The sequence below is a fragment of the Pongo pygmaeus genome, chromosome 14, assembly GCF_028885625.2.
Source record: "Pongo pygmaeus isolate AG05252 chromosome 14, NHGRI_mPonPyg2-v2.0_pri, whole genome shotgun sequence".
NCBI classification, from domain to species: domain Eukaryota; kingdom Metazoa; phylum Chordata; class Mammalia; order Primates; family Hominidae; genus Pongo; species Pongo pygmaeus.
The window spans coordinates 59,783,862-59,855,950 of NC_072387.2; the positions used below are offsets into that span (position 1 = coordinate 59,783,862).

The 72,089-nt window shown below is 44.8% G+C and overlaps 1 protein-coding gene across 2 annotated transcripts; it reads left to right on the forward strand.

The window, feature by feature from the left end:
- The first annotated feature begins 1,674 nt into the window (after window positions 1–1,674).
- On the forward strand, window positions 1,675–58,783 carry FAM124A (family with sequence similarity 124 member A). Of its 2 annotated transcripts, XM_054446948.2 has the most exons (5): window positions 1,675–1,915; window positions 10,701–10,732; window positions 24,645–24,752; window positions 30,795–31,528; window positions 57,319–58,783. In XM_054446948.2, the coding sequence occupies exons 1-5, from the start codon at window positions 1,848–1,850 to the stop codon at window positions 58,123–58,125; spliced, it is 1,749 nt and encodes a 582-aa protein (XP_054302923.2). In that variant the 5' UTR covers window positions 1,675–1,847; the 3' UTR covers window positions 58,126–58,783. The 2 variants fall into 2 exon arrangements, with proteins under 2 accessions (XP_054302923.2, XP_054302922.1); XM_054446947.2 differs by lacking the exon at window positions 24,645–24,752.
- The last annotated feature ends 13,306 nt before the right edge of the window (window positions 58,784–72,089 follow it).

Below are 72,089 nucleotides of genomic sequence, written 5' to 3' on the forward strand. Positions count from 1 at the left end.
GAGGCTGGGAAGATCACTTGAATCATGGAGGTCGAGGCTGTAGTGAGCTGTGATTGTGCCACTGCACTCTAGCCTGGGCAACAGAGTAAGACCCTGTCTCAAACAAACAAGCAAAAAATGAAGTGAGGCTATTAAAACCTGGGAACTGAAGCAGAAAGCCATGCATCACTAGAATACAGTGATACCATACCGTTCAAGCTTCTCTTCCATATAATAAATGCATCACTGAGTTGCCATTAGACTGCTATGCCAATGATGAATGATAACACTGTGTCACCTGTGGGCGAGGGGAACCTGAATCAATGCATCATTTTGAGATGTGGCTCGAGGTTTTGGTCTGGCGTGCCCTTTCTCTGGATATTTGAGAAAGGCAGAAATCATTTAAATAGCATCTCATTTTCCAAAGCCCATCTTCTAAAAGTCATGCTGATTTCACCCTTTCTTCCCTGGCCTTTTCCTTAGTACCATCTTCCTGAGGATACAACTGGCCCACTCATCAGCCTTCTGGGTAAGTGGCACAGGCTCCAGCTACCTTAAGTGGACTACCTGGCTTCCCTACTCACTGATAGGGTGTCCTGGGACAAGGCACTCGAACCGGTGGGGTTTAGTTTCCTTGACGATAAAATAGAAAAGCAAGCCTATTTCACAGCACTTCCTCGAGGATCAAATGAGGTACAGTTTGAATTGTTCCCACACAGAGTAAATAAAGGCAGGTTCCCTCCTGGCTGCAAGATAAAAAATGGGCAGGGGAATCTCCCTTGAAGAACTGGCACGCTCCTTTCTTTCAGCTAATGCCCACCAATATGTCCGTTGCTGTTTGGGGTGCAAGAAATTTTAGGCTCTGTAAGGACAATTCCTCCCAATGGTTTGGATAGGGCTGTCAGAACTAAATTCAAGTTGTTCAGATTCTCCTTCCGCCTGCCCTGACAACTTGCCTCCCTCTTCACCCTCCTAAGAGGTGAGCCCCTCCAAAAGCGATCATTAACTCACCCTAAGGTTATTCCCTTGCTGCAACAACCCGTGAATTGCAGGTTCATTCAATGCTCTTTAAATTATTTTTAAAGGCTTTTTTTTTTTTTTAAGTAGCAAAAGAATGCATGACACCTATTGTAAACTGGAAAGTTGAGGGGGTGGGATGTCACTCAGACGTGTACTGAGAAAGGTGATAATGAATTTGGCGTCAGCAATTCTTCAGAAACTATAAGAAAACATCCAGGTGTTCGGATTGGTCCCAAAAGGGAAACAAATCCTTCTCAGCTTTCACGATGCGCTGAGGTTGGTTTTCTCAGTGCTCCTCCCAGATCAGGAGGTGGGGAACCTCCTGGCAAGCCCTGGGGCTCGGGATTCCCGGACTGTGGGCCTGGGGGAGAGAGGCGGCTCTCGTGTGCACACTCACCCCGCCCCCACAACACACACGCGGTCACGCACCACAGACGGGCACACGCGCTCAGCACAGCCACAGTCGCGTGCAACCAGGAGTGCACACCGCACCCACATCACACCGCATCCACAGACGCACGGGACCTCACACACCTCGGCCACTCACACTCACACGCCCCCCACGCGCTCGCACACGCGCTCGCGCGCACTCCCCGCGCATCGCCGCGCGCACACGCGGGTCCCACCGGACGGCGAGGGGCGGAGCGGGCGCGGGCGCGGGTGCCCAGCCGGGCGCGGCCGGGAGAGGGCGCGGCGCGGGGTTCGCGGCTGGCGCTTGAGTTGTTTGCCGGCTCCCGAGCCGCCAGACGCTCGGAGGGGGCCCGGCCGGCTCGTATTGGGCGGCCGGGAGGGAAGGCGCCCCGGGTCACGACGGCGCCCGCAAGCCGAGCGCGGCCGGGACGTGCACCATGGACCCAAAGGCGGGCGGCGGCGGCGAGGAGGACGACTGCGTGGACTCGGGCGCCGAGACCGGAGGGTGAGCCGCGCCGGGCCGGGCCGCGGGCGGGGGGCGCTCTCCGAGTTGCGCGGCGGCTCCTCCCCGGCCGGGGACCCTCCTGATCCCTGCGACGGGACCGGGGCGCGGGGCTTCTCCTCCTGCCGGATCCCCCGCTCCCTCCTGGGCGGGCCGCGCTGCCCTGGGCAGGGCTGGCCCCACCCGGGGGAAGGAAAGTGGAAGGACTCAAGGTTCATTGCAAGCCCACCCATCCTGTGAGGCGATGCAGAGCGCCAGGCGGATGCAAAGACCCCTTGTCTGCATCGCTAGAGACAGGAGATGCTATTGCACTTGTTTCCTCCTTCCTCGGGGACTTTCCTCCTGTAGCTCCGGAGCCCCCTGGAGTCCGGCCCTGGAGATCAGGAGAGGAGGAAAGCAGGGTGGGACACCCGCACCTAAAAGTCTTTCCGAAGTCGGCTAGGAGGATGGCGTTTCTCGTTATATGGCTTCATCCTGGGACTTTAATCTGTGCTGCCGAGTCCCCCTCCTCGACTCCTCCAGTCCCGCCGAACTTCCTCACCTCTAAGTGCACCTGTCCCAGCTGGACCCTTGGCCTGTTGTACCGGCGGGGTGGAGATGGTGTTGGGATTAGGATCTAGCTCTGCTTTTTTTTTTTTTTTTTAAACTATTCTTTTCGCTTCAGCGTACTCAAACAATGAGCTCAAACCTTTGGAGACTAATTAGTTAGTTAGTCTCCAAACAGTTTTCCTGAGCGGAACAAAAGACAAAATGCCTTTTAGGAGATGAATGTCATTATAAAGGCTTCCAGGCTGCCTCTGTCTCTAAAGGACTTTCCTGTGCAGAGTCAGCACCACATCCAGGCCGCGGGTACTGACCCAGGAGGAAAGGGTGTCTTTTCCTATCTGGAGTAATCCTGGGGGAGGGCGGGAGCTGCCCAGACTACAGAAAGCCTCATTCCTGGAAGGTCGGAGAGGTTTTAGACTAATCTCAGGATTTGGCAACCCTGTGAGGGCAGGTAGAGAATCCAGGCCCACGATCGACCCAGAGTTCTAACCCAACCCCAGCAAAGCTCCCCACACGGCCCCTCCTGCCCCACCACTCCTAGCCCAAATGCGGGACTTTACTCCCTAGGGCATTCACCCAGCAATGGGCTTTCTCTGTTATCCAAACTTATTCATAGCTCTCTACAGCACCCAATTATAATCTGGTGGAGTAACCTGATGCTAAATGCCAAACTTCCTTGCTTCTTCCCACTCTTTGTGTAAGTGGCATTTATCAACTTTAATTGAAGATTATTGGCTTTTTTTTTTTTTCTGCCACTAGTTAGCTAGACCATGAATAGAAGAAACAAAGCAAAATTAACCAGCTTATTTGTAGCTGCGTTAAATAAAGCATTCACTAGTCTATTCATTTTCAATTTGCAGAGCTCACCTAAAACTGATATTTTTTTCAAGCGCTCTGCCTTAGAAAAGGGAGAGGAAGTCCTGGACCCAGGGGGTGACATCGCCCCAGGATCTGGACATCAGCATGACAGCTGCCAGGCCTCCTGGGAGGGGCTCCCCACTCCTGCTGACACCAGAGCTTCTATTCTCAGCCTCTGTCACTAAAATGTGTAGTTGTAACAGAACAGAATTGTTTAAAGAATTCTTGGCCGGCCGCGGTAGCTCGCGCCTGTAATCCCAGCACTTTGGGAGGCTGAGGTGGGCGGATCTCCTGAGGTCGGGAGTTCAAGACCAGCCTGGCCAAAATGGAGAAACCTCATCCCTACTAAAAAAAAAAAATACAGAATTAGCCGGGCGTTGTGGCGCATGCCTGTAATCCCAGCTACTCGGGAGGCTAAGGCAGAAGAATCGCTTGAACCTGGGAGGTGGAGGTTGCCATGAGCCGAGATCACGCCATTGCACTCCAGCATGGGCAACAAGAGCGAAACTCCATCTCCAAAAAAAAAGAGGAATTCTTACTGTATCACTAGTATCCTTAAGCTAAAGGTAAAATAGCATGCATTTCAATGTATGCTAATTAGTTTTGTTTTTGCCATATATTCACAGAGCCCTTGAATTTCAGTTATCAAAAAGCTGTTCATTTCCCTACTTTTCCGGAGCTTGCCCCCACCCCTTACCCTATCCAGCTTTCACAGAGATTGTGTAGAAAGCACATAGAAAACAATAAGTGTTTGCTATCGTTAGTATATTTAAAATGCAAATCTGATCATGTCTCTCCCTTTCAAACTTTTATGGCTCTGTTATCTACAAATGCAAAGAATTTAACATGGTCTATATGCCCTGACTCCCGTTATGGAGTTTCCTTCTTCCCTCTCTGGCCTTGTTTCTCAGCAGGTCCTTCTTTGCGCCTTGTATCTAGCCACATCCGACAGGTTTTTCTGTTTCCTCACCTTTGTCAAGCTGCCCTCTTTGCCAGCTCTGCCCTTCCCACCTGACATGCCTGTCTGTCAGGTGAAACTCTACTCTTCTTTCAGGACTCAGCTCAAGTGACACATATGCTAACGCAGTGATCCTTACTTTGGGGTCCATGAATTCCTTCAAGTTGTATGCAAAATGATGTGCTTTGTGAATTTGTATGAGAAGAGAACTTATTTTTTTTTTTTATCAAATTCTCAAAGTAGCTGGTGATCTATTCCAAACCAAGTTTGGGCAAGGTATGAGACATTTCATTTTCCACACACTGTGTCTGAGGTGTTGCAAGACATCCAGGTAAAGATGATGAATCAGCAGTTGGGTATATTTGTCTGAAACTCAGAAGGGAGGTCTGCACAATGACATTGCATTTGGGTACTAAAAATGGCAATGGAAGCTCTGGGAGAGACTAAATCAACTGAAGGTAATAGCAAGCACTTTCTTAGCATTTAGTATGTGCCACCTACTGTTCTAAGCCTTTATGTATTTCATGGACTCCTGGAATCCTTCAACAACTCTGTGCAGCAGGTGCTCTTTAATACCAGCCTTGAGAAACTACATTTAAACGCCCAGTCAATGAGAATGAGCTGATAAAGGAGCCTGAGAAAGAGTAGACTTGGAGTCAAAGAAAGAAGAATATGAATCATTGAAGCCAAGGGAGGTTTGAGTTTTTGAGAAAGGAAGGAGAGATCAACTATGCTACTGAGAAACTAATGAAGATGAGGAACGCTAAATGTCTTTTTTAAATGGAGATGATGAAGTGAAGGAAGAGTGATATTTCACAGAGGGGTGGTGGAGGCAGGAGCCAGATTAGAGTGGCTCTAGAAGGCAGTAGAATGTGAAGAAAAGGAGACAGGTGGATTCCTTTGTCTGGAAAAAGGAGAGGCAAAAAGAGGCAGTAGCTAAAGGGGAGAGTGGAGTGAAGAAAGATTTCTTAAACATAGGCGCTAATTGAGCAATCAGTGTGATAGAAAGGATTCTATAGAAAGGGAAAGGAGAAGGAGGAGAAAAGATGATAATCTGTAATGTCGCTTGCTTTCTTTCTTCTTTTTTTTTTTTTTTTTTTAACAGACAGGTCTCTCTGTCACCCATGCTGGAGTGCATTGGTGGAATCATGGCTCACTGCAACCTGAAATTCCAAGGCTCAAGTAATCCTCCCGCCTCAGCCTCCTGAGGAGCTGGGATTACAGGCCTGCACCACCGACACCATGCCCAGCTAATTTTTTTATTTTTATTTTTATAAACACAAGGTCCTGCTATGTTGCTCAGAAACTGTCTTAAACTCCTGGCTTCAAGCAATCCTTCCACCTTGGCCTCCCAAAGCACTAGGATTATAGGTGTGAGCCACTGCTTCTGGCCCTATAGTGTCAGCATTCTGAAAAAGTGGAGGCAGATGGACTTCAGACCACAGGGGGATGGATGGCTTTAGGTAGGAGGCAGGACATCCCCTCCTGCAATTAGAAGAGCAGGCAAGATGGGGTTTCTCTTTGGTGTAAATACAGCCCTCCACCATCTGAGGAGAATGGAGATTTGAATAGTTGTTTGGGGCAATGTTGAGCGGGTGCCCAGTTGAAATTTGCAATTACGTATTTAAATAAATAACAAGGGGTACGAGTTCCCCTTGTTATTTATTTTCTCGCAGCAATGCTCAACTACCTAGGGTCAGGCAGAGAGAGAGAGAGTGGATAGTTAGGATCATCGAAATTTGGGGTAAGGGGGTGTGAACAAAACAGAAACAAGGGCTGTCAGGGTATTGCTTAAGCTGATTATCCATCCTTTCAGTGGCATGATGGAAGAAACAGTTCTGAGAAACTTTGTGGGTCCCACTGCTGGTGGCCATGTTGGCCACTTTGAAAGTTACAGTCACAAGAGCCAGCCTGCTTGCATTCACATTCTGGCTCCTCCACTTAGGGACTGTGAAACCTTGATCCAGTGACTTAACCTCTCTGCTCTCAGTTTCCTCCTCTGTACAATGGGGATGATGATAGTAGTACCTACCTTCTAGGGTTAGTGTGAGGATTAAATGAGCGTATATATTTAAAGCCCCTAGAACAGTGGCTGTTCAGTGTCTAGAACCCTTAGTATATGATTATTTCTCACCATACTATATTATTATTGTTATGAAGAACACTCCAAATTATAAACTTAGAGTTTTATATAATAAAAATTGTGAACTCAAGACCATATGTTTTTCAAACTCATCACAATAGATCCTCTGTTGCTTTTAAATACCTTAAGTAATGTGATCATTCAGAACATCTGAGAGACTACAGGGCATGCCTCGGTATTCTAATAATTATATTTTACAGATGAGGAAATGGAGACTCAGAGGGCACATGGCTCGTTAGAGGCATGAATTGAAGCCTGGATCTCCAGTGTGCTTCCCACCTAGTGAAGCTGCGTCTCCAGGAGCTGTTTGATCTGTAATTAATTCTTGTTTTCTGCTCAGACATTTTCTTTTGCTTGAAATGCTGCTGCTGCTGTCTCACCCACCTAATACAGACCAAGACTAAAAGCAAACTAGTATTCTTCTGTAGCAATTGATGTCATTTTGAAACTCCCATTTTCCAAAACCACTTGAAAGAAGCCTTGTGCTGTTATGTACTTTCTGTTAGCAAAAACTGGCAAGTTGGCTGCTGATGGTGGTAAACTCTCTTAAGAAACAGACTCCCTTAAATAGAAGGACAGCCAGTTCCTTGTAAACCCAAATAAAAGCCAATGCTTTATAATGACTGTTTCGTTATTGATGTCTTCAAGATTTGGCATGTAAGCCACTCTTTTGTACATGATGGGTTATTTTCATTCAATACTTTGGTCTGGCATTAATGAACTTCCACTTCCATCTCAGCTGTCACTGAGCTTCTGAACCTGTAGGGCCATACCATGCCCTGTTTCTTTGGAGGACCTCCAATTGATACTTCGCTGTGACTTAAGACATAACAAAAAATCAGGGGTCTAGACTTTAAATAGGTGGGTGGAAAAGAATAGGTGGGGTGAATTTTTAAATGGGATAGGTCTTTTAAAAAGACGAAAGGGGAAATGCTGTATAGAAGACCAGATCATTTGTTAGTACTTTGTTATCTTTGTATTCAAGGTGGAGCTAGTTAACACTAAATTTAATTCAGTGAAATGAGGATTAACAGATGAGGTTCATGATGCTCAATAGCTGAGGTTTTACAGAAACATCAAGATCAATTTTACAGGAATGCCAAGATCAATTCTTATGCCATGATTTTCCTGGAAAATAATTTAGGAAGGTATTCTGTATATATGTAGTGTATCATTTGGTAGCTAGGCTGCTGTCTGATAGGGTAAACTGTCTTAGGTATAGAACCTCTATATAATCCCTATATATAATATTGTAATTAATATAGTCAAGGGACTGCATCTAACTTTCTGTTCATTATTGCCACAAATACTAAATAGTATTTGGAAATGTGTCTGTATTTGTCAGGTGTGTGAATGTACATAATTCTTGTATTATTCTGCTCTATATCATGTGTATAAATTTTTCATTCTAAATTCACCTTTCATGCTTCATTCTGGCAGGGTTGAATGTCTTATGCATAGCCAGCTAACTAAATTCTTATGATGTGAGACCAATAAACAGAAATCTCAAGGCAGGTACCCTACTGCTCTTCCTTCTTGCCTAAAAAAAACTTGTCCAGAGTACAGACTTGTCCAGAGAACCCTAATCAAATACCTGGTTGTTCTCTGAAATGGTTTGAATCTATTTATTATGTACAAAATTGTTTCAAGCTTTGTAGTTTGTGTTTCCTAGCAGTATTTCTAGTAAATAAGCTTTTGAGGTTATTTGGAATATATTTTAAGAACTATAAAAGTATTTATACCTCAATTCAGTCTATATTTCCACCCATGATAATTTTTCTAAGGAAAAGAAAATAAATATAAAGCTATATTCATAAATACCTCATTGCCGTGTGTTTTGTAAAGGTGAACAACCAGGAACGATCATTTAGCCAACAAAAAGGTTGAATAAATTATAGTGTATTACTTAATTTAAAATGATAATTACAGGAAATGTGTAGCAGCATGTTATGATGGTATAAAGTGAAAAGAGCAATTCAAAATTGTGTCTCCGTCATTATGGCAACTGTATACAAATTGCATATACTGAGGATCAGAGGCTGGAGAGCAGTGGGAGGCTGTAGGTGACTTTCCGTGTGTTTCTGTTGTGACAGTGGACCAGGGTGAAAGTTGGTCTGCAGAGCTGGGCCATCCGTCACGGAGAGAGGGGTTTGTGTTTTACACTAGCGAGCTTGAATTTCATCCAGAGAGAGACAAGATCAGATTTATCCTTTGCAAAGATTGGCTGCTGTATGTGGAGGGAACTGGAGCAGGATCAGCGTGATTGTCAGAAGGCTGACCATTTGGCGGGCCCAACCCGGTGATGCCCTTAGTCTCTAGAAATGTGGAGGGACTCATAGAGGGGCATCAGTTATGCCAGCACCTGTCCTAAGACACTAAAATACTGTTGCACTTTAAGATTCTTGAACTATGTTTCAAGTGTTAATTTCATTCTACATACATATCCATCTGTATGCAGATCTTTAAAATGTATGCATATGTGAATCCCATCTGCTTCAAGAGAATTTGGAAAATCCTAGCTGAAAATACACATTTTAAAGAATAAAAGAAATAGCAATATCACACGTTCTTATTGTGTTGTATTTGAATAGTCATGACATTTCTTTAAAGTCTGTCCATCTTAAGATGATTTTATTGTAATTGAGTTGTTTTCCTGTTGCATCTACCACAGTGGATATTTGCTGAGCAGTCACTAAATTTATATATAATTACATTTCCAAGTATTGTTCTAAAGTTTATGTCCTGAATGGTTCCAGAAAGAATTTAATGCACCAGTACTGGGTTACAAATCCTGGGCTTCAGAACGTTTCTAATCCTTGACCCTCCCCTCTCTGTTGTCTCCCTTAGCCAGTATGTCACCATGTGCTAGCCAGTCAGTCCATTCTGCCTTCGGAGTCCTTCCTCTCCACCCACCCTGCACACTCAACTTCAGTCACTAATCATTGCTCACCTCCTGGTCTCTGTACAGATAGTATCATTTTAATTTCCTAGTCAATAAAATAAAAAATTGAATTTTATATATATATATGAATGCAGTTTGTAATATATAAAGGGATATGCAAATGTTGGTAGTTGTTATTCTTTCCAGTTTTAAAATTCATTGATTCCATGACTACTAAAGAATTTCATTTGCAAAAGTGAAAACCACATGTTGTTTTCTTCCATTTTGTTCCTCGACCAATAAATCAGTGCAGCATTTTGAGTGATGTAGGTTATTTTAATCAGTAAGAGGCATGCTGCTTATGATTTTTTAAAAAAGTTTTGCATGTACTTTTTTAAATGTGGCAAGAAGTTCAATGGAGTGAAAATTGGATGATTCAGGAAAAGCAGCAGGAGACTAAGGAGATAAAAGGAACGTATATCTATAAAATTAAACATAATTAAGCAGTTTATTTGCATAACTACGTCCGCTAACTTCCATGGCAGAATAAATCCCTACGTGCTAAAGTGATTAATTTCCTATTGAGAATGACTTTGGGACACTAGGGGAAGAAAATAAATAGCTTCCATATCAAATTTGTTGCCAGAGAGGAAAGTCTTAACAGCTACAGAAGTAGGGCAGAAATTTACTAGAGATTAAGCAGATCCTTGGCCAGAGCCCCACTCTTACGGAGGCTGAATGCCAGCAGCTGATTTCTCAGCATAGAAACTGAAAGGGCGATTTCACCCCAGCCTTAGCCTGCCTTTTCCCTTTCCCTATCACAGCTCACATCCTGTTACTCTAATATCCAGCAGGCTTTCTTCTCAGATGGAACTGAAATCAGTGGAAATATCATTGTGCCTTTGTTTCCTGGTGGTCAGCCCCACCTTGAATGTGGAAACCTTCACAGCTGAGATTCCCTCTCTCCTCGCACTGGGATCCTCTGCTTATGTCAGCAAAGAACGTTTCCCCATGGTGTGGTGCCAACATTTGAAGGGTGCTCATTCGCAGTAACCTTTGGAGTGAATCTGAGTGCTGAATCTGTTGAAAACTTTGGGGCTTCTCCCCAGAAAAATAACCATTCAGAATTTTTGTGAAACCTTTAGATGGCTTCTTCCAAACCTCATCAGAGGAATTTGCAGAACTCACATGAGAGCCCCCAGAATTCTAAAGTTCCTTTAAAGTTTTCTTTCAAATTCAGACGTAACTTTATTTTGCATAAAATGAGCCTTAGCACTACAGTTTTTAATTGGTGACATTTCTTTACCAGTTAAATGCTACTTACCACTGACTGTTTAAAATTCTGGCTTGAATAAATCATTTGGATAAAGAATTCTACTAACACTGAGGTCTTCTGTTTCAGGTCCGACTACAGCCACCTGTCCTCCACAAGCAGTAAGTATCTTTTAAACATCCTTCAGCATTGTCTAACGGTCCCCGGAGAGGTCAGTACCATAGAGGCCATGTGTGTACATGGTTTTATAGTAGGTAAGAATCACCAAAGCATCTTTGCCAAAGAAAGTGGTACAGGATGCTGTAACTCTGGAAGTGGAGGCTTTTGCTGGAGAATCTGATCATACAGAAATTCAGCCTGAAGGATGTAACCCAGGCTTTATCAGCTGCTTGTGGATGCTTCCAGGAGCATCATCTCTGAAGAATCTGAGGTAGCACTTTCATTGAACAAACATCTATCAGATACCTGCTACCCTCAGGCAAACAGAAAGCTCAGAGCACAGTTCCTGGATCCCTGCGGTTGCTCCAGCTCATCTCTTGCAAAATCTCTTCCCTTGCCTGTCTGCATCTGCAGGCAAATATCCTTCCCTCTCCAATGGAGGGAACATCTATCTCTGGCAAAATCCTGCAAAGTGTGTTAACAGTTGGAACAGTTATAGCTAAAGTGGAAAAGTGATAGCTAAATTCCCTAATTATAACCTGCATTGGTTATACATGCCAATACATATGTACCAATACATATGCACATTGATATACATATATATCAGTATGTATAACCGATGTAGGTCATAATTAGGGAATTTAGCTGTTACTTTTCCACTTAAATGTGACTAAAAGAATACAGACATTTTTATCAATCCATCATCCTGTATTTGTAATTCCTGGCTTATAGGTGGTTATTATATGCAGCAAAAAATGATCAGAAATATGTTTACAAAGACACTGGTTATTAAAAACGTGCTTATATTTAATATTAAAGTACAGGTAAATGTACTCATGAGAAATTAGGCCTCATAACTAGAAAGAATTGAGAGTGATTAAGATTACTACATAAATGACCAAAGCCATTCAGATTGATTGAATACTTATTTTAAATTAACAAAGTTATTGTCTTAATATAAAAGCCCTGATTGTTTAAATCAGTAAATACTAAATTGTTTTGCCCTATCTCACTAGCCTGTTAAACTCTGAATTCTAAATAGTTCCCAAATGGAGAGACACTTAATTGGATTATTCTATTTATTGATGTTCTGGCTTAGTTTTCCTTTGCAATAACAGACTGAGCAGATAGTTTTATATCTGGATTTGTAATTTAGTGTCAAATTATATTTCATTATTAGTATAACTGCAATGAGCAATTTCTGGTCAGTTCAGCCAACTGGAGACCCAATGTTGCCCCTTAGTTATTAAGAACCATTAGTAATAATGAGAATAATGCTTCAGAGATTTGCACTCATTCCCCAAAGCTCCTGCATTCCTAAAACCAGAGAAAGCTCAGTTGAACTCTCTCTCTGTGTGCCACTGTTTTCATTCCACTCAGTTTTGCCCAGAGGCTACATTTCTTTTCAGAATGATTTTTCTAAAATACTTTTGTGAAGCCTTAGCTCAATTTGTAGCTCACAAATCAGTCCTCTGGGTCACAACACAACACCTCTATAGTTATCAAAACTGGTAATTTGGTTTGGGATGTTTTCTTCTCCATTATTTTAATTGCAGCCTCTGAGTTGGAATTGCTATTAGTGCAGCTGGGATCAATACCCTGCTATTGCTCTTCCCTTCTACTTTAAATGTTTGGTGGTTCCTGCCTCACTCTTCAGTGTTGGGGCCTCTTGGTGAGTGAGTGTGTATATGTGTTTCAGTTAGGAAATGTATTTGACTACAAATAATGGTGGAAAATAATGGTTAAACAAGTAGGGATTAGTTTTCCTCTAACCCTTAAGAAGAAAAAAAAAAAAGTCCAAGGAGGCAGTGCAGGTCTGGTGTAGAAGCTCCTTTTGCCATCTGACTACACCGTGCTCAGCTTTTGGCTTCCTTCCTCAGGCTTGTCTCAGAGTTATAACATGGCTGCCTCCACCCCAGCCATCACATCCTTGTTCCAGGCAGGAAAAAAGAAAGGGGAAGGGCAGAAGGTACCTGCCAGCTGAGCCATCCCCACTTTTTAAGGAATTTTCTCAGAGACTCTACGCAGTAATTTTTATCTCTATTGGCCAGGCCTTGGTCACGTGTTTAACCCTAGTTACAAGGGAGTCTGAAAAATGTTGTTTTCTTTGGTTACATTGTCACATGCTATGGTTCCATTAATGAGGAAGAAGGGGAGAGTGGATACTGGGGTGGGGCAGGTGGGGGGAAGCCAGGAGGGTTGACTGTCCCTGCCTCAGCACCAGCACAGTGCCTGGCCTGCCTCTCCTCCCAGCCAGGAGCATAAATCCTCGCGCCACCGCTTTCAGGAGAAGGCCCCTTGAGCAGTCAGTGAAGAGTAACATAGTTGACTTTCTGAAAAGATTTGGAAACAATTTTGAAACCTAAAGTCTTAAATTCTTTAAAGTATCAATTTGACAATGCTACAATAAGAAAAAAAAATATTTTCTAAGTAGATTTTTAAAATAATGTTTCCCTACAAACTATATAATCATAGGGGTCTGAGTGGAGAGAAGAGTAGTGACTTTGTTATTTATCCTGAATGATTTAGTTGCAGGGCCTCTCCCAGTCACAGTGGAGACTTGGGGTGGCACTGTCTGTGTCCAGCAGGGTCCTGGGCTGCCCCTGCCCTTCAGCTGCATTGTCCCAGTCCCAGTTTGACATCCTGGGAGCAGCTCCTGCATCTCATTGTCATTCTGCCACTGCCGTCAGCCTCTCTCGACTCAGTGGCTTTTGAATGATTCCTGATTCCTGTTGGGAATTGAGAGTTAATTCTAATCATTCACTATTACAAGGTGGATTTTTCTGCATCTGCAAGTGGTTCTTACTCAACATTCACATGATGCTGCTTTACCCATTTGTTCCTGAGTTCACAGGCACAGAAATGCTTCTTTGGGGTGAGCTAGCAAGAGCATCGACCTTGTTGCCTATTTGTCCACAGCTGAGTTTTCATTACTAGGGATTGTAGTGAGACCTTCCTCCAGAGAGCACCATTCTATTTAGTTGTCTTTTTCCTCAAAATGCAGGGGGCTACTTCCTCATGCCAGCTGCCCCCATGGGAGAAAAAGAAAAGTTATCACTAAGCGAAAGGTATAAGAGTGGTGGCGTGGTTAGGTGTCCTGAGTTCTAGTCCCAGTTCCACCATGAATTAGCCACATGCTCTTGGGTCATTCACCCTCTCTGGGCCTTCGTTTCCTCCTCTGTAAATAAGACGATTGGGCTGGAGAGCCTTTAAGGGCCCTTCCAGAAGCTCTAGGAGGCTGAGATATGAATGTCCAAGAAACTCCTCTACAAAGAGATGGAAGGAAGGAGGAGGAAAGAAAGAAGCAGGGAAGTACTGAGGCACTTACACCTTTTCTCTTTGCTCTCTTTTTGACCCAGAATAAAAATCTGGAGGCCTGGGCATCCTCTCTCATGGCCTGTAATGTAAATCCTAAAGCAAGGGCCGGCCAGAATCAACCTGAGCTTCTCTGCACTGTGAGCTGCCTGTAAGTCGGTCACAGTAGACAGACTGTGGTGAAAGGCAGCAGCTGCTTTTTGTCCCCCTCCCCTCACAGAACTGCACAGGTCTAGGGTAGGGGCAGGCATGTGGACTGCTGGGCATCGTCCTCTTTTCCTCCACCTCACAGATCATGGAACTGCACTTCGCTGACTTGTCCTCTATCCGTGTCCAGATCTGGGGGGCGTGACTGGGGGGCTTCTTTAATGGACGGTTTGGTTTTGTCTGGGTGAATTTTTTCCAGTTGCAACTGGTTCATTTGCCTTTTTCAGATTAACAAGGAAGACAGGATTTTTATTTTTATTTTTTTCAGTGTTTTCTGAAAGGCTGAACACACCGTTGGCACTCAGGAGATCTCAATAAATAATAATGCTTGCTATGGAAGATTAATTTATACTTCCAGAATCCTGTTTTTCCAGAAATCTAGTGAGATCATCAAGCCACTATGTACAATTTACATTTTTATGCGGTTTAAATAAAGGGGGGAAATTATTTATAAACAGGAGAAAAGAAAAACAATAATTATGCCGGAAAAAAATCAACTCTGCCACGTAATGCTAATGAAATTTGCATCATGTGTGATTGAATATTTCCATTCAAATTAAGATTATAATCATACTTAGAGAATTACTCTTAGAAGGTATTAGGAACTTAAAAATTATATTTTTAGGAAAATATGACATTTTTTGAGGATATGTAGCCCCAGAATAAGCCAATAGGAAGTAGTCAAAGAATTAACTAGTCCTATTTGAGGCTGTTCTGAAGGAACCTTCTCTATTTTCTCTCCTAATTTTGCCTCTAAAACTGTTCCTCCTCAAAACTCAGGATAGTCATGAACTCTTTATCTGGCACCTTAGGAACTGCCAGCGATGGCAGGAATGCCTTGTAGACAGCAGAAAGCACAAATGGTAAAAGATTGGGTGAAGTGATAGAGGGCTTCTCCTAGCCCCTTGACAGTTCCCTGAGGAATTCTCTGTGGCTGTGGAAGTCAGGGAGAAAAGGCCACAAACAGTGTGCTCTGCTGATTTGAGCCTGGGAACATGTACTGAGCCGTGCAAAAAGCCACACCTGATGGGTGGCTGTGAGTCACTGAAACTGTTTTTCAACCTCATGGGGCTTCAGATTCCTGCCCTCTTCCATTTTGGCCCTACCTTCTTTTTCCAGCTTCCTGCTCTGTCCCCCCAGTAACTCAGATAGCCTCCCTTCCTGTCGACATCCTCCCTGCTGCTTTCCTGGGGTTGCCGTGTCTGAACTGCCCTCGAAGCAGCCCCAACTAGGCACAGCTGCTGCTCTGGGCCCCTGGATACACTCTTATTGAGAGAAAAGGGGTCAGAGGGATCACAGGTGTTTTTCAAATAGGCAAGTCCAGGTGTCTTGGTTAATTACAAGCCACTATAGCTGGTCTAGAGCCACCACTGGGGCTTGTCAGTTCTGCTTTGCTGCTCTATCTGGGAAGACATCTCATCCCTTCCTGAGACTGTCTTTCCTCACAGCTGTCTCTTTCCACATAAATGCTGCCTTCTCCCTTTAGTTTCTCAGTCATTTCAATATTTTCTTACAAGTTCAGGATACTGATGCAATAAATGTTTTGATTTTGGCCTTGGCCACATTTTTGCAACCCCTCAGCATTTTGGAGGGAAAGATGAGCTCATTGTGATATAATTAAGCAATTATATTTGTGATAAGCCAATGTAGGAGCTTTGAAAGCAACACATGGAAAAGATATGATTGCATACTGTAGAACGCCTCACCAATGGGGAATACGTGAATACATATGATCTGTGTTTCCATATGCAAGAGCTAAATTCAGACTTGGGATAATGAAGTATTTATTATTTTCTTTGTTTTCATTAGAGAAGATGATAACTTATTGACAGATTTTGCTCATTTTAGAGCCAGTTTTTTTTATCACATCTCCAGAAAAGGAAGATCAATGTGTCAGAAGAGATGCTAGTAGTCAATTTAACTTTTATCCATTTGTAAATGTTAGAGTCTTCATTTTTTCTTCTGTGTAAAATACTTTCCCTATAATTCTCAAAACAAATATTCTTCCAGAGTCTTATTCCATAAGATTTAGGCAAACTCAAATCTGTTTATTAATTCTCATAAAGAACAATTTTAGCTATTGAACTTGCTTAATTTTGTGATTGGCATGGAGTTGGCAGGGTTCACAGGTTTGTGAAAAGACTCAAAAATCCACTTCTTCCATCCCCGGCTTCACACCCTACTGCAGTAAAAGTGTCATAAAGAAAAGTCACCAATATTCTCTAAATTAGAATGTAGTCTCTTAGAGTTGTATATCTTGAGTGTCTCAGTTCAGGTTTGCCCCTATTTTCATTAGTTTTTTACTTCCTTAGCTTCCAAAGGGCTTACTAGTAATACTAATGATTGTTTGATATACTGTAGTAAACCCAGCAGTTGACATAAAACAAATGAAAGCACTGGGGAGATGGTGTACTTATTTCCAAGTGGAGGAAAATCATAGGGTTTTGAATTTCTACTCTACCATCCACAGAGCTGGAAGCACTTGAGTGTGCAACTTCCAGCCAACAAACCCCAAATAAGAACTATTTCCATTTTTATTACATTTAAGACCATGTCCTGGCACAACAGTCATGTTTATTCGCAAAACTCTTCTCAAAGGAGATTCAGGGTGAGCTGTGGCACAGCTGGAATGAGTCTGCAGCCCTGGATCGGGTTCTCCATAAAGGGCTGAGTGTTGGTCGATGGTGTCAGTGATAACATGTTCCATCTTGGTGTGTGGCCATGGCTGTAGAAACCAGTGAGAAACCACTGAAATGCTGTACATCTGGAGAGATCAATCTGATTTCCTTATCCAGTCTGTCTTCTTCTGTGGCTTTTCCTTCAAAGTGACTGCAGAATTCAAGCTTTTACTCAGTAGCATCTATTGCATTCCAGGCATGGGGCATCTGGTATACCTATAGCTACTGTCCCTGTAGGTGTATGGTATGAGAGCGCACCCTTAAGGTTTTTTTTTCCCCACCCCAGAAGCCAGGGACCTCACTCCAGCTTTCCCTAACTGTGGAGAGAGGGCCCTGCTGCTGGTGGCTCTTCCCACAACCCCAGGCATTGAAGCTTTCTGTGGAGGGGCTTTGGGATACTTGTCAGGTTCCTGGGCCCTCCTCTTAGGGCTGGGGCCATTTAGCGTGTAGCTGGTAGGTGACACTAATAGACCACAGGCCTGGGTGTGGCATTTATGGCAGGTCTGGGTTTTGCAGCCAGCCGTAGCCTCAGAACCACAGAATGCCAGCTGTTGTGGGTCAGGGCATCCTGCTTGCTTCGCATTTTGTCAGCTGCCCAGGGAAGGTGTTAATGGCCTGGTAGAGCATATAAAATCACCAAACTGGAAAATTTGCTGCTCAGAGTGTGGTCCAGAGACCACTGCATCAGCATCACCAGGAGCTTGTTAGAAATGCAGAATCCCAGGCCTCCTGAGGCCAGTAAGTTGTATGTACTGAAAGTTTGAGGCGCACCGAGCTAGCCCATGTCTTCGTTATGCAAGCTCGCTCTTAAATCATCCCTGATACAAGTGGCTTATCTGAATCTCTTACTTTTGGGTTCTAATTTTTAAAACCTATAGGCTCTAGGATCCACCTAATATCTAGATGAAAAACATTTTTCACTTGATATTTGCATTTTTAAGTTGATAATTGAAAAGATTTTATCCATTGAGAGTGGTTTATTCTAAAACACGGAATATATCCCTTATGAAGAGGGTAGAGGTGTGTGTTTGGGGTTTGTCTGAGAAGGAGGTAGCAGCCTTACCTGCTGGACCATGGAAGTGGCAAATGAAACCTCTGAGATGAAGGAATCTGCTGAAGCTGAACATGTGAGTCCATTAGATTGTTATTTCATGGTGTGGGGCCTGTGTATTCAGAGTCCTCTGAATGGGGGCCTGAAAAGCTAGGCAGTATTAACTATCTGACAGTTGATAAGAAAAAAGCAATAATCAAAGATATGCATCAGGAAATCACAGGGTAAAGACAATATATGACAGACAACTCCTTTGATGCTTTGCTACACTGGCATCCATTTCCAAAAAAAATATGGTATAGTCCTTCTGGTTTCAAAGGTCAGTTTTAGTTGTGACTTCAACTCGACAGAGAGTGTTGATTTCCATCTGGGGTATGAAAGAAAAATGGAGGCAGACTTCTCATGACTACTTTTTTTCCCACCCTGAAAAGCTGAAGTGGTACTTCAGGGATATCTGGTCTACCAGAATCGTCAGGATTTCCCCCAAGAGAGGAAACGAAAGTTAATAACTGCCACTACTCCTTACCTTGATGTGCCTGGTGCTTTTCTCAATTTCAAAATAATTTTTTGCTACCCAAATAATACATAGTCATTGCAGAAAAATCAGAGAATACAGATTAGCAAAGAGAAGAAAACCCAGAATCCTACTATCCAGAAGCAACCATTATACATAATTTGGTGTCTGCCTTTACAGGATTTTTTCCTGAGCATCTATATATTTATGTAGATATATAACATTTTGGGTAATAATTTACTAAAAAATGGCATTGTATATTTTGTTTTATAGTATAATTTTCTAACTATAGTGCAAACATCTTTATATGCCAGGAAACTCATTTCTATAATAGTTTGACTATTCATACAGTATTCCCTTATATTTTTGCACTGTACTTTATTCACTAGTTCCCTATTGTTGGTCCTATAGATTGTATTCACTTTTTCACTACTGTAAACAGCATTGCCAAAAACATCTTTCTAATAGGTCTTTGTGCATATCCTTCCTTATTAGGAAAAACTCCTACAATTGGAATTGCTGGGGTAAAAAGTGTACTCTTTAAAGCTTTTGATCCCTATTGCTAGGGTATTCTCCAAAGGTGCCATTTCACTCTCCCACAGACACGGATGAGAGTGTCATAAAAATTGTGATTTTATGTACACAAAAGATGATCTGGATAGATACATATGTAGATAGATAGTAGGTTTTTTAAACAATAACAATGAGCAAAATTACTCTATGGAGTAGGTTATACACGGGGAGACTTTCAGGTTTTGGAGAACCACAGGGAAATCTTTTCTGCTGCCCTCACTAGAAGTGTGGTATTGATGACAATCCTGCTCCAGCCTCAGACCACAGTAACAGCCACAGCAAAGCCATTGGTGCTCCGTCCAGCCTTTATGGAAAATATTTTCCACTCCAGTACAGTTTCTATCTTTATTCAACATCCATACTGCTGCCTTTAACCACTGATGGTATAACAAGTTAGAAGTAGCTGAAAAATGTGATACAAAAAGCCAAGTCATTTCCTTTCAAGTTTACAAAATTCAGAGTTGAAGAAAACTAAGATGATCCCATCATTCCTCCTTCTTTCTAAACCTTCTCTCCTTCTTCCACATTTGTGAAACTTCTATTTTGTACATCACCTGATTCGGGAAGGGAAGGAATGTTCCACATGCTCTCACTCCCCTTTTAATTTTGACCTGACCCTGACATCTTCTGACGTTATTATTGGCACACAAAGGAAGTGAAGCTGAGCAGTTCGACCTGTGCTTAGAAGAATGATTTTCCTTTTCGTAACAAGAATAGTTGCAAGAAGTCTTTCCTTTGTCAATTATGGAGATAATTGGGGCTTTCTCTACAAGTCCATATTTAATATTTCATTGCCCCAGGCTTGAGGAGAGTGAGGCTCAAACATGTAGGGCCACAGAAAGCCTGAACTGGGAAGTTAGAGGTCTCTCTATGAGACAGTGTGATGAAGGGTTCGCCATCTGTTAGATTATAACACGTTCTGCTCTTCATTGAGAACTCCTATAAGAAGCTCCTATTATAAAGAGTATGAATTTTCAGTCACCAACTCAGACATAAAAGCAGTACTGCTTTATTTCTCTATAATTGAGCTGAACTTCATCTTGAGCTGCCGCCCTCACCCCCTAATAAGTGAAGACACAGTCCTGCTCTTAGGGATCCCAATGCCTGCAGGGCTTAGCCCAGGAGAGGTTCGATCCATGATCCTTTCTCAGAACCCTTCTGGCACACAGATTTTGGTCAAGTTCCTTCCAGCCGTCTTCCTCCCACCAGAAGCCCAAACTTGGCATCTGAGCTGGAAAAGCTGCCCTTGCAGCCCCACATGTTCTTCTGCCTTCTGGTTCACAGTGTGAACCCTCTGCTCTAGGTTTTTAGCCTTTCCTGGCTCAGAAAGCCTTTTCTGTCTCCAAAAGCCCAGCTCTTGCAATAGAGAGCCTTGCCCTTCAAGACCATTTCCTCTGTTATGAGTTAAAACAAAATTTTCAGAAATTCAATTACTAAGTTTATCTGCTGCCATCCTCCCTGAAGCAGTGAACAGCCAGGACTCTGCAGGTGGAGGGCCCCAAGGCGATTAAGAAAACTGTGGGAAAGGGAAACTTGGCTATGATTTCTGCATCTCATTCTCTACATCATTTAGAATGTATCATCTCCCATTTGTATTTTTGTTACATTTGTCACGTGTGAAGGTCTTGGCTTCTCAGTTAGATTGTAAGCTGCCCAAAGGCAAGGACAAGCTATGTCTCCTCTTACTTGGAGTCCTTGGGGCAGGCACTTCAGGACTAGGCGCCGCTGAGGTATAAAGGAGAAAGCCCTGAACTGGGAGTTGGGAGATGTTTGTTCTCTTTCTAGACCCACCATTGACAAGTGGCCTGACCTCAACTGTAAAATGAGGGGGCTGGACTGACTATCTTACCCATCCTTAATTTTCTAGTCATGTCCAGTAAGTTTGTTCTCCAAATGGGCCCAAAGTACACATTTTCTAAGGAGACTTAGAAACAAGGACTGGAGACTTGTCAGTGTTATATTAAAATTTTCAAAATATTTGAATATTCCACTGAATTTTAGGCCCAAAAAAAAATGAGTCCCCAGGCTCCATCCACTTCCTACATTGCTCATTTGATCATGAGCAAAGCCAATGCTGGATTTCATCACTGCTGCATCTACTGCGTTCAGGATGTGTTTTATAAGCACATATGCAGTGGCTTTTCTTAGAAGAGTTGCAACAGCTAATCATTGTTCATCTGATTTCTCAATATCCTGTCAGAATAAGTCCCTTTTTAAGATAAATCTTGAGTAATATAATTGTAAGGATTCCTCCCACGAGCTCTAGTGTAAGACAGAGGCCTGGAGTTTCCTGGTGAACAAATCCTTGGGATAGGCTTAGGCTAACATCTTCCTCTTTTGTCTTTTTTGTTTTGTTCTTTTTGGTAGATTTCTTTCATTTCCTAATACAAGATGAATATTAATTCTGTTCCTCTTGTTTCCAAGCCCTGCTCTGTCATCTCCAGATCTCCAATATTTGTTGAGATCCTGATTTTCTCAGGATGACTTTGCTGCAAATGAAAATGACAAGCACATAATGTGGTTTAGAGAGAATTAAAATTACTGAGTAGAAGAAAGGACTCTATATAGAATGCTATAGTCTCTTCAGGCATTTTGAACTGTCAAATTTTTATGCAAGAGGAGTCTTAGTACATAATTAAGCATGGTACATTGCTGGGTGTCAGGCCTGCATTACCTTCTCATAAACTTTCAAAGTCCTTGCAGTCCCAAGGACTTACACACATATGCTAGATATGTTTAAGTGTTTCTAGCTGCAGTTACACCTCCTCAAACTAATTACATCTCAACCTCCTGGTCTTCTCCCAGAATCTCTGTCAAGCTGTATCAGAATTTAAAGTGTCTGTCATTCCTTTGGTTGGTGTCCGGCTTTTGTTCTCCCTCCTTTTCCCATCAGGAGAGTATGTTTCAGAATGATGGACCTGAATGAAGCTTAGAAATACGTTTAAAGTAAGATGGATGTCCCACTTCCAAGTGGAAAAAAAAACCGGCAGGGTATCTAAAGTATCTGCCTTACTTTCTGTATTTTTTTTTCTTAATAGTGTCCTGGTTTTAGAATGAGCTCAGGAATATGAATTAGACATCCACATCGCTGACATTGTTTTTGCAGCAAATCATAAAAAAAATGAGAGGGCAGTCGAATAACTGTTATAGCAAAGCCACCCTTCTTATAAAAGCATGAGAGGGCCTATAGACCAGAAAGATCCTTTATTGTACTCCTCTGCCAAATGAAAATATAAGCTTTAGCTTAATCATTTCAGCCTAGGTTCAGTTCTTCAATTACAGGACACTTCTGTGAAATCAGGCTGAGGAAGAACCTTATGATCTATATTACAAATGCAGTTTGGATCTCCATGTTAAAAATCCTATATGTCACTTCACTGCCACCACAGGTCATTATTTCCAGCACTGCAACCAGTCTCGCCACTTTCACAGCCCAAAATTGCAGGCCAACAGGCCTTGTCAAAATTATAAGAATTAACAAATTACTAAGAATTAACAAAGTCTGAGATTTTGTCTTAAATATTGGTGGAGTAAGGAAGTTGCTTACACATTTTTAATTAGTTCAAAGTTTCAAAGAACTGGCTTCTAAGACTATGAAAAAAAGAGATGAAGGCAGGTTATTCATTACATTCCGGATGAATAGCATCTCCCAGGAGGGAATTTGGAGGCCCCTTTCTGAAGGCATTTGTTTCTGGCGTTCTGGAGAATGCCTTAATGTGGGGAGGCCAGCCCTCTGCAAGTTTTGTGTTCATCGTCACCCAGAGCCTTTTTCCCTCCTGCTTTCAGATCTGGTTGTTGTTTTTTGTTTGTTTGTTTGTTTTGAGACAGAGTTTTGCCCTTATTGCCCAGGCTGCAGTGCAATGGCGTGATCTCAGCTCACTGCAACCTCTACCTCCAGGGTTCAAGCGATTCTCCTGACTCAGCCTCCCAAGTATCTGGGACAACAGGCACCCGCCACCACACCCAGCTAATTTTTTTGTATTTTTAGTAGAGACTGGGTTTCACCATGTTGACCAGGCTGGTCTTGAACTCCTAACCTCAGGTGATCCACCTGCCTCGACCTCCGAAAATGCTGGGATGACAGGCGTGAGCCACCACGCCCAGCCCAGATCTGGTCTTTATTCACAGTGTCAGCCGGTGCCCTGGATGTGTCTTTGTTGTGTGTGTGACGCACCATCTCACCTGAGTTTTCTGCCACTGGATCATGTGGATCTGGTTGGCAGACCAGTATCCCAGCCCCCAAGCCACTCAGTGCCGTTGATGGGGGCTTTAGAAATGCAAATAAGTGTTTATTCAACCTTATGCAGGTCTCAAGCCAGGCTCCAGGGCCAGATTCCTAAACCAAACAGCCTGCAACAGCTGGAGGTGCCCTCCTTCAAAGTCTGTTGGCCTCGTCGGAGATTACTGGGTACTGCGGTGTTGGCAGTAATTTTGGCACTGGAATGGTGCACAGCAGTTTATTCCATCAATGGTAAATTGTTACAGCCGCTGCCTTGGAAACCGCATTGAGCATGTGTGTGTTCAGTGACGTGTCTGTCTGTAGGACTTAGCTACCCGACTTCATCTTACATATTTGTTTATTGTCTGTCTCCCTCACTAGATTATAAGCTCTCTGAAGGCAGAGACTGTTTTATTCACCACTGTATCCTCTAGTGCCTGGCACATGGTGGGTGTTCAGTAAACATTCTTTGATTAAATAAATGATGAAACTAAATTGCAAATTGTCAGTGACAAATTGTGTCTAAAGTGACAATCATATTAATCGTTGCCCAAAAATTCTAGAAAGGGGTACCTGAGCTTGTCATATCCTGAGACTTGTCCAGGAAGTTCTTTTGGAATGAGAGATATCTTCAACTAGACATGCCCACTGCTGGGGAGGGGGTGCTCTGGGGACACACCAGTTGGCCAGTTCTGGGAGGAGGGGTAGTCTGGCAGGCACCAGGCAGCAAGAGGCAGTGCAGGCATGGCTGATCTAAAGCCCAAGACTGCAGAGAGTGGTTGTGAGGGGCCCTGGCGCAAGCAGCATTGAGGTAGGTCCAGCACCCGGAAGTCTGTCAACAGACAGACTGCCCTCTTCCGAAGACTCCAGCTGAGGATGCCCACCCAGGCGAAACAGCCAGCCCATTCACAGCAGGCTCTCCCACCTAAGGTGGGTGAAGGAGCTAAGCCATGATTTCAGAGCCCCAGCCAATATGGGGCAGAAAAACCAACGCGATGATTCCAGGTGAAGTGGCGTCCTTCATCTGGGATAATACCCAAGGTTTGTTGTCTCATGCCAAGGAAATCAAGGATGTGGACACACAAGGAGTGAGACTAAGAGCAGAGCTTTAATAAGCGAAAGAAAAAGGCAATCTCCTGCAGAGAGGGCTCCCAAGCGGGTGTCTGGTCTGCCACAAATGCTTAGGGTTGTATAGATGAGCTTGAGGAGGTGGTGTCTGATTTACATAGGGCACAAAAGATTGGTCGGACCAGGTGAGCCATTTGCATAAGATGCAAAAAACTGGTTAGGACTAGGCATGCCATTTCACAGCATGCGAAAATCTGGCCGCCCCCCACTTTAATCTTTTATTATGCAGACGGATTCTCTACCTGGCGGACGCCATGTTGCCTGTTCCTTTACTGTACACACGGTAACAAAGAAAAGGGAAGATGGAGCCTCCAGGTTGAACATACCTGGCCCTCAGGTAGCCCTTTTCTATTGGCGCAGCTGCCGGCATTCATCCGTGCAAGCTTCCAGCTTGCTTATCTATGTCTACAGCTCGAATTTTCAGACTGCTCTTTGTTAGAAAAGAAATGATTTGGGGGCTGCTTTTTTGTTAAAAGCAAAATTCTGCCAAGGGCTCTTTTACACTCACTATGTGCCTAAATAATTTCTTTCCATCTCCTGTATCACAAGGATTGTGCCCTTGAGTAGTGAGAGGACATTCTGGTGAGGAGCACAGATCCGGGGTTCAGACAGCCCTTGCTGTTCTCCAGCCAAATGGTCTTGAGCGGGTCAGTTAGTAGTTCATCTATCATAGTGTTGTTTTAAAGATTAAATGAGATAGTATACATAAAGCTTGTAGGACAATGTCTGGCAAATAATAAGAGCATAATAAATGGTTGCTATTGTCTAAATTAATTTTCTGTTAAATTTAAATGGCCAGAAACAGGATACACAGGAGAGGTAAAATGTTGGAAAAAATATATATATATAACAAATGCCCAGGCTAATAGTACGCTTTCTGCATCATAGAAGGCCTGAGCTTGTGCACTGCTTTCTTTAACACTGTTTTCATTTTGTGTTATCAAAAGAAAGCCTAATAATTGTCTATAATCAAATGAAAAAGAGTCTCCCTTCTCCTTAGGAAAACACAAACTAATTTGAAAGCCTTGTTAATGGTGTGCTAGCAGCTCCCATCCTCCCACTAGCCTTGGGGCAGTCTGTGCCACTGCTCTGTTTGGTTCTGGTCTGTGTTTTACCCTAATTCAACAGGTGCTCGCTAGGTCCTTTGAGAAGACATGTAATAGATATGATAAAGGCCGAGCACATCCCACAGTCATGTCGTCTGTGCTTCTCCAGGGAGGCATAGAGACTTTTCGTGGCAATTAATTATTCACATTTTCTGTCCTTCCCCTCAAATGCTTGGTTTCCTATCCAGCTCCACAGAGGCACATTTCTCTGGGGGGGTGTGTAACTGTAACACCTGATGACAGCTTGAAGCTGCGTTCTGTGTTCTTTGCTTGTGTTTTCAGGTCACGTGCAGTGGGTACATGCTAGTGATGGCCAGAGCATGCTAATGCCACTGCTCATTCTCCTTAGCTCTTCTGGGGCAGGGTCTTAGCCACTTACATGTCCCTGGTTCAGGCAGTGCAGAGGGGGCTCTGGGGGTTGGGTCTTCGTCATCCTGGCTCGCCTGCTCTCGACTGCCTCCCAAACTGCCAGGCGAGCTGGTACTTGGTGGAATGCCTTTCAGCTCACCCCCCTGCTCTGAGGCCGGGCATTTCGCCCTTCTGCAGAGCTGTAAACATTCACTCATCCATGCAGACTTCAGCATGGTCTTTGTTACTGCTCTCAGGGAAACCTTTGTGTAACTGATAGAGATGGCACAGGGCTGAGCGCCCTGACAGCTCCACTGGGGAGTCTCAGAAGCCACCTTCTCCCGGGCCTCTTCACACCCAAGCCTCTCACGCCATACTGTAGGCTTTCTTGGGTGACTGTTGTGCATTCCTTTCACTTGTGCACCCACCTGTGGTGCTGGCCTGTTTGAGTTGCCCTCGAGGGTACTGCTGAGATGTGAAGACCTGGGCATGTGCCAACAGGGAGGGCAGTTTCTAGCTTATTCTTCCTCCAAGACCTGGGGCCAGAGGAAAGAAATGTAAGTGGGTGTCCAAGAAATGAAGCTGTTGGCTGGTGGCCGGGAATGAAGCCAGTCAGAATGAGGTGGGAGAGCCGTGCAGAGGGGCCAGGCGGGAGCTGCCGTGGCCACACATGGATGGAGAATGGCAGCTGGCCACTCGGCTGTGAAACGGATACAGTGGAGAGGCGAGCACACATCTCTGCAGAGCCTGGGCTGATGGTGCACACGGAACTCGGATGCTGGAGTTAGTGCTCATACTCTGTGTGACCTTGGCAGGCTACTTCACCTCCTGTGCCTCAATTTCCTGGTCTCTAAAATGGGGACAATCATAGCACCTCCCCTTTCTATGGTGGTTGTAAGGATTAAACGAGTTCATACATGTAGAACACGGAGAAAGCACCCATGTGAGCTAACATGTCACCTGTGTACCTGGCCACATGCACACCTGGGGGTGGGATTAGGACCTTGAAGGGACTGCCTGGTGGCCCGGGCAGCTTCTTTTCCCAGACGTTCCTTTACTTCGCATGGCATTTTTCCCCCCTCATTAAAATCATCTGTCATTTTTTCAGGTAAAATTCTTGATCCCCTTGTTCAAAGCCTTTCTGTCCTTTTCCATTTACATGGAACATTCACTGATGTTTAGCAAAGTCGCATGTCTCCACTGTTGGGAGTTCAAGGCACCAGAGAAAAGTGAAATCCATTTAGATTATGTGGTATTTTCTCCTAATTTTACTGGAGTTACTGACTGGCAGAAAATTTCATTGCAGCTTTACTACTTTTGCATCAACTGTACTTCTGCCAATAGTGTCATGAATGTTCAACCAAACCGAAAGAAGCCAGGCAGGCAGAAAGGGCAAGCAAAGAAAAGGGCCAGACTTATCTCTGAACTCTGATTGTTTTCCTAGCCACCATGATGAATTTTCATGAATTCAAGTCTATATGGGGGCACACACTTATCAGATAACTGCATAAAAATGAGAATATGATCTGAAAGTAACTGGCCCATCCTTAAATTCAGCCCTTCACCTACGCAACACAAAGGTCCAGTTGCCAAAGAACATCTCTCCTGGAAGTCATTCGGGCATCTCAAGCCAAGTGGTCAAGGTGGAACTTTCTGTCTTTTCCCACGAATCTGCCCTTCTTCCTCTGTTTCCTATTTCAGTTAAACATCACATCAGATCACTTGTTCAATCTGGAAACATCAAGATATATACTCCTCTCCAACTTTTCCTACACCCCACCCAGCAGGCCTGTGGGCTCCCTGGCCTGCCATTTGTATCGTTATAGCCTGTGAATCCATGCCTCTTCTATTTACCCACTTGACTGACTGTCCTGGATCTGTAAGTACTGCCGGGTAACAGCCACCTCCAGTCTCAGTTTCAGGCTTGAAACAACCGTCATTATTATTTCCCATTTGTCTTGGGTCAGCTGATCTAGACCATGCTCACCTGAGTGGCTCTTGCCCTGTGTCTTTGGGTGTGAAGGTTGGCTGATCTAGGACAGGCTCAGCTAGAGTGGGTCTGTTCCATGAGTCTCATCCCCTTACCAGGACGGGTGGGCTCACCCAACCAAGCATGTTCTTATAGAAATGTTGGGAGCACAGGGAGGCAAGCCAAAACGCATGCCACTGCCATCTCTTTCTCCTGGCCAAAGCTAGGCATATGGTCTCATCCTAAATCAAAGGGTGGGGAAATACGCCACCCATTTAGTGGGAGGAACTACACAGTCACATGGCAGAAAGTAAGGATACGTAGTAGGAAAAGGAACTGAAGCCACTAACATAATCTCCTACACTGCCAAGTCCTTGTCATCTCCTGTCTGGACTCTTCACTAGTCTTCTAACTCCTTATTTTGCCGATAGCCAACTTTCCCCCAACTTGATCCTGACACCCCTTCATAAAACCTTCCTTTGCCCCTTATCAACTACTGAATTGAGCTGAGGCCCCATACAGCTTGGTTCTAATCCATTTTTCCAGCTGCATCTGTTGCCATGTCTCAGAATTCCCCACGGCCCCCTTCCAAATGTGCTTGTTTTTTGCACAGTTCTATACCTTCGTAAACTCTTCCTAATCTCCTCAGCATTTGAGGGCATCATGAGCAAGAGGATGTGCTCTGCCTTTACCCTTCAAGACCCAGTTCATATGGTGCCTCCTCCAGGAAGCCTTCTGCAGAGCCCTCCTTCTTTTGTCATATGCAGTAAGTTGGAATTGCTTAATGCTCATATTTAACTCATACAAATTTGAGAATACATGCTCAGCCAGCAGGAAGGAAAGAGAGGGAAGACAATTTAAAGGATTCCACTTGCCATTCTACTCCATGACTGTGGAGAGCTGAAACTTGACTCTGCTCTTACCTGAGTCATCCTTAAGTTCCAGAAGCCTCTCAGGTTCCCAAAAGCCTCTTGTAGAGTGAAGGGCAGGGTTTGATGGGTAAGGGTTCAGTGTTTAAAGAAACAGACTATTCTCTTATACATGGCCCTGCAGCAAAATGGTTATTTTATGTGGTGTTCAACTAAAGAAACGTCTATCTGGCCATCTTGTCTTGTTACAAGTTAGTGCTTTATTGGAAATTTAGGAGACTTTCAGTGTTAATCGTGTCTATAGATAACCTTTTCTTCGCAGTGACTTTAGAATCTAGCCCCCACCCCAAGTTACTATCCCATTGTATTCCTTTTAGGCATATATCAGATTTAATATTAATTTTTGATGTTTGTGTTTCCCCACTCAGTCACAAAGTTCTCATCTTATGGGCTTATGGGTCTTCAGAGGGCTGCTGCCTATGGTTGTGCAGGTTGTGCACTGCACAATTCTCAGAGAGCATATCATGCAAGAGTATATGTAAATGTACTCCCATAGTGCTTGGGCATACATAATTAGTGCCAGCTTCTTTGTGTCCCCAGTGCCTGGTACAAACTGATTGCTTAACAGATGTGCAAATGAATGCATGAATAAGAGAGAAGACAACAAGCTGGACTGTTTTCAAGTGAGACACTTAATAGAGTTGGGATGAAAATTCAGACAGGTTTTGATCCGATTAAATTAAAACCATGTTATTGCAGCTGTACATGGTGAAATGGACTTGTAAGCCCACTTGGAATGTCTACCTACCACAAAAAAATTTTCAGCCTGTGACTTGATCAAGGTTATGATTCTGAAAAGTACACCACATTGATAGAACACAACTGACCACATGATCACTCTATGCCTGACACCCCTAGTGGACACTGTGAGGCATGTGTTTTGTCAAGGCAGATCTAGATTCTAGGTGAATCTAGCCCCCTAAATCACAATTGGCCTAAAGATGTCTCAATTCCCTTAAATGAGACCTAAAACTTATATAAATGCAAATAGAACCATCTTTTAAAAGAGCAAGGCTTTTATCAGATATAGTTATGTGATTCAGAAATATGCCAAGTGTGGCCAAAAAACTGTCACCCCACGGGAAACTGTTGCCAAGTTAAACAGTCAACTTCATGCTTGGAATTCAGTACTTTCAGGTGTTCTGCCAGAGATCACAGGGAGGGTAACTGACCCATTCAAGATGTTTGGGCTTCTGAGTGGATGTCGCCCAGCAAGGGGCACAAAAGGCAGCCTTTCATGGGCAGTCATGGTCTCACCCTGCTTTCCTTCCACCCTAACCTCAGCCCCAGTAAGCTCCAACAGCAAGAACTCTGTGCTTGGCTCCGGGGGTCATCCTTCCCTGTGTCTCCAGCAGCAACATGATCGTGGCCAGGCCCCCACAATAGGGGACACTGTGGGCAGGACTGGTCACCAGCCAGAGCATGACTTGTCTATAGAGTAAGCCCCAGAGGGCAAGCACAGGTCTCTCTTGTCCTCCATCATTCGCCTTGTGCCTCACTCCCTGTGAGGCAGGTAGGAAGGAGCCCATGAGTGTGTGTTAACAAAATAAACAAATGAAATAAGCAAACCAGAGGAGTATTTGTGTAGGGAACTACAGGGCAAGGCCCTGCAGTTATTTCAGGAAATACTAAATGGTATCCACAAGATGCTATGCCATCTTTTCTAATGGGCCTGTTGTTCCTTCCAAGTCACTAGACTTGACTTTCTATTTGTCTGATACGTAAATATAAAGTCAAATGTTCCCTATACCAACTAACCTGATGAAATACAGGACCAAGTTTCTCCTCACCCTGTCCAGCTCGGAAACTATTCACATAGCAACAGCCCTTTCCTCTTTGGCTGCTAGGGTGCTGGCATCGTAGTTTTTAATAGGTAAACTTGGGATCAGAAAATCACAGGTCATGGAGTCAGTTCAGTTAGAATTTGACTTCTCTTCCTGTCAAGCCAGTACATGTCATCACTGGACACTTTAATGATATAATCATAATTGTATTCATTCATCCATTCGTTTTTTGCGTGCCCCCAGGTGAGCTTTCCGTTGAAGAGGCGCAGGACCCTTTCCTGGTCAGCATCCACATAATCGCAGACCCAGGGGAGTCCCAGCCCCTGCAGGAGGCCATCGACAACGTCCTGGCGTGGATCCACCCGGACCTCCCGCTGTTCCGGGTGTCCGAGAGGCGGGCGTGCCGGCGGCGACGGAAGCCCCCCAAGGGTGCTCAGCCAGCGCTGGCTGTGGTGCTGTTCCTGCAGGAGGAGTACGGCGAGGAGCAGATCCTGCAGCTGCACCGCACACTGCAGCAGCCGCCCTGGCGCCACCACCACACTGAGCAGGTGCACGGCCGGTTCCTGCCCTACCTGCCCTGCAGCCAGGACTTCTTCACGCTGGCTCCTGGGACGCCGCTTTGGGCCATCCGGCCCGTGCACTACGGCAAGGAAATCGTGCGCTTCACCGTCTACTGTCGCCACGACAACTACGCCGACAGCCTCAGGTTCTACCAGCTGATTCTCCGGAGGAGCCCCAGCCAGAAGAAAGCGGACTTCTGCATCTTCCCTATTTTTTCCAATCTGGATGTGGACATCCAGTTCTCCCTGAAAAGACTGCCCTGTGACCAGTGCCCGGTGCCCACCGACTCCTCCGTGCTGGAGTTCCGAGTGAGGGACATAGGCGAGCTCGTGCCTCTCCTGCCCAACCCTTGCAGCCCCATCAGCGAGGGGCGCTGGCAGACGGAGGACCACGATGGGAACAAGATCCTCCTACAGGTACTGGGGGGACGCCTGTCTGTTTAGGGGACCCGAGAAACAAGTCAATTAGCTTTGCCTCAAACCCTATAGTACCAGTCACAGAGCAATGATCAAGGAAGGAAAGATCAGTGACCCTCTGCCCAGCTCCTAGTCGAAGTCGAAGTGGCCATACAGGATCCCAACAAAAGAGTGGGAATGAAAGACTCTTCCCATTGGTTCTTTTCATTTCACTGTCAGCAAACATGTTCCCAGTTCTTCCTGGTGCCCCCTGGAAGAATTTTGTAGAAATTTGCACTGATGCCTGATGATACTAAACTATGGCTTTGTGGAGTCAAGGATTGCTTTATGAATCTTTCCGATCCCCCATAGAACTAAACTGACATTCCACTTTGAACACAGTAGGTTCTCCATATATGTTTTTGTTTACTTTCTATTAAAGAATATTATTAATTATATATATACCAAAAAATTCACATTGTAAGTATACAGCTCAGTAAATTTTCACAAATTTAACATTTGTATAAGCAGCACACAGATGAAAAAACAGAACAGAGACAGAAACCAAAGAAAAGATTCTTCCTCCCCCGCTCTGGGACTCCCTCCACTTAAATGAACATCTTAATTACTCTATATTACATGAAAGGGGGAGGGAGAAGAAATTTCTAGTCCAAAAAAATTGGGCATATGGCTATGTTATCCTTTTTTTAATATTTATAAGTGGATCTCACATTTAAAAAGCTATATTTAAGTTGGCTGGCAAAGATATATACCATGAAAGAAGATTAGTGATAACAATTAGATACAAAGGGATTTCAAGTAGAAGGCAAATATAGATAGAAAAATCAGATAAACCAAGTGTGACATCCAAAATGCATGTCAACTTTCTAGAGCTATACTGTTCAGTAGTAGCCACTAGCTACATAGTTAATGTTGCCATTAAAATTAAAATTTAAATTTCATTCCTCATTGACACTAGACACATGTGGCTAGTGGCTACTGTACTGGATAGCACCACTGCAAAATTTTCCTTATCGCAGAGAGTTCTATCAGCCAGCACTATCATTCTATCAGCCAGTTCTATCATTCCAGAAATGAGCCCCAAAGTTGACTTTGAGTTCTTGTAGCAGCAAAAGCAAAATGGAAAATCATCAGTGATATGATTCAGAATTCACAAAGGAAAAATCAACTGTGCTTTAGATGCACATATAGTCCCAGTTCAGAGTCCTGGAAGCAAAGTCCCCCCAGCATCTCACATGCTCAGTGGTGTCAGCAGCCTGTGCTCAGCCACACCTCTCGAATAACACAGCAGGGGACTCACAAGGCTTTCTTAACTGATGGCTGCAGTGAGGCCAGGTATGCCCAGCCAGATGTAGTCCAGAAAAGCTGCTGCACAGGGGGAGGCTGGGCAAACAGAGTAGCCCCCACTCACACCTCCTGGTGGCTTTGCTTAATCTCAGAGGGAAGAATGCACCTTCAGATACTCTCCCACAATTTGTTTCTCTCAGCCAGGCTTTCAGTAGCTAGTGAGTGTCAGTGAATTTGCCTTTTTTATTCCCAGCCAGGTTCCTGGAGCCTATTCTCTATGTGATAGATAAAGGACAGGCTCATGTGTCCTGCAACTCGGCCACGTGGGGTTGTGCACTGTTCCTTTCTCAGGGAGCCCCGAGCAGCCTGGTAGAAACACAGGCCTGAATGGAAGGCCGCCTGCCTCTTTTGGAGGCCTGCTACAGGAGTGCTGTGAGCAAGGCCAGAGTTCTCCTTAAGAAGTGACTTGGGGCCCCCTAAAACAGCAGACAGAAGCACAGTCTGAGGACCCAAAGCTCAATTCTACAATGAGATTGTGGCTGTACTTTTAGGCTGGAAAATGATGAGAGCAGGTAGTTCCAGGTCTTCAGAGTGGCAAGATAATTTAACAATGGTCTCCAAGTCTATGGAAAAATTCTTCTGTAAAATATGCTCACCACTATCCCTTGGGTCCTTAGAAGGTAGAAAGAGAAAAGAGCTGCAACTAAAGGTTTCAAATAAGGCTTAAAAGGCAGGAAAACCTGATGTAGAGAATTATTACCAGTTGAAATGAGTTGCCAGGCAGAGGCCTGGGACTGTTATCACCAGAGAGCTTTTCAGATCTCATCCACACCAGCTAGTATTGCTTATCTTCTGCGTGCAGCAAGGAGATTGACTGGGCCATCATTCCTAGAATACTGGGGACACTGGTTTTGTGAGGACAGAGAGACAGATGCCACTGAGGATGTGATGAGGGACTGATGTGGGCTCCAGAGATTTATTTTGTAATTGTTAATTGTGGTAAAATACACATAAAATTTACCATTTTAGCCACTTTAAGCCTACAGTTCAGTGGTTTTATACATTCGCATTATTGTGCAACCATCACCAGCATCCATCTCTATAACTTTTTCATCCTGCCAAACTGAAAGTCTGTACCCACTGACCACTTCCCATCCCTCCTTCCCGAGGTCCTGGCAACCTCCATTCTACTATCTGTCTCTGTGAGTTTGACTACTATAACTACCTCATATAAGTGGGATCATATAGTATTTGTCTTTCTGTTATTGGCTTATTTCACTTGGCATAATGTCCTCAAGGTTCATCCATGTTGTAGAATGTGTCAGAACGTCCTTTCCTTTAAAGCTGAATAATATTCCATTGCAGGAATATGATAGATTTTTCACATCCATTCAGGATGGACCCCTGAGTTGCCTCCACCTTTTGGCTATTGTGAATAACACCGCTATGAATGTGGGTATATAAATGCCTCTTCAAGACCCTGCTTTCAGTTCTTTTGCATGTATACCCAGAAGTGGAATTGCTGGATTGTACAGTAATTGTGTGTAATTTTTTGAGGAAAGGAACCACCACACTGTTCTCCATAGCAGCTGTGTCATTTTACATTCCCAGCAAGAGTGCACAAGGCAGAAACTTGCTTTTTAGGGAAGCAGAGAAAGGCCTGCTCTTCCTGAGGTGAAGCACATGGTATTCTCCACTAGGAGGTGCAGAAAGTGACAGTGGGTGGAAAGAGTGGAGCAGACACTGAGATGGGCCTTGTTTTATCTTCACCCTGTACACTCCAGATCTAGACCATTTGTATGCATGTGCTTATGTGCGTCATCATAAAAGATGCATCAGATCATGTCTCTTTCAAGATTCAGAGTTTCCAAGGGCTTCCCATGGCCCTTGCAGTCCCTTCCAGATCTTCACCAAGGCCTACGGCTCTCTGGCTTTATTTATCTCTCATTTCCCTTCCCTCTTGCTCATTCTCCTTCTACATTGGCCTGTTTTCTGTTCCTCAGATGCAGCGAACTCATTTCTGCCTCAGGACCTTTAAACCTGCTGTTCTCTCTACCTGGAATGATCTCCTCCATGATTTCCTTCCCATCATCCAAGTTTCAGAGGGCCCTTCTCTGCCTTCCCCACCTAGAGCAGTTCCCTTTCCCCAACCCTCAGCACTCTGGTTTTTCTTCTCACACACTTAATCACTTTTCTAAGTTTTTGTCTTGGTTTTAACACAGTACCACAAACTGGGTGGCTTAAACAACATAAATTTATTGTTTCAGAGTTCTGGAGGCTAGAAGTCCAAAATCAAGGCATCAGCAGGGTTGGTTCCTCCAAAGGTTGTGAGGAAGAATCTGTTCCATGCCTCTCCCCAGCCTGCTGTTGCACTGGCCTTCTTGGCCTTCCTTGGTATGTGGAAGCACCAGCTTGGTCTCTGTTTTCACGTTCATATGGCATTCTCCCTGTGTGTGTCATCTCCAAATTTTCCCTTTATGTAAGGACACCAGTTCTATTGTATTAGGGGCTCACCTTTCTCCAGCATGACCTCATCCTAATTAAGCTAATTCCATCTCCAACAACTCATTATTTCCAAATAAGGTCATATTCTGAGGTTACTAGGGGATGGGACTTGAACATATGAATTTTGAGGGGACACAGTTCAACCCATAACAACTATCTTGTATATTTATCTGTTTACTTGTATCTGATCTGCCTCAGTTATTATATTGTCAAAAAATGAATGAGTGTGAGCTGGGGATAGAGGAGTGAGGGCCATCTGGGATCTCTCATGGGTCCCCGAAACCCTCTTCAGACTCTAACGTATGGGTTATTGGGCAGCCCCTTATGCCAGGCTTCACCTTTCAGAGCAATGGAGATGGCAGACATGCAAACCAAGAAAGCTAGCAAAGCATTCCAGTGCTGTGGCTTCAAAACTCATCCAGGGCAGCACATGGCATGGGCTTCAGAGTCTCAACTCTTGTACTCACCTGTTGAGTGGCTAGGGGCATGTTCCACTGCATTGGGAACCTTTGTTTCCAAATCTGAACGCGTAGGATGGTAATTCTTCCCTAGCAGGGTCACTGAGACCTGTGGAAGAATGCCTCTGGCGTGCCCTTGGTCAGCACCCATGACCCGGGAATGGCAACCGTTACACACAGAGGTGGATGGTTTCGTGTGGCCAGGGTGGGAAGATGCCAGGAGAGGCTGCTCAGAAGAACCTATGCCTGAGCAGAGCTGGGGCAGATGCTGTTCCGGGGGAACTGGGGAGCCCCAGGGAGCAGAAGGCACAATGGCCTGGGCAGGATGGGGCCGGGGCAGCCGTCAGGGTTCCGAGCTGCATCTTCCCTGGGCCAGAGACGTCTGGTGAGACACTAACTCAGGAACAGGCAAATCATGTTCCAGTTCCAAAGCCCAAAACCAGCGGAGTCATCCCTGAGTCCTCTCTCATGAGACCACTTGCTCTACCTCAGGACGCTTGCAGAACCCTGCCACTTTCTCCACTTCTGCTGCCACCTCTGTCTCTAAATGTCACTGGCATTTCCTCGTTTCTCCCCTGGCTCCCACAGCCACTTCTCCACTGGATGGGCAAGGGATCCTTTTACAATGCAAATCAGATCATGTGACTCCTGCCCAGAACCCTCCAGCGGCTACTCATCCACAAAGCTCAGTTCCTCCCAGGGCCGGTGAGGCCTGCCTCCCCCTCCTGCTGACCTCTTGCCTTTCCCCTCATCTGCCCGTGACCCTGTGTCACCTGGGGTCCTTCAGAACGCAGGGTACCTCCCATGCTCGCCTCACCCGTCCCCACCACCTGATTCCCTCCCCACATAAAAACACGCTGGCTGCCTCACCCCCGCAGGTCTCCCCTCAGGGTCCCCTCATGAGTGAGGCCTCCCTGGAGGTTCACTGAGATCTGTGGGAAGAATAGTCGGTCTTCCCGCAGTGAAACGCAGTTGTCCCTCTCTCATTCTCAGGCACAGATGCCCCAGCCCATCCCCTTCACCTCGCTGTGTTCCTCCCCATAGCACTGTAAGCTGCCAGCGCACGGCAGCTGCCCACATCACAGGCTTGGCCACCTCCCTACCAGGGACAAGCACCTTGAGGGCAGGGACTTGGTCTTGTTTGCCCACTGCTGTCACCCTAGCGCCTCTAACAGTGTCTGGCACGTGTTAGACACCCAGTGTTTGTGGAATGAATAAAAGAAGGAAAGGGAGGGAAGGTGGTGAAGATGGCAACCTTGGACTGGTAGGGGTGTGTGCAGGAGGCTGAGGGAGCAGTGGAGAGCCTTGGCAGAGGGGGCGGTTCAGAGGCAGTTCCTGGGTGTGTGCAGAGTGAGGAGGACCCCCCAATAGGACACAGAGGAGGCTGTGTCAGGAGGTGTCCGGGAGGAGGGCTCCTGGGGCTGTGGTGTCTGCTGGCTGGCTGTGAGCAGGAATCTCCAACCACTGAAAGCAGGGCCAGAGAGTAAAGCAGGTTGTGAGGTGGCCATCCTGTACCCTGTCTCTGCACCTTATGCCAAGCCTGAGGCCTGTGGGCCAGCTTTCCTCCCACACACAAAAAATGGTGGCTGTGCTGATGGAGTCCTCCATCCCCAGGCCAGCCATGTGGCTGTGAGAGAGCCCTGCTTCTCCCAGGGGAGGGCTCAGCCAGTGTCCCTGGGAAGGCCAGAGATACACACTGCCATGGTCCGCCCTTCTGGAATGACACCTCTGCTTTTTGCTGCCAGAAGTGGTGACAGACTATCCCCAGTTGGTCTTGCCTGGGAATGAGCTCATGCAGGAAAGCATTTACCCTAGAAATAATAATGTGATAACTAATGTTAATTGCACGCTTAATAGGTTCCACGCTTTGGGCTAAGTGTGATCTAATATCTTACTTAACCCTCAGCATTTCTACCAGCCAGAGACCATTCTTATCTCCATTTTGCAGATGCACACACTGATATTTAGGTCAGAAAACTGCCTACTTCCCAGTACTACAGATGGTAAGTGGTAGGACTGGAGTGGATGGAGGCACAGCCGACTCATGGACCTAGTAGAGACCTGGCATTTCCAGTGCTGGCGTCGTCTCCAACTTTAGAAGGCATAAAAACCTGGAGGGCTTGTCAGACTTTTGGATTCTACCTCCAGAGGGTCTGGTCCAGCAGATGTGGGCTGGGGCTGAAGTTCTGCCTCTCTGACCAGCTCCAGGAACTGGCCAGTAGCACCCTCCTCGACATTTGCCAGGCACAGCGCACTCCAGGGCAGGATAGCCCAGCTGCTGCTTCAGGTTTGATTACCACCACCTAAGACACAGCCACTTTTTAAAATATTTGTAGTTTTAATTAATAACAGTCTCAGTAAGAGCATCAAGAATACAAGTCTCAAGAGGTATCTGGAGAGTGAACAAACCTTCCTCAAACTGATTTTATCCCACCTGATGTCTGATACACAGCAGCTACTCAGTAAGCATTAGCTTGCCTTATTACTCCCGCTTGGGCTCTGGTATTCTCCGGGCAGGGGTGCAGTGACCTGAGGGGCAGGAGATCCACATGTGGGGGCAGGAAGACACTTGCGAACAGCAGGCTATGGGGCACGGGGCTAGGGCAGAGTCCCCGGACCTGGGGAAGTGATAGTAATATGCCCGCCGTGGGCTTGCCCCTAGGCCGAGACCCTGAAGGAAATCGCTGTTTCAGCCAACTGCATTGCCTGCACAGGGTCATTTCATCTGTGCCGGCTACCCAGCGTGCTTGAAAGTCACCCCCAGAAAATAATTTCTCAGAGCGTCATCTGGGTTTAATATTCTGGCGGCAGGTATAAGTGACATCATTGCCTTTTCAGCCCTGAGAGGAAGAGTAATTTTCTTTTAGGAAAAAAGAAGTGAACTATGATTACAGGCAGATCTTTGAGGTGGAGGAAGGAAAGTGGGGAGTTTTAAGCGATGTTTTCTGCTCTCATTCTTGGAACGGCTTTCCCTCTTGCCCTTCCTTTCTCACTTAGCTTATTTAGTTTGGTCTGTTCAGGGTTCCGTTTCTTAAGGGAGGTTTGGTGGGAGATCTGGAAGAAAGTGCTGCTGCTTCTGTATGTAGCAAATGGTGCCCAGCAGGCAGGGCCCATCCCCTGGGACACAGGGCTACAAGACAACCACTCTATGCCTGTGAGTAAACCACACCAAAAATGGCCAGTCCCGCACTTCCAGGAGCTGCTCAGGTCAGCAAACTCTTTGAACAGCTCCTTTCAGACAGGTACAGTACTGGAGGGAGACAAAGATGAACCAGAGGGTCCCTGTGCCCCAAGTTCACAGCTGGTTCCAATTGTTCTGTGGCATGGCTCATGAGAGCCATGGCACAGGGAAGTGGGGTGTGGCTTTGGAGGGACACCCTCCTGGCCCAGGAAAACAGGAAAGCATAGCCAATGCCTGCTGGGAGGCAGCAGTTAGAAGTCCAGGCTCTAGATCTCACAAAGCAGAGACCAAATCCCGTCTGTCCTGCAACCTGCCAGCTTTGTCAGGTTGGCCTGTTCAAACACCAGATCAAAAACCTACTTTCATCTCCACTGAATTTTCCCCCATGTTAGTAGTTATTTTTTGTTAGCTTCTATTTATCTTTCTTTTGATGTTTTCATACTTTTAATTATAATTTTATTAGAAAGTAATAAAACCAAATTACCCTAAAAAAAGTTTTGGAAGTTGCACAATATTTTTAAAAATCACTCATGGTGCTACCACCATCACAGAGCATTTTGGTACATTTTCATCCACATCATTTTTGTCATGTGAACTACATGTCAATTTTTTTTCTTTGAATTCTTTAAATTTTTTTTTCTTTCTCTTCCTCACTTATCCCCAAAAATGTAGGAAAAGAACGTTTTGCTAAATGGGTTTCAGGCCTTTGGGTTAGTTGTCTCTTTTTTGTTGCCAATCTCCTTCCCATTTAAATGGAAGGTCAAACATTATGTTCACTTTAAGGAAATTTCCTCCTGGCTCTTGGCTTTATGCTGAGAGAATGGGCCCCTGGGACTTTATGTGAAGGGAGTCCCTGCTTTGCTACCAAAGAATCTAGGTTCTACTAGTTTGGATTTTTGTCATCTCAAGTCACTATCTTCCCGAGGTGGTCTGGAAGGGGGCATGTGTGAGAATCCAGTTACTATTTACCCAGGCAACTAGCTCAGCACCGGCTCACAGCAGGCTCTCACTAAGCTTTAAAAAGTTAGTGCCACATGACCAGCATCGACTGGCCTCAGACATCTGCAAGCACTCACCCAGGCCACAGGGTCAGGCAGAGGGCTCCTGGACCCACTGTAGCCCCTGCTGGGTCAGTGTAGCTGGAAGACTGCGGGCCCTTAGTGGGGAGCCACAGCCTTTCCCACTAGGGGGCCTCTCACTCTAACATCTCCCTGTGGTGTTCTGACCAAGGGTGGGGAGGGAGACACGCTGACCCTAAAGGGAGGTGGTAAGGAGTGAAGACCTCCAGACCCAGCCCACAGGGGCTCTGTCCATCTGCTCCTGAAAAGCCCACGCTGGCCTGCCTGCCATAATGCCAGCCCTGCCTGGGTTACTCTTAACCAGGCAGAGAGCCTGCTCTCTGTGCATTCCCCAGCATGGGATGGAAAAAGGGCCTGAATGGTCCTTGGTCCCTTTGCCAACGTTTCTGTTCCCCTGGACCTCACCACATCCCTGAAGACGCCTCTTCTCCTCTGCGACCTCACCCTTCCAGGGACAAGAGCATTGCACAGCCCTGGCTGGAGAGTGATGGGATTAACAAGAGATGGAGCCCCACATGCCTCTCAGGGGCACCCTCGCTTGGCCGAGTGAACCCTCTGCTACATGAGCTTCAGACTCAGTGCTTTGTAAGTAGGTGGAAAACCTGGCTGAAACAAGCACAGCACCCCGCTTGGGCACATGAAACCCTCCAATCCCCTTTGAGAAGGAAGCAAGTAAACGGTGCCCCTTCACTGTGCTTCTGCTTATTGGGAATTTCCTATAATCCCGTTTAGTTTGATTTTTTATTTCTTCAGTACTTCTCAGTGTCTGTATTTGGTATTTATAAATTATATACTGCCATTTAAAAAAATTTCAGTAAATATATACATAGCGGGATAGTTGTCCTCACTAAGAGATCAGAAAGTGAATATAGCAAGGGCAGAGAAATGAATTGAGGATTAAGTGCTCAGCTTCCTGGAAGCGAAATCAGAAAGAAAAATGAAATTTTTATTATTTAATTAAAACAAAATTCCAGATCTGAAAACAAACTTTTCTGGGTGCTGAATCTCATTAGGTCCTTTTAGGAGAATCATTCAAAATAACAGTAAATGGCCTTCCATTATGACTTTTTGAAGGTGCATGAATGTTTTTCATATGGCCAAGGACAAAGTCAAGGGTGACTGATGCCTTTAGTAGCTATACCCATTGGTACTCTAGGCCAGTGGTGCTGTCTTGCTTGCTTTGGAATGGTTTTAATGCCCATGATTGCTATTTGTCCAACTTTAGAAGAGGAAATAAATAAGAATTGGCTTTAAATAAAATCTTATAGTCACTGGATGAGAGCAGCCACTTGGGTTGACCCCCAAGGCACCCCCTCTCCCTGCCAGTTGTCCATGTTTCCATTATCCTATAGGATTCCTCAAAACCTGACCCTTCACCTTGTACATCCTCGGAAACTCAAGCCCTGCCTGTCTGTCAGCCCCTCTGCATCAGTCCCTCCTCAGTGGCCTGTGCTTTGAGATCTCTCTTAACTGAAACTTAAGACAGCTTCAAAGTTGCATACACCTGCCAGATGTAGTGGCATATGCCTGTAGTCCCAGTAACTTGGGAGGCTGAGGCAGGAAGATCACTTGCGCCCAGGAGTTCCAGGCCGCAGTGCTCTATGATCACGTCCGTGAATAGCCACTGCACTCCAGCCTGGACAACACAGCAAGACCATATCTCTTTCAAAAAAAAAAAATGGCATACACTGTTTATCTTCCACAGCAGTGGCTTCCATTTATTTATTTGAAATTCTAGTTTATGGATTTTATGGATTCATAATAGCTGTACATATTTTCACAGTACTTGTGGCCATCTGATATATAACCAAATCAGAGTTACTGAGATGTCCATCACATTTATTAAGCATATATTTGCACCTGTCATGGTTCAGACATTGTGTATATATCATCTTTAAGCTTTGATGCTAAGAATCATTTTTCCTGTTTTGTGCGTTAGTAAAACAATGATCCAAAGACTGATCTCTGAGCCAGGGTTTGCATTTGTATCCTGTCTCTTCCAAATGCTAGCTCTGCAACCCTGAGCAAGTTACTTTCCTTCTCTGTGCCTCTATTTCTTTATCTGTAAAATGGGGGTAATACGAGTAAGCATCTCATAGGATGGCTGTACCAGTCAGGGCTCACTCAGAGGCTTAGGAGTGATCTAGCCTAAGGATAGCACACAGCTGGAGGAGCTGGTGGAGAAGGAGACTCCTGGTGTTGGGGCTGAGATCTTCCCAGGTCGGCTTGGCCACCAGATGGGAAAGAAGGCTGCTGGGAAGTTGGGGAGATGTGTTGGAACCCACCTGTGTCTCTCACCGCCTCAACTTCTGTGACGTGGCGACCTGAGGAGGAGCTGGTACCCATTGCCATGGTCCTAAAACACACCTGCCCAGGGCCAGGTGAAGCTGAAAATGGAGATCTAGTGAGAGCTGAGGAGCTGCAGGCCTGGGAGCACTGAGCCAGCTGACTGGGGACAGCCCTACTCTAACCTTCAGAGCATGAAGAAATGGCTGCTTCTGCATTTCCACCTTACACCCAACCCTATAGAATGCTGCAGGGAAGGGACTTCTGGGTGGTTCTCGCATGCCTAAATCAACACAGTCAAGGCCACATGGTTATGGGATGAAATGAAGAAAATATAGGGAAAGAATTTAGCATGGTAAATCCTGGCACACGGTAAGGACTATTAAGAATTAGCTGCTGTTATTATCATTATCACCGCCGCCACCACCATCATCATCATCATCAGAGTCCATAAACCACTAAGGATTGAAATGCACAGAGGCGGCTCCACCATTAGCTGAATTTGGTGGCTGCCCAGGGCCTTCCCAACAGCAAGGGCCTCTTTTCAGACCACAAAATATATCACCTTCCTGACTGAGATAGGAATTCAAGATGCTTGATTGGTCGATGGGAACATGTGCCCATCTCACTCACATATGTGGGATTTATATAAATTATTCTAGAAGATGCCACAAATTACTTTCAAGTGGCTCACCAAAAAACTATACAGATTACATATATACTCATACATATATGTATACATATATAGATAATATATGTGCATATGTAGATTTTTAAAATAAGACAACTTCATCTAAGTGGTGGGTCTAGGGGTGTTCCTTAACACTTTTGGATGTTTGAAAGTTTTATAATAAACATTGGAGAAAAGTGTAGGTATTTTCAGCCATTTTTAGGGGATAGTTTTGGGGGCCTTTCTCCAGTGGAGGCCACTGAATAAATATTGCCAGATTTTTATTTAGAATATATAAAAGCTATCATCTGCTAGGTAAAACATAAGACACACACAGTGTCTCTGTCCTCCTAAAGTAGGTATCTAAGTTGTACTCTTTTCCTTTTTTTTTTTTGTTTTTTTCTTTGAAACCACCTTTGTAAAATAAAATTGTACTTTTAATATGCATTAGTGACCAGGAATCTACCCGTCCAACCCCAAAGCCAGTTTAATTAGCAGGGACTCAGTAATGCTCTGAGGATGCATCTGCAGGTGTTTGTTTATGGCAGAACTTGACAACTAGATTTTAGAAGGTGATAGGGCCCATTATGAGCCATGGAGACTGATGACTTACCAGAAACAACACTGCAAGTTTATAGCAATTGTAAAAATGTCTGTAAGTCAGAATGGAAGTGGCAAGGGCAGGAAGCTTGAGTATTATCATCCTGAAAGACAAGGCCACCTACTTGGGAAGGGGGGCCTGCCTCCTGCATAGCCACGTTCCTTGACCTCTGCTCATACAGAGCCCTCAGGCTTCCACCATGCACCACCGCCCTCATAGTGACAGGAATAAGAAAAGTCCTGCCACAGCATCTGCTACTATAGTTAATCCTTATGGCAGTTGTTGGCATCAACACAGACCTGTAATCTTTAGGTCAGGAGGAATTTATGTCATGCCTAAATTTAACCCGTTGTCCATTCAGCCAATTTATAGAGTGTCTGCTCTGTGCCAGGCTCTGTGAGCTCAGAATACATCAGTAAACAACACAGACAGAAGTCCCTGCCCTAGTGAAATTATATTCTAGCAGGGTCAGGCAGATAATAAACAATAGCTGTAATAAAAGTTATGTAGTGTATTAGGGGAGCCGATGGGAGAAATGGGTTCAACCTGCTTTTTAAAACTTGTAATAGGAGGCTGATTCTGTTTCTCAAATCACTGTTTACTAAACCTCCAAAGCATAAGGATTTTTGGTTACTTGAATCAAGCCATTATTGTCCTCACACATGCTAAGATTCACTAGTAATCCAAACCAAAAACTTCTGGAAGCATGTAGATAAACCTCCTGTGGAAGAAATGACCACATTTGTTTTCAAATATATTCCCTTGTGTTTACATAATATATATTATACAAAATATATAGGATTTTGAAATTTTTTAAATGTATGTCATTTTAGTTCGATCCTAGTATATTGCTTATCTGAAATACTTGTAGGAAATTGCAAATAGATTTTTCTGGACCTCAAAAGAGAAGAATAACTTCCTGAAATTGAGAAGCAAAGAAAATGCCTAGAACTGCGGGGTTGAAGTCAGAGCTAAATCTTTAGGCTATGGCTATCTGTTCATTTCCTATAAATTTCCAAGAAATTAGGTTTTATAGGTTTCTTGTCACATAGGTTTCATGTAAATAAGATTTTTTTTTCTAAAAGTGTTCTTTTCTGATTCATTTTGAACAATGTAAACGAGAAATGTAATCTAGCTGTTTTAAGAGAAACAGCTACTACTGAACCACCTAAGCGATGCTCTGAGTATAAGGGTTAAGCTGCCCTTCTACTAGTATTCAGCACTGGTCAGCTCCAGATTGTGGCCAGCTGAAGTGTTGCCTTTTCAGTACGCCTTTACTGAGAGCCTCCTACCCCATTCACACAGAAGTGCCATGTTAGAATAACCCAGTCCCGCCTCCCTAGCTGTAGTCGGTGTGTCAAGACTATCTGTGCACCAGATGTCACGAGGCCTTGGGGATTGGAATTGGGAAAGAAAAGTTGGCTCTTCCATGTAAAGCTTGGGGAGTGGTCAGCAGCTGTGTTTTCCACCAGGGAGAGAAAGCCATCCTGCCTTGAGTGAGAGGAAGGGTGCTGACCTGCAGAGAGAAGTCCAGAGAAGAGAAGGAACAGGACTTGTTGCGTCGGAACCCTTAGCTCCACTTATCCTGTGGCCCAGCTGCATTCCTGCAGTTGTGGACATCTCCCCAGTTCATTCAATCTCTTTTCTTAATAGCGTGAGTTGGGTTTCTGTCCTTGACAAACGAAAGAGTAAAACAGTCTTAGGGGACAAATTCAGTTCTGACATCTTTCCTTTGAAAGGGCAATGGAAAGGAGTAATGAGAACGGCTGAAGAAATAACAGGACCAAGGAGGAGGTTTCCAGAACTTGGTCATTATTGAGTGAAGAAATAATTTTATAAACTTTCTTAATGTCATATTTAAAAAAAAAAACAAAAAAGGTCTTTTATCTCCTTTTCACTAGAGGAAATGGATGAAAGTCAAAACCCAACCCACACTGTTAAGAAGAGGGAGAATCCAGTTGGCTTAGCTTAGTCTTTTAGTTGCTTTTCATTAGGTCAGGTGTCTACCCCAGCTCAGTCACTTAGGTGGCAGGATCAGGGTCCTGTAGCATGAACAGGTGCAACTGGGACCTCAGGAGGAGGCCTGTGCATGGTCATAAGAGGACACCACGTTGTAGGGCCCAGATGTCAATAAAGGAAATTGCTTTCCAAGATCTACTTAAGTCTAATGGTGTGGATCGCCAAGTTATGAGCAACTTTAGCGGCTTTCTTTCCTAAACCTGCTTCTCTCTTCAGTTGCCTGGCTGGTTTGGGGTTGCTCCTTTAGTATCACACTCAAGTGGGACATTTTAAACAGCTGGGGCTTCCAAGTTCAACCAGCTCGTCTCTTCCATTAACTCAGGAACACCAAGTTATCAGAGGGCTACAGAGGCAGCAAAGCCTCAAGAGAGATGCAGAATCCAACTGAGTAAGATGTAAGTAACTTAGGAGAAACAAACACATGCAGAGCCAATGAAGCCATGATGGAAGTTAGTCACAGTCTGAGTAAAGTGCAGAGAGGATGGGCCATGTGCACAGCTCTTTTCAGTTCTGAATCCCTGTTACAGAAACCACAAGAGAGGCTGCTGTGTGTCCCTCCTTGTTGGGACACCCCCTGGCCAGAATTGCTGTCTGTGTGCAACCTCAGTCAGCTAGAAAAGCAACACCAAACTGTTGGAAATGATATAATTACCTGCTTAATGGACACTAAATCCCAGAAAAATTTAGAATAGAAATAATACAGTAAAAATACATGATATTAACATTTTTTGTGGTAGCTGAGAAACAATTTGGTCATGTTTGGTATTTTAAGAATGTGTTGTGTTTTAGAGAATTTGACCTATTAAGACAAGAGGTCAACCTTGTGATTCCAATGTAAAATGTAGTTTAGAATTGATTTAGATTTGTACTTTTAAGTTGAGGAATATGAAAGCAAAGTTTTAGTAAATTTGTAACATTGAAACAGTTAAGAGGATCTAATTGTCACTATGTTTATATGTTGAATTAGATTTACAAGAGTTACTTAAGTACTTTAAAGATTTTGTTTATGAATAAGACCACTGAACTACTTAAAAAGAAAATCAATACATTAAATGTATAAATGAAGTTTAAGATGTTAAAGGAAATTAAGCTACAAAGCCCTTTTAAAAATAATTGTTAATTGTTAACATTTGCTAGACTTATTAATAGAATAAGATTTGTGAGTTGAACTCAATCAATTTAAGGGAAAATTGAGCTTGAAATTGGTAACTTTAATCAATTGAATGTTAATTTTTTAAAGTATTTTTTGGATTTTTTTTCCGTACCCAAAAGCAGATCAGAAAACCTACCTTGATATTCCAGAATTTTATCTGATTATGTAAACACCCACCCTAGGTAACTAATGGAGGGTTAGTTTAATCCCAGCCAGGACTACTTTAGGTACAGCCAGAATCCCAGGACCCAACTACTATCCTGGGTGAGTTTAGAATCAGTGAGACAGTTCTGGGGGTCAGTTCTCACCCACAGTGTTCCTGGAGATGTCCTGTTTACTCTGGGTTCTTCCAGCTCCTGTGGACATGCGGTTCTGGCCTGTCTATTTGAAGGCCCTTTGCAACTCCAGGGTGGGCCCACCCTGAATCAGAGACCCCCAGACCCAGATCATCCTCTAGCCTTAAGGGTCCCCAGCAGGTTAAGAGGCTGGTACTTTTTCAGGCAAATAGCCCACTGACTACATACTGAGTATGTACATACTGAGTATGGCAGCAACTGAAAGGTTGCTGCCATATCTGAAAATGCAAACTTGAGATAACTCATTATTTACAACGTACTTGCATCCCATCTTGTCTCTGGAGAAGATACTTAGTTAATTGACATATTCTTTGAACATCTATCAAGTTGTCCTGTCTTTAGGTCCTTTTGTTTCTGCATTTGTGTCTTAAATACTATGCACTTCAAAGATGGGATTTTTTTTTAATTTATAATGTTCTTACTTGATTTTTACCGCTCAAGAAAGCCCACGCAGAATTCTGGCCAGGAGAGCACCTAAGGACTGCTGCTTTGCAGATAACAGAATAGCCACAGTGAATTCTTGACCTATTCTTGGCATGAATCTTACTAACCCATGAAACTTTGAGGTGCTGTCCTAAATTCTATTTGCTGAGAAGAGGCATTGTTAGTACAAGGCTAATCTCAACAATCAACATTTTCCCCCCTTAGGCAGATTTATGGAAAATATTAGATCTATAGTTACTCTTTAGAATCTACAATGGCCATGACGTCCATGTATTCTGAGGAAGGCTGGATGGACCGTTTGTTCAGCCTGAGTCTTTGTCCTGTGGGCGGTTAGTTGATCTCTTCTGATGTAGGCAGCCTGTGTTTTTGGCATAAGCATTACAAATATATTCAATAGTTCTCTGTTTTAAGTGAGCTAACAGATAATACTGCAAGAACAAACTTATGTAAGCCATAGAAATGGGTGGAACTGATGAGGATTCAAGGCTAAAAAGCAAGTTTTGTTATTTAAACAGATCTGCAGATAAGAACAAAATAAAAATTTATTGGGAGGGAAATGTGGCAGTGGAAATTCATTCTCTGGAATTTCCATTATCCATATCATTTTCCAGACAGAGGTTAATTGAAAGGACAAGTCCAGCATACTTTAGCCAAGATAATTATATACAAAGAGGGGGAAATGTGAATGCTAAAGGAATTAACATAGTAGGGATAAAACAAAAGGGACAGAACACTCCTGTGCACCGGCGCTGCCTCTCCCACTAGCTTTCTCACTGCACATGATACAGGGCACAGTTTTTCTAGGTCTCCATTTTTACAGCTTTCCAGAATCACAGATTTTTGGAGCTGGAAGCTTGCAAGAGTTTAGTTCACATAGAGTAAAAAAAGGCATTTTTTTAAGTTTTGAAGAGTATATAGTCATGAAAATATAAAGTCATTCAGAATAAAATAATTTCAGTAGCCATAAAAATAGATAAGGGCCCCAGAACAAGAGAAGTAAAGCCAGCTAGGCAGAAGGGAAAATCAGAAAGTTGGCCCTTGTCCGGCTGCACATTAATTCAAATCACCTGAGGAGCTTTTCAACTGATGCCTGGGACGCACCCCGGAGATTGTTTCAGTTGCTCTAGAACGGTTTTTTTTGTTTTTTTTTTTTAAAGCTTCCTGGGTGATTCTTATGTGCAGCCAGGGTTGCAAAGTACTGGCCCACATAATACAGTAAATTCTGCTCTCATTTCTGTTCCTCTTGGCATGATTTCATGACAATCTCAGTCTTGAGGACGCTGCCAGTATCTTTCCTGGAAAATACATGTATTCACTGATTCTAATGATGGTGTGTGTGGCCAGAGTGGAGGAGGGTTAGGTGGGGACTATGATGCCCAGCTGCAGTCTGGGCAGTAATATAACCTCGCCAAGTCCAGTGGAAGGTTTTGAGGGTGTTGAGGAGACCTGACTCACTGGTGTTACCACAGTTTAGGCGTGGATCCTTTTCTGATACGGTCAGCTAGCTCAGCCTTGCAGTAGTACTGCTTTTGAGTTTTCATAATCCATTTTTATTATGTCAAGTAGTGGGGGCTCACTTTTCTCTGAATTAGTGATTGGAGTCCAGGCCAAAAAGCAAAAACAGTGATAAGTATCTCACACTTAAAGTTCAGAGAAGCTCCAGCTGTGAGACCAGCCACTTCCCTCTTCAAGGCAGGCTGGGTATCCCAGATCAGCAAAATCAGAATATCCTTTTCCCCCTACCTTCTTACAAGGAAGTTAGGGGCACAGGAGGTCAGTAGGTTGGCTTTGGGGGCACACCTCCCCTCTGCTCCCTACCAAATCAAGAGTCCCCAAACCACAATCCCCTCCTGCCCGCACTGATTGTCTCTCGTCTTTATCATTCTGAGACACTGAATGGCCAAGACTTGATGCTGCAGGCCTGGGCCCTAAGAAAGGAGCAGGAGGGAGATGGCTGGGCTAAATGAGAAACAGACAGTGTCTATGCCTAGACGAGAGAGTGGGAAAATTGGTTTAGAAGTTTGTACAGAAAGCAATTGACAGGAGTCAACAAATTAAAGACCACAGGCCAAATCTGGCCCGCCACCTATTTTTGTAAATAAAGCTTTATACACGCACGCACACACACACACACACACACCAGTTGAACCCCCAGATCAGCTACCTCTTCCCCTTCCCATCAGAAGGCCAAAGCTTACTCTCTGGAAAGATGGACCAGGGACCTAGACCACAGGACGCCAAGCACAGTCAAGGTGGGAGTGCCATACTGGGCCCAGGAGGAAGAAGTGCAATCTGTGTTACGCTTCTGGGATTGCCAGGTTCCTAACACCTGCCCAGGCAGGAGGCTGAGGGAGTCCCCTCTGGGGAGAACTGGCAGGCTAGTGGCTGCCAAATCAGACAGCACAGATATTGAACATTTACATCATTGCACAGAGTTCTACAGACAGCACTGCTCTAAGAAATAAGACTTGGATAAGGGTAAAACCTTTTTTCCCCCATTATAAGCTTTGTAAAACTAATGTGTACTTTGTTTTTAAAACTCTGTTTACATATCAGTTTATAAAAATAAAAATTTAATTCAAAAAATGATAGGGAGGCATTCCCGCAGAACTTAGACCCCCAGGTTTATGCAAGGGCATTATATTTTCATAATACAAAAGTTTAGCAGCGACTCTCACCTGGGGGCACTTGGCATCTCTCCTCCACCAGGGGACATTTGGCAATGTCCCAAGGCATTTTTGGTTGTCACAACTGGGAGGTAGCCAGGGTGCTATTGGTATCTAGTGGATAGAGGTCAGGGATGTGGTTAAACATCCTCACAGGACAGCTCTCCCAACAAGGAGCTATCTAGCCGAAAATGTCAATTGTGCTGAGCTAGAGAAAACTGAGATTAAACTGAATCTCCAAGATTCCAGTCAGGCTTCCAAATAGATATGTATGCATGTACTTTTTATTCTAATGAGACGGGGGCTTGCTGTGTTGCCCAGGCTGGTCTCAAACTCCTGAGCTTTAGCAATCCTTCCACCTCGGCCTCCTGAGTAGCTGGGACTACAGGCGTGTAACACTGCGTTGGCTTAATTTTTTTGTTTAACTTGAATCCTTCAGGCTAGAATGCAGTAATTAGCTAAAGTTCAGTCCCACAAGCTAGCATTATACCCTCAGTGCAATAGAAAATTAAATTGGAGAATTGAAGAAATTATCTGGATAATTCAAAAACAAAATACTCTATCTCTTGTTGTTCAAATAAAGTAAGAATGAGATTTTTAACCTAAGTTATTGTTAATCATTTCTGTCAGCTCCTCCTGGTCATTGAACTATGTCACGGGATATTTCTCTTCGGAAATTTCTTAAAATCAATGATACTTAATGAAACTCTGATGATCCTTTGTTACTATAAAAATCAGTTCTGTCTACTCCTGTGTTTTACAGCCAATGGGCAGGGTAATTCACAAATTACACCAAAAATAAATATTCGGGGAAAGATGCAGAACTTATACAAAGAGAAAGCTTGCACCTGGGAGTGATATTCTTTCAAGTTTTACAGATTCTATCATTAGATTTGTTGGCGCTAGCTCCGGGTCCTCAGCTGTCACTTTGATTTTCTCTGTTGTTCCTCCTTAAGTGAATAGCTTTTTAATATACATCAGATCAATATCCATGTTGTTTCCTACAACTTCTAGGTGCCCAGCCCTTTTCTGTTTATTAATAGTGTCTCCTGGGATCCTTGCCACATTTTCACAAAAGTCGCTACTGATACAGGTTGACTATCCCTTCTCTGAAACGCTTGGGATCAGAAGTGATTAAGATTTCAGATTTTTTTGGATTTTGGAATATTTGCATTATACTTATCACTTGAGCGTTGGAAATCCAAAATCCAAAATGCTTCAGTGAGCATTCCTTTGAGCATCATGTCAGCACTCAAAAGGTTTCAGATTTTGAAGCATTTTGGATTTCAGATTTGGGATTAGGAATACTCAACCTGTATTAAACAAAGCTGGTCCCTGAGGCAACTACTCAGATATTTTTTTATTTGAAAAGTTGCTCTTTATCATTAGATGTTGCTACTGCTTTTCCCAAAAATATCAGAGTCCTCATAACTTTTTTCTGTTAAAATCAAATAATATTTATTGATATTTATGACTTATGATATATAGGCATATATCATAACTTACACATGTATAAGTACCTTAAAATTACCTTAAGTTATTTTAGAAGATATGTATTTGTATCTCACATGTATTTTTGTATTTATTCATTCAGGAATATATTGAGTGCTTGCTATGTACAAAACTGAACATTTGTTTAAACACATAATTGCAGGATCAGATGTCAAGCAACTCAGTTTCTAAAAGCCTCACAGAACTAGGTGAAGATTTAACAATTAACCCAGTTCCTCTAAATATGTCAATATCTCTTATTTGTTGAGGTAATTTGTAAGCTCAAGTTCAACTGAGAATGATAGGGACCTAAAGAATCGTGGCTTAATCAACAGTGGCTTATTTTCTGTCCTACCTGTGGTCATCCACAGTACTCAGGAATCCTGGTTCACAATGGCGACTGGACGCAGTAGCAAAAAGTTTTTAAAATAGAGCAAGGGGCCAGGCATGATGGCTCATGCCTGAAATCCCAGTGCTTTGGGAGGCCAAGGCAGGAGGATCACCTGAGGCCAGGAATTCAAGACCAGTCTGGGAAACATAGCCAGACCCTGTATATACCAAAAAAAAAAAAAAAAAAAATTGGCTGAGCATAGTATCACATGCCTTTAGCTCTAGCTACTCAGGCAGCTGCAGCAGGAGGATCACATGAGCCCAGGAGTTGGAGGCTGCAATAAGCTATGATCGTGCCACTGCACTCCAGCCTGGGTAACAGAAGGAGGCCCTGTCTCTAAAGAAGTAAAGAAATAAACCAGAGCACGATAAGTACCAGCCTTAAAGAAAAAAAGATAAATGACTTTAAAAAGAACTTCTGTTCATCAAAAGATACCAATAAGAGAACAAAAAGGTAAGCTACAAACAGGCTGATGATATTTTTTGCAATGCATATATCTAAGAAAGGTGTTAAATCCAGAGTATGCATAAAGAGCAGGCATGTCTCTAAAAAGCATGCCTAAATAGCCCATAAACATCTCATAAGATGCTCAATATCATCACTCATCAGGGAAATGCAAATTAACAACATGATGAAATGCCATTACCCACCAGAATGGCTAAAATTAAAAAGAATTACAATGCCAAATGCTGGTGAGGACATGGAGCAACTGGAATACTTATAAATTCTTGGTAGAATTATATATCAACGCAACCAATTTGGAAAACTGACAGTATCTACTAAAGCTGCAAACATGCTCATGCTGTGGCCCAGCATTTCCACTCCTGGGAATATACCCAAGAGAAATGAGTGCATGTTGTTCACCAAATGAGGGGAAGTGGCCAAATGAGGCTTCACAGCAGCACCTTGAATTTTGTCTCCGAAGATGGCAAGTATTCTCTAAGTACACAGACACTGGGAGCACCATGTAAAGTCATGGAGATACAGACGAGCATGAGGTGTTTGAGAGCATGGTAGTTGTAAACTGCTGGAGCACATGAGTTAGGATTCTAGAAAGACACAAGGCTCAAGGTGTAGGCCGGGTCTTGTAGAGCTTGCCAAGGAGTGAGTTTTGCCAAGGAGCTTGTTCAGAATGGAATTCTCTGCATATGTTGCTATAACTGATGATTTTCCAGAAAGCCTTACACTTCCATAATAGCGACAGGAAGAGAAGGTAGACAGATGAAAATCCAGCAAGCATTTGCTCAACCGCCATCCTGTCTAGCTCAGCATCTCTTCGACAACTTTCAAACGTTCTACCAAAAACATCACTGATTTTGCAAAACGTGTACAGGCTTTGTCCATTCTTAGAGTGAACTTTGCCCTTTCCATCCAAATCCTCTTCCTGTACTGACCATTCCAAAAAGACAACACAGGCTTTGCCCATGGCCAGCATCCTTAGTGAGTGTGTGAAAACCACCCAAAGGAAAGGGAAAGGAAAAGCAAAACATGGTGTTTTTCTTTAGAGCAAGACTCTGATTTCTCAATGTGAACCCGTTGCCCAATTTTCTTGAGACAGCCTCAAATTTGTATTAGTCCCTGTGTTAAAATGGCCATCACGGGCTCATTACACAGCAGACATTGTCACACTGCTTATGTTTCTGCCAAGGAAAAACAAGAGGAAATGATCTTACTGAGAAAGAGGAGGTGTGAGGCTGAGGGTAAAGTCCCTGACCATGAACAAATCATGAGACTCTGCCAGGGCTCCTGGGGGAGGGGCAGAATCACCTTTACTAGTGATTTAAGAAGAAAAGATTCTTACCAAAAACATAGCTGCACTCGTATATTTATCACAGCACTATCCACAGTGGCAAAGATATGGAATCAACCTAAGTGTCCATCAGGTGGATGACTGGGAAAAAAAATGTGGTATGTATAGCATGGAATACTCCTTAACTATAAAAAGGAATGAAATCACATCTTTTACAGCCACATGGTTAGAACTGGAGGTCATTATCTTAAGTGAAATAACTCAGAAACAGAAAGTCAAATACCACCTGTTCTCCTTTAGAAGTGAGACCTAAACGATGGGTACACATGGACATGCAGAGTGGAATAAGAGACGCTGGAGCCTCCACAGGGTGGGAGGGTGACCGGGGGTGAGGGCTGAAAATTACCTATTGGGTGTGCTGTTCACTATTTGGGTGATGGGTACACTAAAAGCCCAGACCTCATCACTATGCAGTATTTGCACATAAGAAATCTGTACTTGTACTCCCTAAATCTATCAAAAGTAAAAAATTAAAGAATTGGCCGGGCATGGTGGCTCACGCCTGTAATCCCAGCACTTTGGGAGGCCGAGGTGGGTGGATCACATGGTCAGAAGATCGAGACCATCCTGGCTAACATGGTGAAACCCTGTCTCTACTAAAAATACAAAAAACTAGCCGGGCGTGGTGGCACGTGCCTGTGGTCCCAGCTACTCAGGAGGCTGAGGCAGGAGTATCACTTGAACCCAGCAGGCGGAGGATGCAGTGGGCTGAGATCGCGCCACTGCACTCCAGCCTGGCGACAGAGCGAGACTCTGTCTCAAAAAAAGAGAGAAAGGATTCTATCCATGTGCCAGGGAATGAGCCTCTTGACACCCAGATCCTTGAAAAAGATGCTTTGGCTCAGTGGTCCGCCGCAGACCCCTTTGCTTCCCCAACTGCAAACTGCACTCAAAGGTGCAGGGAAAACTTTTGGATCGGTTACTGAATTCCAATTTTTTGGTGACTTTAGGGACATAACCAAATTTCCCGGGCTGGTTGCCTTAAGCACATTAATTTATGTGATGCTATTCTGTTCCTTAGATAAAGTTCCTTAAATAGAAAGAAGGGAGCTTCTGGATTCCAGGGAGGCAGCTAACCTGCACTGCTTCAAAGAGAAAGAAAGGAACCAGTACATCGCTGCTATCACTTGGAGCAGCTCAGGAGGGCAGCCCCCAAGAGCTGAAAGCCAGGGGGAGACTTCCATGTGAGGAGGATTCAGGTTCCTGTTTCACTCTAAAAAGGTCCACTGAGGAGTTGTCTCTAGAAACATCTGAAGTAACTCCCTCTCAGCCTCTAGTGTTTCTGGTCAGCAGACAAGCACACAAGGGAGGCCAGAGATGGAACCACCACCAGGAGAACAGCACATAAAGGAGCTCTAACCTTCACAGGTGCAAGTTGTCTTTAAATCCAACAAGACCCCACTTTTAGAAACTGACTCCTCTGCCACTGGACAGAGCCAGAGAATACCACCAGATCTGCCCAGATCCAAACCCTGCAGGCACATCAGCTCCAGGCCTCAGGAGGGATGTGGAGGCTCCTCAGCCACCTGCCTCCTGCTGCTGCCCAGGATTCCTGCCGTTATTCACTGTGCCATGTCAGCCTCAAATTCCGCCCACCCAGCAGGCAGCTCCACTGTGCACGTGGGCACCCTCCAGTAAAAAAGACCGGGTACCATCTCTCTTCAAAGCAGCAGAATGTAGGGTTTGTCTGGATTCCTACCTTCATCATGTGGTAAAAATAAGAGAGTACAGATAGATTTCTGTTAAACAAGCACAGTTACGAAAATCTCTGCAAAACTACACAATGTTCATCCTCCATCAGTTGTGCTTGATTTTAAGCCAAATTGAACAGTGTCCTATTCCCTGACAGTGGGAAGATTTAGACGTCCCCTGGCATTCCTTGCATGGGAACCTTGACCTTCTGCTCCTCATAAAGCAACCACAAAGGCTTCCATTTTCAGGCAGAATCAGACTGCAAAATTTTTCACCAAGTGCATGCTCTCAAATAAGACTTTGAAGACAGAAGTTACAAGGTGATGCATACTTATCAAGAAAGAAAATGACATTAGGGCACCCAAAGGAATTGGCCTTTGGAAAAAATAAGATAGACATTTGAATTAATAAACATTGTCCCCCTCCCCCGGAAACAACCTCTGTACCCAAGGACTTCTTTCTCTAATAGCCTCATGACTTATTTTCTCTTTTATTCAGCCAATTCAAATGATTAAGAAAATTGGTTTGTTTCCCCAGCAGCCACCCAGCTGTGACACGTCTCAGGCACATCTGAGCCTTTTGGGGCTGCTCCTTACCCCATCCCAAAGGGGTGACTCTTCATTCCTGCTGGATGCCAAGAGAGAGCCCTTGTAGTAAACCCCAGTCAAAACCCTTTTCTTATTGCAGGGATTTGTAAATCAGATACTGTTAATATATACTAAGTCGAGCCAGACCGACTGCCCCCAAACTCATTCTTTAATTGAAACCTTGAATGCATAGTAAGGTTGGCCTGGGTTCTGGCCTGTAGGCTTGGACACAGACCAGAGAGAGAATCTGAGAGAAGCAGACCCTGGTGCAAATGCACATCGGAAGAGAGGTCTCCAGTTCTGCACAACAGAAATGGGTTACTGGTGAGCTGCAGTGAGGGCCGGGGAGGGCTGCTGGACCAGGAGGATAGGCTGGGATATGACAGGGCAAAGCTGCTCATCCAACCCCTGCAGGATCCGCAGGATCAGTCAGCAGGCGGCAGCTCCCTTTCCTGTACACAGTTCCTGAAAGGCAACGTATATAGAGGAATCAATAGTTACTAGCAACAAGTAGATAAATGCTAACCCCGATAGCCCCTCACTCATGGAGGATTTACTGTCTGGAACCATGGACCACCCCACCCTAAGATTGTATCCTGGCTATCATGCATGTACTAGAATCACATCCCATGTGGATCTGGTCTGAAATTGTGCATAGCCCATCCTGATTACTTCTGTCCTCTGATCAGTAACATTTCCAAACAGTGTCTATCAGGTGAGCACACTGTGATTCTTTGGTTGGAAGGAAACAAACCCTGCAAGCTTTCTCTTTGCATTTTGTGATAATTCTTATCTCCGTTATCCTGCTCAGCCAGGCCCATGTTCTTTTTGCCAGTTTGTTGAGCACAATGGGCATGTGTGCTTTAAAAAGTATTCTGTATTGTGATAAGGAGCTGAATCTCCTCCTAGCCTCGGAGATGGCTCCTCAGACTGAAAAGTCTGTCTGGTGCTCCTCAAAGCTCTGCTACCTCTGTCTTTGCTCTAGAGATTGCAGAACTGGTAATGCTTTATTGCCATGACATTGCCAGGAGTTTCCAATGATTGGTAACTGTGTTTCCTGATGCATTTAACAATTCCCATCCTGCACTAATGTGATCTGCCTCTCCCCCCACAGGCACAAAGGGTGCATAAGAAGTTTCCTAAACCTGGCAGAGTACATCATTCCTCCGAGAAGAAACGTCATTCCACTCCTTTGCCGAGCACTGCTGTACCAAGCCATACACCTGGCAGCAGCCAGCAGTCCCCGCTCAACAGTCCTCACCCGGGGCCCATCCGGACAGGCCTGCCTCCTGGGCACCAGCAGGAATTTGCCGGACGAGCCAACAGCACCCCCAACCCTCCCTGGTCTTTCCAGAGAAGCAAGTCCTTGTTTTGTTTGCCCACGGGAGGCCCCTCCCTGGCCTCCTCAGCTGAACCACAGTGGTTTTCAAACACAGGTGCCCCAGGGCACAGGGCATCAGAGTGGAGGCATGGCCACCTCCTCTCCATCGACGACCTAGAGGGGGCCCAGGAGACAGACGTGGACACAGGCCTGCGGCTGTCCTCATCGGACCTGTCTGTGGTCTCTGCATATTCTGCACCCAGTAGGTTCTGCAGCACAGTGGAGACACCCCTCCCCTCCGAAAGATGCAGCAGCCACTGGGCAGCTCACAAGGATTCCAGGGAGGGACCACTGCCCACTGTCAGCAAGGTGACCACAGAGGCCTCCTGGGCTTCTCTCCCTTTCTTCACCAAAAGGTCTTCCAGCTCCTCAGCGACAGCTCGTGCTGCTCCCCCTGCTCCCAGCACCTCCACCCTCACAGACTCCTCCCCACAGCTCCCACGCGATACCCCCAAAGTCAAGCAGACTGATGGAGACATGCCACCACCCCCAGGGTCGGCTAGCCCCGGGGATAATTACATGGAGGAATTCTATATCTGAGTGCCCTCTGATCTTGTTCTCGAAACGCACAAACTCAGAGACACAGACTCAGGCCCCACTGCCCTTCTGGCCACTGAGCACACCACATTCTTCATGATCCATTTCCCAAGAGCCCGTAGCACATTTGCCTCCCACCCACTCTTAGCTGGGGGGTGGTATATCTCTAGAGACACAGCAGAAAAACACTGGCATTTTTATGCAAATAAATTCCCAACAAACTTGTCATAAAATATATTTTTTGAATATTCAGCATTTGAGATATGGTTTAGTGGGTTTATACAATTTAAATGGCTTATATAATTATTTGAAATGAAAAGAAAACCTAGTCAGCCAGAACCAATTTGGCAATTTTTCCATGGTATGAAGGAAAATCAATTAAGGCCAAAACGTTGAATGTGGAAGAGATAGTAAGTGACTTGTATGAGGGATTACTGCATAATAACGTAACACACACCTTACTGGATTCTCCATATATATTTACATTACCAGAGAACAGTGGCCCTAGGGATGTTTAAGCACTGCTTATAGTGGAAAATGTCAGCTTGAGAAGTAAACATATGTCAGACTACAGGTAATTCCTCACCTTGAAGCCATGCAACACCTGAAAATCTGGATTTATACAGAAGTTGCTAATGTGTTTTATAAAGATTTAGCATGAGTAACAGACTCCTGGTGCATTTAAAATATGTGAGTTCCAGAAAGTAGATTTGCATACACCTTTTCAACAGCACATTTCACTGGAATGGATGAGGGGCTTCTGAAGACCACTCCACTACCTGAATTTATTTGGATCACTGAGGAAGAGCATTTGTTGGGATTACAGAATTATAGGCCATTAGACATCATGGGTAGGTAGTCTTAAGTTTCTTCAACTTTCAAAAACCACAGTCTAAGGGCTATATTCAAATGACAGGAGCTGCACTGTATACTGCTTTCTGCAGTGACCATCTGGGTCACACATCCTATGTTTCTCATTTTTAAATGATTTGGAACATTTTAGCCAGCATTTTGATCACATAGATTAATAATGCTGTTCTCCCCAAAACTGGAAACTTTACATGAAACGCTCTCCTGAACAAACACCAGTGCACTGCCAGCCTCACATGACTGCATGGGAGCTTTAATTAACGCTGGAGCCCAGCAACCTTGGCTTTTCCTGCCTGTTATCTGCTACTGTCACACCGTGAATGGTATTTGAATCTCACCTCCCTCTCACCTCAGTAAGAGTATGTTTATTTACAGCCCCAACCTCAGCAATGCCAAAGACTGGCATTGGGGGCAGTGCCAAGCTGTCCCTGGATACTATTTACCTTTGAGGAAGAAGAGCGTGGGTTTGCCAAGCTCAATTCCCAGGCTGGTGCTCCTTGAATTAATCATGGCACAGTGTTCATCTCTCTGGAAATGCCCACACCAGCCCAGACACAGCCTCAGAGTCCTTTCCAACACGACCCTCCAGGCAGCAGTTACCAACCATCAGTCTTCAGCTGAAGCTTCAAGTCTTTGCCATCCTTGTAATGACAGCCTTAGGTCTTGCCCCAAGCACTCTGGACTCTCCAACACTCAGAATTGTAATATTCTGCTCTAATTTAAATTTTTAAAAATATATAGTCTCCTAATTCAGGATAAGGAGTAAGCAAACTTTTTCTGAAAAGGGCTAGATGATATGTATTTTAGGCTTTGCCAGTCGTATGGTCTCTTTTGCAGCTACTCAACTCTGCCACTGTAGTATGAAAGCAGCCATGGGTAATATGTTAATGAATGGGAATGGCTGAGTTCCAATAAAGCTTTATTTATTTATTTTATTTGAGACAGGGTCTCGCTCTGTTGCCCAGGCTGGAGTGCAATGGCACAATCTCAGCTCACTGCAAGCTCTGCCTCCCGGGTTCACGCCATTCTCCTGCCTCAGCCTTCCGAGTAGCTGGGACTACAGGTGCGCGCCACAATGCCTGGCTAATTTTTTGTATTTTTAGTAGAGACAGAGTTTCACTATGTTGGCCAGGTTGGTCTCAAACTCCTGACTTCGTGATCCGCCCACCTTGGCCTCCCAAAGCACTGGGATTACAGGCATGAGCCACCGTTCCCAGCCAATAAAACTTTATTTACAAGAACAGCTGGTGGGCCAGATTTGGCCCAAGGGTCATAGTTTACTATCCCTTGAGCTAGGCTGCTGCCTGAGGTTGATTCAACATCCCAGCTCCAGTCAACAACAAAAATTCTAAGTCTCCCACCTAATGCTGCTGTGGCGTGTCATGCCAAGAAAGTGGACTACTCAGGTTAGACCAATGACTACAGAACCACAGGGCTCAGAACAGAAAGGAGCTTCTTTCTGCAGAGCTGATTCCTGGAAAGCCACCAGCACTCCACCTTCTGCCCAGAAATGTGATTCAGTCAATAGCTGATGATGAAAAGCAACCTGCAAACATTAGGAAGAAGGAGAAAAATAATTCAGAGGTGATGATACCACCTCCAATGAACAGGGAAGCAAGTTCATCAGTAACAAAAGTCAGTGAGGCAAAAAAAAAAAAAAAAAAAAAGGCTAACGGCCGAGGGCTGGCTCCTTCTTTCTCACTAATCTGTCCTTATTTCAGTGTACTCACATGCTCGCCTAGGACTGCTTTAGAGTACAACTCTGGGACCCGCCCTCATCACAGTCCAATCTACCAAACTGAGTAACCCCAAAGGACATCATAGACAACATTTGAAAGCAAGAAATGCAAAATATTCCCATAGCATCAGGTGAGCAGGGAGAGGACGCCTACTACAGACCACATGGGAATGGCAGTCCCTCCACGGAGAGGGAATCACAGAAACACATTTACCAAAGCCTTCCTTTCCATTTCTGGCCATTCCAGTAGCACCTTCCTCATCCAGAAGAGCTCCCAATACTCTCTGGAGGATCCTGACTTGTTTGGAGTATTGTCCTTGTAAAAGATGCTGGCACATTGTAGGTGCTCAATAAATGTGTTCAATTGAAAAATATTGAGGTTGTCTCATAAATTATTTCTATGTATTAGGCTCTGTAGTGTAAGAAGTCTAGACTGTAGCCCTGGTTTTTTATCACTTCATGGAGCCGTGTCTCTTGTTTCCTTGGCCTTGCACTTCATCCAGCATTGCCAGGGAAGGGGGTGTGTTGGTAAGTGCTCTGGTTGAGTTACATCCCATCCCTCATTTGCCTCTTTTCCAGGTAAGATCCCCTCACCCCCAAATTACTGCTCACGGTCCCACTTTGGCCTACACTAAACACCACCTAGTGTGTGCTTTAAAGAGCAAATCTTTCTCTGTCTGTCCCCAACTCACCTGGCAAGTCCTACAGAAATCATCTTGGGTCACCTCAACTGGTTAAAAGGAGCATAAGAGGAACTGGTAGAAGCAGTGGGTGAGCCACTGCAGAGACTTTTGTGACATGGGAGGGTTGATGTGTGCTTGAATAAATTGGGTTTTAGTAGTGGCTGCTCCTTGAGCCTCTGGGTCTGAGGGCAGGGGAACAGTCACAGCAGAGTGTACTGGACTGTATCACCCAGTGCGTTCCCAGGTGAGACCACATGTTTACTTAGAATGAGCTCCTGGTCACAAATAAATCAGGAGAAATGCAGGTATCTTCCTACCTCCCTATTTTCCTTTTTTTTTTTGAGACAGGATATCACTGTCACCCAGGCTTAGTGTGGTGGCACAGTCATGGCTCACTGCAGCCTCAACCTCCCAGGCTCAAGTGATCCACCCATCTCCGCTTTCTGAGTAGCTGGGACTACACATGCACCACTATGCCCCACTAATTTTTTATTTTTTGTAGAGACAGAGTCTTGCTATGTTGCCCAGGCTGGTCTCAAACTCCTGGACTCTAACCCTCCTCCCGCTGCAGCCTCCCAAAGTGCTGGGATTACGGACATGAGACAGAGCACCCGGCCTATCTTTCTACTTTCTGTAGATGAATTAGTTCTCCAAACTGTCAGCCAAGAGGCATCTGAATAGATTCATGGAATTCCTGTAAGATTTTTAAGGGCAATAAAACCAACTGTGGACAGCTTCTCCCTCCTCATACCCTCAGACCAGTATCAGTGACCAGTTCTGACCAGTGATCCCTGGGTATGAATTTCAGGAGAGCAGTAGGAATAGCTGAATAGTCACCCTCTCCTTCTCTGCCCCAGGCCACATGGCTCCATGTGCTCATCATTTGTAGGGTTCTGCTTCTCTTGCATTCCTGAGAAATACAATTGATCAGATACTGCAGAGGCTTCAGAAAATAGCATGAGAAGCTGACATGAATAAATTGCATTCTCAAGGGAAACACCTTTTGACACACTATCATTATAACAAATGGAACCATGAAGGGTCAGGAACCTGAATTTAAAGATTATATATAAGTACATTCTTCCACCTTTTACTGAAGGCTTTTTCTAGTCTTGGGCACAGAGTTCTATTTACAAAGTGGCTTTAAAAGATCTAATTTCCCTGAGTGAATAATGGAGGCAAACATGAATGGTAATGTCGGCAGGCTTGGGTCTTTTTAACAATTTCCATCTTAGAGGGGCGAGGACCCGTGTCCAGTGATGTGCCCACTGTAAGGAGCAACACACTCATTTCAGACTGAAATCACTAGAATACATGGTGAAGGCAAAAAGACCCCTTCTGGGTCCCACTGACAACCTCCACGAACTCTGTTTGTGATGAGGGTGTCGCCTCCTGTTATCTGGGATGGTGGCGTAGAAAAATGGAGCTGTAGGCCAGGCACAGTGGCTCACACCTGTAATCCCAACAGTTTGGGAGGCAGAGGTGGGTGAATCACTTGAGGTCAGGAGTTCGAGCTCAGCCTGGCTAACATGGTAAAACCCCTTCTCTACTAAAAATACAGAAATTAGCTGGGCATGGTGGCACACACCTGTAATCCTAGCTGCTTGAGAGGCTGAGGCAGGAGAATTGCTTGAACCTGGGAGGCAGAGGTTGCAGTGAGCTGAGATCACGCCACTGCACTCCAGCCTGGGTGACAGAGCAAGACTCCATCTCAAAAAAAAAAAGAAAAGAAAGAAAAATGGAGCTGCTTCACCATATGCCCCACTGCCCTGTTCTGGCTGGGAGTGGTCCATTTGAGACATTTGAAATATTGATCTTATCAATTGAGAGCCTGAAAAAGGCTGCCTGGCTCCCTTAGATCAGCCTTGCTCAGTCCCTAAAACTAAACCCAGAGCATTTTGGATTGGAGTCACTCTGAATGTGTGTGGCACAGCCCAAGAACTGGCCGGCCGGCTGAACAGAAACGCTTTCAAGCCAAATCGCATCCCTGAAGGTGGCTGTGGGGAAGCTTTGGTGCCACCTGGTGGCTGCTGTGCCCGGGAGGGTCAGTGAGTGCCCTTTTCATTGAAGAAGCCTCCACCTGGATGAACGGGAGGGAGGCACTTCACTTTATTATCCTGCATTGAATTTTTTATGCTGTTTATGTCTACACAGGATTGAGGCAATTTAATTTCCAAATGAAACAAGACAATGCAAATAGAAAAGCAGGCCCCCAAAAAGGAGTCTACAACTATGTCCATCGTAAAGAAAAATGTAACTGCTATAGTAGTTTCCTGGAATTTCCTGGAAGCCAGAGTGAAAAGGGAAAGATGAGTAGCTGTCTAGTTCTTATTTACAATTAAAGAATCTAGGCCGGGCGTGGTGGCTCACACTTGTAATCCCAGCACTTTGGGAGGCCGAGGCGGGTGGATCACGAGGTCAGGAGATAGAGACCACCCTGGCAACACAGTGAAACCCCGTCTCTACCAAAAATACAAAAAATTAGCCGGGCGTGATGGCGGGAGCCTGTCATCCCAGCTACTGGGGAGGCTGAGGCAGGAGAATGGCGTGAACCCAGGATACGGAGCTTGCAGTGAGTGAGCCGAGATCGCGCCACTGGACTCCAGCCTGAGCAACAGAGCGAGACTCCGTCTCAAAAAAAAAAAGGAATCTAGAAACACTGTCTTCTTCCATTGTAATTTAAGTTGCCTCAACACAGTTCCTCAGAAAAAAACAAGTTTTTCTTAGCACAAATTTCTAAAATCTTTCTCACCAGGGGATTTTCATTGGGATTTTCTCTGCAGGGTTACTCATTTGGTCCAAGTCTTGGGCTTTCTTGCTTGGGGGACGGAATCAGCAACAGCTGGAGGAGACAGTGCACCCACAGCTTGTGGGTGAGGCTCCCTAGATATCCTTCTCTGGCCGCACTGTGCAGCAAGGTGGAAACTTCTCTCAGCAGAAAGCCTGGAGGGCTGGGCTTCTCCAATGCTCTTGAGGCCATATCTGTACAGTTTAGAAACAGAAGGGCCGATAATAAGGTTGCTTCCCTTTCCGAAGCCAACCTTGCCCCTATTCAACCAAGGCCAGAAGCGTCTACTACCTCCCCAGGTTTCCTCATCACATAAGATGTGTCAGATCCTAATGAGGTAAGAAGCAAGAGGAGATTAAAGAGTAGGCTGGATTGACTGCCGGGGGCGTAGCTCTTAGCAGTGGCCTGAAGACTGAAAATGCAGCCTGTCAGAACAGAGGAAACTGAGGTGCAGTGGGAGACTCCTCAACCTATTTCTACTCCAAGAGTTATGTTCCACTTCCTGCAAAATGAGCCTCCTGTGCCCGATATGAGCTAAATCACCTCATGCCAGGGCCTCTGAAATTCTCCTTGGCCATAAAGCTCTGTGGCCATCTGGGCCTGTGTTCATCACCCGAGCTGGTTCTGCACTCCTGCAGTGACCTCTTTGGTCATTTGGTCATTTCAGAGCTCACTGTCCCCCACCCCTACAATGGCTTCCCAGGAGTGTTCCCTCTGGCCAGCTTTACCCTTGCTGGAAATGGTGAACTGGCTGCAGCTGTGGAGGTGAGTACCCAGGAATCTGGCAGCAGACTCAGGACTGTGACCCGACCACCTGTGGCCCTCCCAGGGAACTCTGCATGGTCACATTTTGTTCTGGTCTAACCTCGCCTTTGCTCTCAAATTCAGTACACACTGGAGCTTTCCATTTGGCGGACACTGGCTTTCCTTTCCCATCCTGCACGGGCCTGGCCTCTCTTACAGATTCAGCCACACTTTCCTGGGTGCTAGACCTGAATTTTCAGCTTCCTGCAATATACCCATGACTTGGGGTTTTCCTGTGCCGCCAAATCCACACCAAACCACCACACACACATCTACACCAATAAGGAGCATCTCCATCTCCTCCATCTCCTCCATCTCCTCCATCTCCTCCATCTCCTCCTCCATCTCCTCCATCTCCTCCTCCATCTCCTCCATCTCCTCCTCCATCTCCTCCATCTCCTCCTCCATCTCCTCCATCTCCTCCTCCATCTCCTCCTCCTCCTCCATCTCCTCCTCCTCCTCCATCTCCTCCATCTCCTCCATCTCCTCCTCCATCTCCTCCATCTCCTCCTCCATCTCCTCCATCTCCTCCTCCATCTCCTCCATCTCCTCCTCCTCCTCCTCCATCTCCTCCTCCTCCTCCTCCATCTCCTCCTCCTCCTCCTCCATCTCCTCCTCCATCTCCTCCTCCTCCTCCTCCATCTCCTCCTCCATCTCCTCCTCCTCCATCTCCTCCTCCTCCTCCATCTCCTCCTCCTCCTCCATCTCCTCCTCCTCCATCTCCTCCTCCTCCTCCATCTCCTCCATCTCCTCCATCTCCTCCTCCATCTCCTCCTCCTCCTCCTCCATCTCCTCCATCTCCTCCATCTCCTCCATCTCCTCCTCCATCTCCATCTCCTCCTCCTCCTCCATCTCCTCCTCCTCCATCTCCTCCTCCTCCATCTCCTCCTCCTCCTCCATCTCCTCTATCTCCTCCATCTCCTCCATCTCCTCCATCTCCTCCTCCATCTCCTCCTCCATCTCCTCCTCCATCTCCTCCTCCATCTCCTCCTCCATCTCCTCCATCTCCTCCTCCATCTCCTCCTCCTCCTCCTCCCCCACCTTCTCTCTCATCATTCACATTCGAAAATGAAGAGTGAAGCACCAAGATAGCCCAATGGAGAGAAGCAGGGCTTTGGGGTCACACGTATCGGACTTTGAATCCCACCCAGACTTGCTAGCTGTGTGACCCTAATCAAGCTATTCCATTTCTCACTCTTGGGTTCCTCATTTGCAAAGTGGGAGGAGTAGGGTGCGGTAAGTGAGGTACATGCCTCGGGGCAAAACTTAAGAGGGTTCCCAAAACCTCATTCATTAAGATTAATATTACTTTTGAACTCATATAAGTAAAAAGTAAAACAGAGGATACTAGAGGCTGGGAAGGTTAGGGGGAAAGGAGGGAAAGGGAGAGATTTGTTAAAGGACACGAAAGTACAGCTAGACAGGAGGAATAAGTTCTAGTGTCCTGTATCACTGCAGGATGACTCTAGGTAAAAATATTATGTAGTTTCAAATCACTAGGAGGGGGATATTGAATGTTTCCCACACAAGGAAATGATAAATGTTTGAGATGAGGGATATGTTAATTACTCTGATCACTATAGATTATAGGGATCCAAACATTACTATGTACCCTATGATATGTACAATTATTTGTCAATTTAAAAATAAACTAAAAAAAGAGATTATTAATAATAACATTTTAAGGAATGAAGCCTTCTTCATAGGGTCATTCTGAAGAATAAATGAGATCCAGAGGCAAAGTCTGGCACAATGAGCTGTCATTTCCACCTTTCATATCAGCAAAGGTTTTGAAGATAATGCTCCATGATGTTTATTCATGGTTTTTAGCATGGGAAAGAAGTGTAGCAATAGATATATCAGTAGCCTTAAAAATGCTTATGTCAGGTAGAGTGTGGTGGCTCACGCCTGTCATCCCAGCATTTTGGGAGGCTGAGGCAAGCCAATTGCTTGAGCCCAGGAGTTTGAGACCAGCCTGGGCAACATGGTGAGACTTCATCTCTACTAAAAATTAAAAAAAAAAAAAAATTTGCCAGGTGTGGTGGTGCATGCCTGTGGTCCTAGCTACTTGGGAGGCTGAGGTGAGAGGATCACCTGAGCCCCAGGAGGTCCAGGCTACAGTGAGCCTTGATCATGCCACTGCACTCTGGTCTGGGCAACAGAGTAAAACACTATCTTAAAAAAAAAAAAATGCTTATGTCTGATAATTTAGTTTCTGGGAGACTATCCCAAGGAAATTATCCAAAGCAGAGGTAAATACTTGTACACTTGTTTGTCACAGTACAATTTATAATAGCAAGCCATTGGGGAACAACCTGAATGTGCAGTACATTCATAAGAAAGAAAAGTAAGTGAGGTGCCCAGGAAATGGAATATTATACAACCATGACAAATAATGCTTCAAAGCATGTTTAATAACAAAGGGAAAGCTTGACATAACTTTAAGCTTTAAAACATCAGGATAGAATGTTAAATATAATAAAATGCCCTTGACCATGTAAGATACTGTAGAAAAAATAGATTGTAAAAAAGTGTGTCAAAGGAGGATGGCTTTTGCTTCTGGGTGGTAGAAGCATGGATGATATCTCTTCTTTTTCATTTTCCTTTTTGAACTTGACATCTTATATGATAAACATTTATTAATTTTATAATTAAAAGGTAAAGATAATAAAACTGGGCTGGGCACTGTGGCTCGTGTCTGTAATCCCAGCACTTAGGGAGGCTGAGGTGGGAGGAGTTTGAGACTAGCCTGGGCAACAGAGTGAGACCCATCTCTACAAAAAATATTTAAAAACTGGCCAGGCATGGCGATGCACGCCTGTAGTCCCAGCTACTTGAGAGACTGAGGTAGGAGGATCACTTGAGCCCAGTAGTTTGAAGCTGCAGTAAGCTATGTTGGTACCACTACACTCCAGCCTGGGTGACAGAGTGAAACCCTGTCTAAAACAAAAATGAAAACCTGGAGAACCCTAGGCCCCTTTGAGTGTTCTGCACCTTCACATCACGTCACATCTGTCCCCTCCAGCTTATTTGTCCTCTCCAGGTTTTGTGTGTTGTGTGTTTCTGCTCCTTCCTTCCCCTCCCACCCTAGTTACACAGGTGGGATAAACTAGTGGTTAGAGCAAGGGTCTTCTAATCCTTAACTTGAACAACTTCCTTAACCTTCTGTGACTCAGTCTCCTCATCTGTAAAGTGAGGACATTCTAATACTCTTCTAATACTCCACATCTCGGCATATTTGTCTATCTATGGTACAGAAACTGCCCTTGTGGGCCACTGTGGGCTGGGACAGTAAGGATGTTGTCAGTAGCACCACAAGAGAGCAGAGGCCCATCCTCATCATCACTTACCATATAATCCTTCTAGAGTCTACTGTGTCCCTATTCAGAGGAGGGGGTCCCCAGTTATGATTACAATGGAATTTTTCAATGACACACAGGATGATAGCTTCCAGTCAGAATTAATTTGGTTTAAAGAAAATGCAGAAGTATTTTTTGCACCCCTGATTTTGTTGCCTGAGAGTCATGCCCTGTACCCATCGTCATGATGAGCTGGGTTACCACTTTCCAAGGTTGTGGCCATAGATTGCCAACTATCTCCTGGCCCCAACATCAATCTACTCCTGTGCATCTACACACAACTACCAATTATTTTTTAAAAGATCTTTGCACATCCTTCTGCTCAAGACCATCTCATGCCTCCCTCTTGCCGAGTAAAAAAGCCCTTTTCCCAGACACACTCTCAAGGCCTTTGCTGCCTGGCCCCATCACCTTTGCTATCTCGGCACTCACTGTTACATGCTCCAGCCAAATGGGCTCTTAACTCTCCACCAAACATACCTTGGGCTCTCCCACCTTCGGGCCAAAGCTCAGATTATTACTGTAACTCACCATCTCTGCCCATCAAACTCCTGCTGTCTACCAAAGCCCAGTGCAAACACTGCCTCTTTCAGAAAGCCTGCCCAGCTATCCCTGCCAGAGCACACATCCTCCTGCTAAAATTCATGAGGTTGTCCTTGACTCAGGACAAATCACAGGTTATTTAGACTTGTAGTGATTTAGGCATACAGCTTATCTACCCAGGCCAATTATAAACTAGTCCTTGGTCCAAAATAGGACCTGGATAAATAAGATTTGAAGGAATGCATGTGTGAGTGGTTTATGTGCACAGGGCAGCCTCTCTGCTGCCAGCAGATGTGCTTTTCATGATAAACCCCATTATCACATTCCTGTGTGAAGGCTCCTGCCCTGATCAGGCTGCTTATTTCATGATATTCAAATGTCCTGGAGGGTCAACAGGGAGAAATTATGTGCACAGAGGAAAACACATGGGGCCGTTACTGAGCCTGTTTGTGTCTACCTTAACCTCAGCCATTTACTCTGCTTTGGTTCTGATCCTATTTGTCTTCATCCTTCCAGGCTGAAGAGTCCTGACTTTTCAAGCCTGTCCATATGGAATTTTTTTCTCCCTCTTCCTCCCTTACCCCTTTTTAAATTTTAATTATTTTTTCCAGGCCTTTAAATGCCCTCATGATGTATTTCTGAGTCACTCTATCCACACTCTCGTATGGATCCAGTTGCATCTTGGTTCGGACCAAGAGCAGGGCAAGGTTGTTACTTTGATCTCTGAAATGTTTCTTGTCTTTGCTAACATTAAGGCTAAACACTGAGGGCATTTGCTTACAGAACCTTTTCCCAAAGTAGAATTTACCCTCATTCCCCTGCAGACATCCTACGTGTATATAGCTATTTTTAAACTTTTTACCCACAAAACTCTTGGCAAAAACACAAACTGAGTAGATTCCAAACCCAACTGGCTTGGAGCCACAGGTTTGAAAAGGAGCACTAGAATGGCTTGAATGTGCCTGCTTGCTCTGTTTGAAGGTGAGAATTATAGCATTTCAAGATAGGGCCGGGAGTTCAGGTATTTGACCTGTTTCTTTGCCTCAGACTGGAAATCGTTTTCATTGTCACTTTCCAATTTTTTCTCAGGATCAGTCTTCTGCACCTCTAAAGCCACATGTATAACATAAACCAACAAATGGGGTCCTCCGGGAGTGGGGCTGAGGCTGTGCACCGAGAATCTCTCTGATAGTGGGAACCACTCCCTGGAGCTGCAGTTGCAGACTTTGTTATTTGCTTTGCATTTTCACCATATCCGTGCAGTCACTGTGCAATTGTTTACTTCTTTTTAAAATCAAATGGAAACCAGCAGACTCCCCGACACTAGGTTTCCTGGGAAGTGCAGTGCAATGCCCAGCATTTGGGAGCCAAAGGCTAACTGAGGAGGAGGGCGGTGGCTGGCCAGGTTCAAGGTGTGCGGCTACCTCTCTGTGCTCAAAGCTCTGGCCTTTCTTCTCAGTACATCCACTGCTTTGAGGCCACTTTCCTTGGAGGCTGGTCAGACCTCAGGGAGATAGGCATGCCCCAATCTGTCCCAGGACAAGAGGCACCATGAGACCACCTGAAAGTATTAAGTGAAGAGCCTCCCTACAAGACAGTTGCCACATGGGCTTGCCGGGCAGCCATAGCCCAGTAGGAAAACATGTAAGTAAAGAAACAAACGGAGGAGAGGAGGTGACAGAATCTGTGAATTGGATCATGTTGCTATCCTGCTTAAAGTCCTTCAGCAGCTTACCATTGGCCTTGAACTAAAAATACAAATGTCTGTGCAGAGGCCACAAAGCCCTGCATGACCCAGCCCTTCCATCTACACCCAGCCTTGTCTCCCGCCCCCTCTGCTTTGTTCTCTATCTCCCAGTCTCACCAAACTTCTTGCATTTCATCAAACACTCTGCAAGACCTTTCCATGTGCAGTTCCTTCAGCCAGGGATGCCCTTCTCCTTTCTTCGCCCATAGCCACTTCTTATTCCTCCTGCCTCTGTTTCAATGCCATCTCTTCTAAAAGGCCTTCATTGACCATCTATCTGCGTACCTATCCATCTACCTACCCACAAGCATCCCTTCCTTCCTTTTTTTTTTTTTTTTTTTTTGAAAGGGAGTTTTGCTCTTGTTGCCCAGGCTGGAGTGCAGTGATGTGATCTCAGCTCACCGCAACCTCCGCCTTCCAGATTCAAGCAATTCTCCTACCTCAGGCTCCCGAGTAGCTGGGATTACAGGCATGCACCACCACACCTGGCTAATTTTGTATTTTTGGTAGAGATGGGGTTTCTCCATATTGGTCAGGCTGGTCTCGAACTCCCCACCTCAAGTGATCCACCCATCTCTGCCTCCCAAAGAGCTGGGATTACAGGCGTGAGCCACCGTGCCTGGCCTCTTTTTTTTTATTTGAGACAGTCTCATTCTGTCGTGCAGTGGCACAATCTTGACTCACTGCAACCTCTGCCTCCTGGGTTCAAACAATTCTCCTGCCTCAGCCTTTTGAGTAGCTGGGATTAAAGGCACACACCACAATACCCGGTTAATTTTTCATATTTTTAGTAGAGATGGTGTTTCACCATGTTGCCCAGGCTGGTCTCGAACTCCTGAGCTCAGGCAATCTACCTGCCTTGGCCTCCTAAAGTGCTAGGATTATAGCCATGAACCACCACACCCAGCCCCTTCCCTCCATTCTTTTTATTCTCCAGCTTAGCCTCTACTCTTTTTTCCTTTGTGATTATAATCTATAAATGTATATATTTGTATCTGGCATTGTTTTTTATCTGACACCCTGACTACAATACTTTTCATGACAGCAGAGGTTACCTGTAACTTACACACCATTGTCTTTCAGGGCCAGGCATCTAGCTGATGCTTAATAGATATTTGTTGAAGGGATGAATGAAATGAATGATAAGCATTGATCAGGTGTTTGCATAACTTTAGACCACAACTTTAGGGTACATGATATATCAGATTGCTTTGTTTCTATGGGAATATAAACATATATACATATAGAGAGAGAGATCAAATGTTACCTCCCAAAGCACCCACCTGCCATTCCCATAATGAATTTGATCCCAGCCCTCATTGAGGTTCCCATGCTCTCTCCAGGGATCACATAATAACATGGGCTTATGTGGTCCTAGGAAATCGAGGAAGGGGCTGGCTGCTCCCTGATGTCAGCCATCAGGGCCACTGGAGTA

Coding starts and splice junctions, on each gene's coding strand:
- FAM124A (XM_054446948.2), top strand. CDS start 1,848: ATGGACCCAAAGGCGGGCGGCGGCGGCGAGGAGGACGACTGCGTGGAC. Junction 24,753..30,794: donor TGAACATACCTGGCCCTCAG/GTAGCCCTTTTC, acceptor GCGTGCCCCCAG/GTGAGCTTTCCGTTGAAGAG. Junction 31,529..57,318: donor GGAACAAGATCCTCCTACAG/GTACTGGGGGGA, acceptor CTCCCCCCACAG/GCACAAAGGGTGCATAAGAA.